General features: G+C 40.6%; 1 protein-coding gene across 1 annotated transcript; it reads right to left on the bottom strand.

Annotated features, from left to right (window-relative positions):
• Nucleotides 1–12,483: 12,483 nt before the first annotated feature.
• On the bottom strand, nucleotides 12,484–63,118 carry kcnq1.1 (potassium voltage-gated channel, KQT-like subfamily, member 1.1; the record flags this gene model as incomplete). Its single annotated transcript, XM_080431513.1, has 17 exons — nucleotides 12,484–12,768; nucleotides 14,301–14,362; nucleotides 14,446–14,492; nucleotides 14,844–14,938; nucleotides 16,906–16,981; nucleotides 20,399–20,528; nucleotides 22,655–22,711; nucleotides 28,498–28,624; nucleotides 31,926–32,051; nucleotides 33,071–33,166; nucleotides 34,005–34,115; nucleotides 34,844–34,984; nucleotides 36,414–36,510; nucleotides 37,178–37,256; nucleotides 37,626–37,752; nucleotides 48,536–48,626; nucleotides 62,778–63,118. The coding sequence occupies 17 exons, from the start codon at nucleotides 63,116–63,118 to the stop codon at nucleotides 12,484–12,486; spliced, it is 2,088 nt and encodes a 695-aa protein (XP_080287639.1).
• Between the last annotated feature and the right edge of the window lie 8,971 nt (nucleotides 63,119–72,089).

Genomic DNA, 72,089 nt, shown 5'->3' with positions numbered 1-72,089 from the left:
TGCTACATGGATGGATCTGAGACTTGGAGGACAACAAACACACAGACACGAGCGCACACACACACACACACACACACACACACACACACACACACACACACACACACACACACACACACACACACACACACACACACACACACACACACACACACACACACACACACACACACAGACAAACACAAACACCCCAACACCTGCCTCGGGAGAAACTTACACATCTGGTGGAGAAACAATAAGTAAGCATTGAGCGATGTTGTGGAAAACAACAAGTCAGGATCCCCATTGACTTACAAATTCGAAAGTTTGAAGTGGAGTTAGAATCACGGTCACACCCTCAGAAAACCTGCCACAAACATCACCTGACAAGCCCTGTGATGGAACCCCTAAGGGAACAGGAAACGAGGTCCCCCCCCCCAGGAAACAGCTGTAGAAGAAGAAGTGTCGAGGCACACATGTCAGAGAATGGGCTCAACTGGGGAGATTCATTGATTGATTGAAATGTATTAACAAGATTGTTAACTAGTGGTCTAAAGTAACTAAGTACATTTACTCAAGTATTGTACTTAAGTAAAATGTTCAGATATTTTTTACTTTATTGGAGTATTTCCAATTTCCTATACTTTTACTTCTAACGTTAGATACTTTTAAGATTTAGATTTGTATTAGCCTACTAAACATAAATTAACCACTTAAGCGCTATTATACATTTTGGCTATTTAAAAAAAAATTGTATATAATTTAGACATATGATAACTTGTGAAATTCTGCATAATGAGTACTTTTGCTTTTGGTACTTTAAGTATATTTCGATACCAATACTTTTGTACTTTTACTCAAGTACATTTTGAATTCCTGACTTTCACTTGTAACAGAGTATTTTTGCATTGCAGTGTTGATACTTTTACTCAAGTAAAACAAGTAAAACTTTTCCACCACTGCGAGGCACAAATGTCAGAGAGTGGTCTCAACTGTGGGGGATTGATAGATTGATTGAATACTTTATTAACAAGATTGTTACAAGTAGTCAAAAGTTATGCTAAAAGGATAACACAAAAAGCCCCAGGGGCTTGTGTCCATTGTGGTCCAGCTAAAAACCCAGTGAAATGGAGGACATTTTGTCAACAGCCTACCTATATATGCACACTTCACCAGTGGTTCTCAAACTTTTTCATGTCAAGGACCCCCACATTTTCACTTATTAGCCCACGGACCCCCATTTGAAAAGATGCGCCAGGGACCCCCATAAGAGATTTTTACGGCTCTAGCAGTGATTCTCAACCATTTTAATTTCAAGGACCCCCCATTTGATATACATTAGGCCTCGGACCCCCATTTAATAGCATTTATATCTCTGGGACCTGATGGGAATTTATGTTGTAAAATCAGTGTTAATTTAACTCTGAGAGTCCATTTGGTTCAATTTGTACACTCTCAGAGTTACAGACCCATAAGGGTCCATTTGGTTCCTAACTATCCATCCTTTAGCTGGAGACCCCCTGGAACTCCCTCAAGGACCCCACTTTGAGAACCAAACCACCCACTTTGAGAGCCAAACCATCCACTTTGAGAACCAAACCATCCACTTTGAGAACCAAACCATCCACTTTGAGAGCCAAACCATCCACTTTGAGAACCAAACCATCCACTTTGAGAGCCAAACCATCCACTTTGAGAACCAAACCATCCACTTTGAGAACCAAACCATCCACTTTGAGAGCCAAACCATCCACTTTGAGAGCCAAACCATCCACTTTGAGAACCAAACCATCCACCCACTTTGAGAACCAAACCATCCACTTTGAGAGCCAAACCATCCACTTTGAGAACCAAACCATCCACTTTGAGAACCAAACCATTTGTACACTTACAGACCCATACGGATACGGGATCATTTGGTTCCTAACTCTATCATTTAGCTGGGGACCCCCTGGTACTCCCTCAAGGACCCCTGGGGGTCCACGGACCCCACTTTGAGAACCAATGCACTAGAGGAACAAAGGGCTTAAGTCAAGTGGTCAAGTCATTTGAGTACATAATAACGTCATTGAGTACATAATGGAATAACATTCCATTGATTCAGGTAATAAAGATGAGATATTTAGAGTTATGAAACAGTCTGCCATGAGATATTCATAACATAATTATGCAATGTGTTTCTTTAGTGACCTATATGAAGTGGTTCATACTGTACACACACACCTGGCAAAGATATAAATTACATAAGTATGCTAATTGAAAAGTTGATATACTGCATTGAAGTGGATTGTTTTTTGTGTAAGTAATGTTTGCATTGTAACCTCAGGGTACAGCAGTGACACATACATTTTCTCTTTGTTGTATTTTTGGTTTGTTTGTTTGTTTGTTACTGTTCAGTATTATAGGCTATACAGCACTTTAGAAATTTCACTTAACTGAGGTGCAGTTAAGCTGAACACACACACACACACACGCACACGCACACGCACACGCACACGCACACGCACACGTACACGCACACGTGAATTAGCATCTCTAGGTCGTCCTCAGACGATGCTAGTATGCTGTGGTGGAAAGTAACTGAGTACATTTAGTTAAGTACTGTACTTAAGTACAATTTTGAGGTATTTGTACTTTACTTGAGTATTTCCAATTTCCAATACTTTTACTTCTACTCCACTACATCTCAGGGGCAAATATTGTACTTTTACTCCACCACAATTATTTGAAAACTTTAGTTACTAGTTACTTTTCAGATATAAAAGATTACATTATAAAACATACATTAACCACTTTAGCCCTATTTTATACATAGGCTATTTGAAAATAGCAGATCTACAAGCTCACAACGCGTCGCATCGCGACGCGTTGTGAGCTTGTAGATTGGCTATTTTCAAATATCTTAGTACTTTTACTTTTGGTACTTTAAGTACATTTTGATGCCAATACTTTCGTACTTTTACTCAAGTACATTTTGAATTCCGCACTTTTACTTGTAACGGAGTACTTCTGCATTGCAGTATTGATACTTTTACTTAAGTAAAACATTCGAGAACTTTTTCCACCACTGCTAGTATGCTAATTTAAAAGTTGATATACTGCATTGAAGTGGATAGTTTTTATGTAAGTAATGTTTTCATTGTAACCTCAGGGTACAGCAGTGACACATACAGCTGTAAATAGATAAATAAATACAATGTTCTATTTGAAGCAAGGACTCAGGCTTTCTGGCCTGGAAAATAATATATTGTCGCTGTCAGACAGAAACCTCTTATCTCCATATAGTCATAACTTTTTGTGTTTTTTTCATACATTAATGTACTTGATCATACTACAGCATCACACAAACGTATAAAAGGTAGCATGAGCTTGTAGATTTGAAAGATCTTGGAAATGTGTGCAAATCCTTGAATATATTATACATTCTTTAAGGCGAACATTTGTTTTACTCAAATCTTTGCTTCTGGTGGTCCCTGGAACAACATATTTTGAGAAGGGGGTCTGCAGCCAAATACATATAATTTTAGGGGTCCTTGACATGAAATAGTTTGAGAACCACTGATATAGCAACATAATGTTTTTCAGAAAACTGTTAGGATTTAGAAGACATTTGTAGAGTCGGCCTCAGGTCTTAATGGGTTAACAAAGTCAGTATGGTCCTCTGGTCAAAACACTTACCCAGTCAAATTCAGTCCTTCTAAGTAAAATGGCATTTAACAGATAACAGCTTAAACTTACATTATATTAGCTACTTACAGCCTGCTGAGATTATTTGAAAACTTTTGTTTGTTCCAAGTTACAAAACACATATTAACCACTTGGCGTATTTTACACTTTGGCTTTTCAAACATACTGTAGCTGTCAAGCTCACAACGCATTGAGATGTGACACGTTGTCAAAGTATTGACACCTTTTATTTTATTTTAATTTGAGTACTTAAGTAGGCTACATTTTGATGCCAATACTTTTGTACTTGCCAACAACTTTTAAATTCAGGCCTACTTGTGAGTATTTCTACATTGTGGTATTGCAACTTTTCAGTAAAAAATAAAAATCCAAGTAGGCCTTCTTCTTCCTGCTGATAACAATGTTTCTGTTAAATGTAATTATGTTGGTAGTATCCCTTGCAGATTCTCAGTTCACATTGTATAGTGCCATTCCCTCTTTTTAGTTTTTGTTTATTTATTTGTTTGTTTGTTTGTTTGTTTGTTTGTTTTGCTGTTCAGTATTATAGCCTATAGGGCCATAGAGGCTACAGCACTTCAGAAAGTTCACTTAACAGTGCAGTTAACTGAATGTGCCACACACACACACACACACACACACACACACACACACACACACACACACACACACACACACACACACACACACACACACACACACACACACACACACACACACGCGCACACACACACACACACACACACACACACACACACACACACACACACACACACACACACACACACACACACACACACACACACACACACACACACACACACACACACACACACACACACACACACCTTTCTTTCTTCCATTGTTTAAACCCTCCACACTAAGGCGATGGGGGGGAGGCCAGTATTAGCCAATAAAACAGGGACCGCCTGCTGTGAGGCAACAGCCGACGTGCTCCCTAGTGCTGTTTAAAAGGGGCTGTCCCACACTGAGGGTCTTTATAAAGGACTGTCCCACACTGAGAGACATTTAAAAATCCCAGAGGACTCAGGAGACACTCATACGACTTATATTTGTCACAGAAAATAGTAGAGGCTACAATCTTCCTCCCAAACTACCCAAAGAAAAGACAACTTTGACTCAGAGGTCATGACTCTCACTTCAGGCACACCGACCAGCACCATGCGTTCCATCAGAGCTTCAGCTCTCCGCTCCAGCGGGGTTTGCAGGAACCTGTTTGGAGACGGAGGACCGGTGGACCACGAGCAGCTGAGCCGGGACCTGAACGCCCGGCTCCGGGACATCTCTGAGCAGGACGCACGGCGATGGAACTTCAACTTCCAGTGCGACGCTCCCCTGCCCGGCACATACGTGTGGGAGGAGGCTGAATCTTCTGCTGGATTCTACCAGGAGAAGACCCTGGTCTGTTCCAGAACGTCTAACCTAGAGGAGGAGGACAGTGTCTGCTGCAGCCCCCATCAGAAGAAGAACACGGCTGAAGACCCTGGTCTTCTTCTGGAGATCAACCAGGAGAACTGCTCCTGTGTCTCCAATACGCAGAAGATGATCCCCGCTGAAGGGACGGCTCTCCGGCGAAAGAGGACCTTCTCACAGGCTTCATCCAAGTCAACCAACAACACCAAAATCACAGGTAAGCCAGTGGTTCTCAAACTTTCTGTCAAGCAAAGACTTCATATGAAAAGATTTGTGTGCCGCCAGGTGTGGTGTATACCCATAAGAACTTTCAAGATGTTTCCAAATGTTTCAAAAAATAGATGGTGTGAGCTTGTAGATCTGCTATTTTCGAATAGCCACAGTATATATAACAGGGTTAAAGTGATTAAATTATTAAACTATTTTGCTGGGGACACCATGGAACCCCCTCGGGGTCCCCGGACATCATCTGGCCTAAATAGCCTGTAGACATGGCTAAATTGGAGAAATAAAGATTGAAACAACAAAAAATAGTTTTTTTGCCACAGCGTAAAATAGGGTTTAAGTGGTTAAACTGTTCCATATTTTGCTAGGGTCACCCTGGAACCCCCTCGAGGACCCCTGGGGGTCCCCGGACAGTACTGGTCTAAATAGCCCATAGCTAAATTGGAGAAATAAAAATGTCAACTATATAGGCTAGGCCTTATTTATTTTGTTGTAACAAACTGTACATTAGAGTGTAAAATTAATGTAACTTTTTTGTTCTCCATAGATTTCTTCGTAAAACGGAGAAGAACGACAGAAACCAAGAACATCCTCAACCCATTGATGCCAACAAGTGACCAAACTCGTTCCCAAAGGATATAAGATGATCTCACCTGCAAGCACTTGATCCACATGTTAAATTATTATTATTATTATTTACTGTGTCTGCTGACTTGTGCAAAAAAAATGTCATTGTTCTATTTATTTAATTTTTATTTAATTTAATGTCTTTTTGAACTGGCTTTACGTTTCCCTTCATTGTTTGTGTCAACCAAAATATGTTTTTCTTTTCTTTCAAGGATCCCCCCCCCCCCCCCTGTGATATTGAAACAGAAATATATACAGTATTTTTCTATGTAATATGGACTGAATAAATATGTTTTCCTATAAACGTTTTGCCTCTGTCATGAATAATCTTGTTAGTTATTATTGTTTAGTAAGGGCTTGGGCTATATATAACGGTGCTCATATTGCTTTTCATCACAATGACCTGAGATCAAGGCTGCTGGTACGCCTACTGTTTGAAGTTACATTTATTTTGTAAACATTCTAATCATCCTCTTTTTGTCTTCAAGAGAATGTGTTTTGGTTTGACTGTGGCTTTGCAAACAGGGTGTTGTTTGTTATATAAACAGAAACAATACCTGCCTCAGTCAGTCATCATAACATACAGCTGTCACCAGTGGTGGAAAAAGTGCTCAAACTTTTTACTTAAGTAAAAGTATCAATACTGCAATGCAGTGACAGTTATGTTAAGTTAAATTCCTGAATTCAAAATGTACTTAAAGTATCCTACCAAAAGTAAAAGTACCCATTATGCAGAATGTCCCGTTTCACAAGTAATCATAATGTCTAAAATGTATAAAAGATCTTTTGAAAATAGCCGATCTTCAAACAACAAACAACACATCCTATCACGTGGTGTGAGCTTGTAGATCGGCTATTTTCAAAAATCCAACAATTAAATGGGGCTGAAGTGGTTAATGTATGTTTTGGTTTGGAAGTATATTAAGGTTTGAATACTTGTAGTCAGAAATGTAAACTGCACGATGTAGGCTAGTCAGACAATAAGGCTAAAAGCATAACTCTAAAAGGTAAAAGATTAATTAAGAAAAGACTCTTGTCTAGTTGGCAGTCTCGTAGGATCTAAACACAATGGTATATTTGGCTCTGCAGGACAAATGCACAGGACAAATCCACATCAAGAACATCAAGAAGGAAAGGAAACACAATTGTACAATGACATTAGGATGCATAAAACAAAAGAAGTAAAAAATAACAGATTAAATTACAGTGCCGAAGAGAAAGAAAAAAAGAAAAGTAACTCAATCAAAGGCAGTAGAAAACAGAAAGGTCTTTAGTTACAAATGTAACCAAATCTGGTTATTTGTTCTATATCTTCATCCATGTTGTTTAAATGACTTTAGACTGACATATCTGCTGTCAAAGAATGATATGACATGGTGTTGGCTTGATTCCATGGTGGTTTTATTGTATGGGTTGTGTGGGCATTTTGTTATAACAGTGGTGATGGGCTGATTGATTGTGGCCACTCCATGCCTTCCATCAGCCTCATTCAAATCAAATCAAAACAAACTTTATTTACATAGCACGTTTACAACAGCTGAGCTGACCACATGGTCAAAACTAAAAACAATTAAAAACATCAAAACAAAAGAAAAACATCAAAACAATTCAACAAAACAATTCAAAGCATCAAAACACAAGAAAATCATCTGTATCATTGCCATTGGTCATAACAATGCTATACTTAAAGCCAACCTGGGCCAACCTGTAACTAGTGCTGATAATGGTCTGAGGACCCAAACATCTACTCTTTGCACCTGTGTCACCTTTTTTGTAAAACAAAAAAGAAAAGAAAAGAGGGGGAAAAAAAGAAAGAAAAAAGGGGGGGGGGTATATTTTTGCATCCAAAAGACCCGTTTTTTTTATTTTATCTGTCAGTGTATTAGCCTCTTTGTTTTACTGTGTAGTGAGGGTACAGACCATTTATCCGCTCTTTTCTAAGTTGTGCTAGAGAGTGTAGGAACTGAAGAGGCCATCTGGCCAGGCTAGCTGCATGCATGGCTTGCAGGCTGGTGGCTAATAGCCACACAACAGAGTGTGCCGTCTTTTTCACCTGCAAATCAGCCCTTTGTTCCTAATTGGAGCTGTTCTGACCCCCCTGTGTTTCCCTCCATTCATTCCCTTTCACTCACAGCCCCTTTCATAAGCTAATCAGGATATACTATCATCATTAACCCTTTGCCCAAAGCAAGACTACCTATGTGTATTTGAAAGTTTGTTTGCAGACAACCATTTCACTGTTGTTAGATTTTAGGCTGATCTTAGCCAGAGGGCTACAGAGGAGATTGCTAAAAGTACCATTATTTTCTTCCTCCCAGCCATACCATTGCATTGACAATGGAATTAAATTCAGTGGTCTTGTCACTCAACATGTCAAGCTGTAGCCTTTACCTGGTATATATAGTGAGAATGTCACTCAGTTTCACCCTTTTTTCCGCATTCCCCTATTTTTTATTACATCGTCTCTGTCGGGTTACTTCATGAGTCCAAAACTGTGACTTTTCAAAATTCTAATTCAAAAGCTAAAAATAATAATAAATAAATCTAATTCACGCGTTGAGAGCTTGTAGATCTGCTATTCTAAGCATGCATCAAACAATCAATACAATCAAAATGTGCTGTCAAAATCAACACTGGTTCTAAAGTCAAGCATTAGTAGGCCTAGTGGAGGAAAGACATTGAAAAGGCTCGTTCACACTGTGGTGTGAACAGCAAGTGCAGCGTGATAAAGAGGACGTGCATTACTGCACCAAGTACCAACAGATGGTCTCATATCGCTGTTGTCAGAAACCTCTTATCGTCATATTCTAACTTTTTTGTGTTTTTTTCGTAAATTAACGCCCTACTTGATCATACTACGGCGTCACACAAAAGCATCGAAAGTAGCAGATCCGCAAGCTCGAAACACGGTGTGTAGATCTGGCAACTTTTGTCATTTTTGAAGTTGAATCCGGAAAAGTAAACAGTTTTGGACTTACGAGGTATTTCAACCCTGACAGACATGATTTGGAGATTCATGGAGAGACTTTCACTTTTGCTGATAAATACATTCAGTAAGTAGTTATCCACCCACTGCACTGGTTTCACTCCCAACACTTCCACTGCCTGTATTATAACAAGCTGTGCACTACATATATTCAGTAAAGCATGTATTTTAGAGCAGTAGCCTAGTTCTCAAACCCCCAAATTGATATGTATTTGCCGCGGACCCCGATCTGAAAATATTTTGTGCCAGGGACCCCCAGAAGAGAAGATTTGTGTTAAAAAATTAATAAATAGCAGATTTACAAGCTTACAGTGCAGCATGAAGTGACGCCATGTGATCTTTTATATCTGCTTTTTTTGAATAGCCAATGTAATAAAATATGGTTAAAGTGGTTAAAATGATTGTGACTCTTATCTAATTAAGCTGGACCCCACTTTGAGAACCACTGACATAAATATTCAGTAAAGCATATCTCCAGTAAAACATTGATAATTGATAATAGTACTGTCTGTGGTGTTGCTCCGTACATTTATTAAATTCTTGCAACACAATTAGGCCTACTTTTCCTTTTTTCCTAATATTGCTGATTTATGGAAGATAAGCCTCATAAAGAGATGCAACAACTCAAGCGTAAACAAAGAGAAAACCTAAATCATCCAAATAAATCTGTTTTTACAAAACATATACAACCTAGTTTAATAGCAAATATGATCAAAAGTGGATGTTTAGCCTACATTAACTACCTTAGGTATTTTTTGCTGCTTGTCAATTCAGAGAATAGCACAATAATGCATATAACTATATTATAATAATACCCATGATAGTGTTAGATCCAAAACCTTTCTTTGTTTAATTAATGACCATACAACACAATTATTGTATATATTCATCACAGGCTGTTTTCTGTTTACAGTTTTTGTTTAACCGATGAACTTAAACGCACTATACTTCATTGACTGGGATACCCCAGGGATTTATACTTGGTCTGCTCCTTTTCCCTCCCTCTTCTACACCAACTCTCTTAGCCAAAAAACACCATCTACAAGCTCCCAACTTGTAGATCTGCTTTTTTTTGGCTGAATGTTCACCTATTATTCGTATAAGCCCAATAGGGTTTCATATCCTCTCCTGCACATTTCAAATACTTTTGTAATTTCTATTTGCCTGTACATTTCATCATTGTGTGTGCAAATAATAAACATAAACATATCATGACATTCTCAGAGAATACACGTTCGGATTCATGTTGTTGACTTAATGCATATCCATGACATTTCAGAACCTTCACTGATGCAATCTTTTCTTGCCCGAGTGCATAGACTTTATTATTATTTATTTTAATCTTTCATTGCCTATTAATGCTATTTTGTAAGCTACTACATGTTGGACGTTACTTGTAGCATGCGGTCTGATGAAGTCGCACGCACGCACACACACACACACACACACACACACACACACACACACACACACACACACACACACACACACACACACACACACACACACACACACACACACACACACACACACACACAGAGTCAGTGAGTACGTGGACAAATAAAGCCTTTTGAATCCTTGGAACAGCAGCACAAATACGAGAAACAAACCAAAACCCTTTTCAATCCACATGACAATACTCTCCTTCTTCCCCCCTTCACCCACACCTCTGAACCAACACAAAGGACATCCACACTTAGCACCACACTTAAGGAGGTGGCGCAGCTCCATTGTTGGAGAGACACAAGAGGCAGAAGGCCAGGGTCCAGATGGTCATTTTTGGGGTGCTGCTGTGTGGTGGAATGCCCTTAGAGGGACTTCCCAACCACTGGGTCAGTGGGGATGAGGTCACCATCTGCTGCCCCGGAGGTCACCTGACTAAAAGACCAAGCCCCCAAACACCCGCCAAGTCAGCTGTGGAGAGTCTTATAAACTATGCCCCCCCCTAAAATAGATTTATTGGATGTTTAGCTTCAGGTTGCTCTCAAAAGAAAAAAGTTCAACTTCTTTAGGCACCATTGTTCCAAAAAAGATTTATTCAGCTGCATACAGAGTATCCCTATTCTGGAGCGAAAGTTCGGCGAAAATAGCAGATCTACAAGCTATGCATCGTGAGGCTATGCATTGTTGTGAGCGAGTATGTCTGCTATTTTCGAATAGACAAAACATAAAATAGGGCTTCATTTAGTTAATCCATGTTTTGTAATGCTAGTCTAAAACTATATGGTTTTCAAATAATTGTTGAGGAGTAAAAAGCACAAAATGTGCCTCCTATTTGCCTTGTCAAAGTATTGAAAAATGAACATACAAAGTGGAACAATACCTCAAGATTGTATTCAAGCACAGTAGTTAAGTAAATGTACTTTCCACCAGTGCACTGGAATCTTTTACGTCAGATCTTCACGTTTCCTCTTCACAAAATAATGATATGGATTCAGGTTAAAAATGCAACGTTGTCCTTTTTTATTAACCTTGATAAACTTTTTTTTTTTTAAATACACAACATACTGCAAGTTCATTTATTTCTCGTCAGATATTATTTCATAGTCTTCAATCAATCAATCATTTGATTACATCTAATTTGAACTCTGGAACCTGAAAACCGTTGACCCCAATATAAATTCAATAAAACATAAATATTGTATTAATTAATTCTAAAACACATAGGAGATTGTCACAGTAGCTTTATGATGTTGTTGTCAATGACAACATCTACCTTCATGAATTTCAAGTACAATGCAGAGGAAAAAAATTACCAAAACAAAATAAAGAAAAATCCTGGAAATAATTTCAAGCTATTAAAAGCTATTAAAGTCTTTCAAATGTATAATAACTGATATGTACAATATTATAAAGCATATGGTTGCGATGCCATAAATTCTGAGCCATAAGTTATTCCATTTCCATCCTTTATAGTATTTTTAACCATAGCAACGGTGCAAGAGAGAGAGAGAGAGAGAGGGGGGGGGGGGGGTAAGCCTATTTCCCCCAAATAATAACCCAGCAAATGCTGGATACCGAAACCTAAACACACTTTTGGCTCTATTCGACTATGAAGGGTTAACCCAGAACAGAATTGTAACCTACACCCCTGGGGCCAGTTGCACCACCTCACACTACTTAGTCTAGTTATAGCTTAAATATCTTTAAAAAAAAGCTATTTAACCCATTTAGCCAGGAAAGTATCTGTGTAATTTTTAGATTTCTTTGGCTATTCAAAAATAGCAGATATACAAGCTCATAGCCGCTCATGCCGCGCAACTGGCCCCTGAAGTGGGTGCTGAAGAAAGCCAAAATAGAATTCCTCACTATTTGTGAAAACCTTTGAAAGTAAGTATTAGAACTACCTCCTGAGCAGAAGGCCCGCATTAGGCTCTGTCAGAGAACCTGATCTGAAAGCCAGCTGGAGCATTTGTTGTATTGAAACAAATCCACAACCACGTGAAATATACGTCACACGGCACAGCGTGGTTCAGCTTAGTTCTTGTGGTCGAAAAGAACCATTTGAAGTGAGAGCGCTGCGACGTTTTGAGCGCTATAGTCCCATTTCAGGAGCTCTCGTTCATGGCGGTGTTGAGGGGAAGCTGTAGGCTGGATGGAGGGGTCAGGGTGGAGGAGGAGGCAGTAGAAAGCTGTTCATAGCTGGGAAGGCTGTCCTGGCTGGGGAGGACAGTGAAACTCCTCCTCCGTCCCCTTCCTCCTCCTCCTCCTCCTCCTCCTCCTCCTCCTCCTCCTCCTCCTCCTCCGTCCCCCTCCCCTGCAGTACCCCTCTGGTCCAGCAGGGTGACCAGAGAGTCTGCGATGCGGTTCAGAGACTGGTCCATGCGTGTTATCTATTATGCAAAATAAGAAGAAGAAGATATATGCAGTCAAATGAAGCAACAGGAGTAGATCTACAAGCTATAGTGCATGTGCAAATCGTCTCTGTTGAGTGGAAACGTCCACAACTGCTACTTTTCAGGATTCAAATTCAAAAACAGCCAAAGTATCAGATCTACAAGCTCAAAACGCGACGCTTTGTGCAGAAATCTTCTCTTCTGGGGGTACATGTCAATTTGGGGGTCCTTGGCACGAAAAAAGTTTGAGAACTGCTGCTGTATGTCCTTCAGATATCTTGAGAACCGTCAATCAACTTCACACTTGGTGTGTGCAGTGGTGGAAAACATATTTTACGTAAAAGTATCAATATCTGCAATGTAGAATTACTCTGTTTCAAGTAAAAGTCTGGTATTTAAAATGTACTTGAGTAAAAGTACACAAGTATTGGTATCAAAATATACTTCAAGTACCAAAAGTAAATGTACTCATTATGCAGAATGTCAATATGTATACAAATCTTTTGAAAATAGCAGATCAACGCGTCGCGATGCGACGCATTGTGAGCTTGTAGATCGGCTATTTTCAAATAGCCGAAGTATATATAAGGCTAAAGTGGTTAATGCATATTTTAATAATAATCAAAATCTACAAAGTAACTACTAACTACTAAAGTTGTCTAATAATTGTAGTGGAATAAAAGTACAATGTTTGCCTCTGAGATGTAGTGGGGTAGAAGTAAAAGTATTGACATTTGGAAATACTCCAGTAAAGTAAGAATAGGCTACCTAAAAATTGTACTTAAGTACAGTACTTGAGTAAATGTACTTAGTTACTGTACACCACTTGGCGTGTGTATTGCTGAGGACCACAGGAAGTGCTGGTCAGGTGTTTCTCTGTTGGATCGTTAGGTCAGAGAACCAGCATGTGGTGCGTTTACATACGACCTCAAATAGATGCAAATTCGCACCGGGGGGCGTCGCAAATGGCAAGGTTGAAATTGACACCAACGACGCAAACGACACGAATGCTGGGAAATTACTCAGTTAACGCGGACCGTGTGAAATGACGTGAAGGACGTGAGTGACGTGAGTGACGTGATAGGCAAATGACACATGAATGTTTGGATTTCCTTCCATTTTTACAGCGTTGCTCTGTAAGTGAGCTGTCTAGAACAGGATCTGTGTGTGTGTGTGTGTGTGTGTGTGTGTGTGTGTGTGTTTGTTTGTTTGTAGGCTGTCACAATGATTACATAATCGTCTAATGGCAATTATTTGAGATAATTGCAATTTTTTTTGCATAATCGTTATAATCGTTTCCATGTTGAAAAATGTTCACACATTTTCAAATATTGCAAAAAGCGGAAATAGCTGATCTACAAGCTTACAACGCGTCATTTCGTGACGTATTGTAAGCTTGTAGATCAGCTATTTCTGCTATTTTTAAAATCCAAAATAAAATAAATAATAATAATGATATATTAATTAACATACAAATCCCTGATTGGAGCTCGAGTTGTCAAGCTTTAAAATTGCATGATTGATCCTACCTTGTCCTCCATGCGGGCCAGCCTGGATCCAACTGTGTTTGTGCCTTTGTCTTTTGCCCTGTCTTCATGAGGAAGAGGATAATATTATATACAGTGAAATGTAAACATACTTTCATTTTGTACATTAATTAAAAATGTACGGTACCTGAGCCAGACTGGAACAAAGTCAGCTTCCCCAAAGACTGGTCCATCCTGCAGGAGAAAATATCACAGCATTCATTCATCCATGCATGTAGTATTCATAATGGATGCGTTCATCCATGCACTTCCTACAGTATGTATAGGTCTATCTATCAGCTTAGATCAGGGTTTACCAAACCTTTCTATTTATTTTTACAGTCTCAATGTTCTCAATCCGTCTAATTTCAAAGACCCACTTGGATATGCATTAAGGCCACGGACCCCCATTTCAGACTATTCTTATCTCGGTGGACCCCAATTTATACGGTGAACTCCTCGCTGTTAAAGACACTCTGAGTTACAGACCAGTGAGGGTCCCCAGCCCCGACGTTGAGAAACCCTGGGATTAGACGATCATCTCACCTCCTCTGCAGCTCCTTGATTCTCACCATGAGGTTGAGGTGACCTTGGGAGTATTGCTCAATGACATCTCTCACATCGTAAGGCTTGCGGGCTTGCTGCAGAAAGGACATTATGGAGAAAAAATATATCTTTAGCATGATTAACCTTATGTATGACCTATATACAGTTATCTCCACGAAACGTAATGTGTTTTGGTGTTAAAACATTCGTAAGGCCATAATCACACATACAAAGCATGCACTGTATGTAAAGCGTCAGGCTAGTTTAACAATAGCTGCGGCCACACCGGAGGCGTCAGGGGAACACGTCAAAACCTTTCGACGCGTCTCTCAGAGCAGTGGTTCTCAACCTGTGGGTTGGGACACCCAGGAGGGTCCCCACATGATTTTCTTTTTTGGGGGGGCGGGGGGGAGGGGGGGGTCCCCAGATGACAGTGAAGTGACAATTTAAGGACTTTTAAGACCTTTTAATACCTCAACAAAAAATAAAAAACAAATAAAAGACCATTGCTGCATCAAAAGTAATCAACTATTGTAATCAACTCAGTAATCAACTACTAGTAATCAAACTACAGTATACTATAAAAATTGGCCAAATTGTCAAATTATATAAGAAAGAGGCAAACATTGTGAAAATAGACGATCTACGCCTTGCAACGTGAGGCATTGTGAGCTTGTAGATCTGCTATTTTCACAATATTTATCTGTGGAACCGAGTCAAACTAAATTTCATGTCTCAACTCCTACAATTCCAAGTGCTTGTCAGGGTGGGGGGTCCCCAGTTCAAATATGATTATTTAGAGGGGTCACTGCCTGAACAGGTTGAGAACCACTGTCTCATCGCATGGTTCTATTCAGGACTCAGGAGCATGATGGATGCGTGGCACAGAGCACCAGAACACAGGGAGGTGGACAGAATGACGCAGGTATGTAACATCTCCAGATGAGTAACAGGAAGAGTACAGGCACTAATATAAGAAAGAGTGGGCACCTCCATGTAAAACTGTCTATTTGGTCCAAAATGTTAAAAAATGTAATATTTGGAAAACAGTCTTACAATGTAAAGTAGGCCTATACTGTACATTAAGGTCTAACATTTCTACAAATTGTTACAAAACCTGTATATCCAATCATTTTGGGCATAAACAAAGTATTTATTTATATTTTTTCTATATTTTATTTTGGCTTTGCTGCATGGGGAGTGACATGCAGCAAATGTCGGATTCAAACCCGCGACACGCTGTCAGCCTAGGTGCCCGGACCGCAAGGCCAACGATCCATGAGCCATGAGCAAGAAGTCTGATAATGATGTACCATGCATGTTCAAGACCATTTTCAATTAACATTTTGGATAAGAGGTGCCCACTCTTCTTGTATCCTTCAGATGTCTTCACTCAGTCCCAGCGCGCGCGCGTGTGCGCGCGTGTGCGCGCGTGTGCGTGCGTGTGTGTGCGTGTGTGTGCGTGTGTGTGAATCCAGGTTGTGGGAGCGACGGGTCCGGCCGCGCACGTGTGTGTGTTCGCGATGGGTCGCGTGCACGTGTGTGTGTTGGAACTGTTTACGAGCGGGTGTTGGTGTGTGTTCTCTGTGGGTCTGCGCCGCGGCGACGGGACGCGCGTGTGTGTGTTGGAAGTGTTGCAGGTACCACGTACAAAGTCACTTTCCATCCCTCATATACTGTATGTGCACAGCGCATAACCCACACTGCACATACTTTGGGTGCTCATACATGCCCGGACGAGTATGGACTAGTAAATGTAATTTAGGAAAAAAAGTATACCATTCCAGGTCATAGTCGGTCTCTGTGAAAATACATCATTTTAATGTCAGAGGGACTATAATGGTTAAATACAAGATATGAAATAATGAATTCAATAAAACAGTATAATCTTGATGAGTAATATCCTGTAATATAACTTGGCAATCATCATCAAGTCATAGCTAACAGATCCCTCTAATCCCCAGGTCGACCCATGTGAGCAGCACGGTGGAAATGACACAAGACAAGAAGAATGACTACAGTGATTATGTGAGGATTAGAAGACTTTGTTTTTCATGCTCACCTGAAATCTTTTCATAGCCAAAAAGTATCTCATTCTCTGGATGACACGGATGGCTCTCCTGTGGGACTCGTTCATTCTGTGGGAGAGACAGTGACATTGTTTCCTTTTTAAGCAGTGGTTATCAAAGTGGGGTCCTAAAGTATAGTTAATACAGCATCACAGTCAATCATTTTAACCACTTTATCTGTACTTTTTTATATGTTGGCTATTCAAAAATTGCTGATGTACAAGCTCACAGCGCGTCACGCATCTGCTATTTTTGAAAAAAAAAAATATATATATATTGAAAGTGCTTCTGGGGGTCCCTGGGGAAAACATTTTCAGATGGGGGTCAGCGGCCATCAATTTGGGGGTCCTTGACATGAAGAAGTTTGAGAACCACGGCTTTTGAGCATAGGATCCATAGCTATATTATCCTAAAGCCTAATTTACACACTGTAAAAACGAGGGTGTCACTTGCCAAAAAGGACAGAACTACAAGTTAGATCCGTTCTTTTTGGCTAAGTGACACCCTTGTGCGAGGGAGTATAAAGTAAATAATGATCGTCAGTTCCACAGACTACTCGAGCTCATTTTTCAGTCAGTGCATCCGCCTTTTTAACAAGATGCACCTCTCACACAACCTTAAGTTAGTGTAAAAACCCTTTCTGTCTGTGCCTCAAATTCTGAATGTCTCGTCTTCTTCTTCCGCCCATGGAAAACAATACACATGTGCGTACGCTGAACTAATGTATCAAATGGAAATACAAAGGATCTGTCAGTTTCTATGGAAATACAAAGTATTTGTCAGTTTCTATGGAAATACAAAGGATTTGTCAGTTTCTATGGAAATACAAAGAATTTGTCAGTTTCTATGGAAAATCCTCAGACAAAATGCTTATAAGAATAGCAATGAGGTAATTGTCTAGATTGACCTCTTCCTAATTAATTTTATACAAACATAATAAAACACATACATAATCCCTTCATAATTTGAAGGAAACATACGTATATTTCTCAATCTCTGCCTTCTACCAAACACTGTCACCCACTCTTCATGTCCTTCTCGTCTTGCAGTAGACTCAGAGGACCTGTCTGCTTTGATCATCGGGTGTATTTTTTTTGTTGTCATGACAACATGACAGGCATTAAAGAACATGAAAGTGATGAAATATGAGGCATTGCAACTGTCAACACCTCTTTTCCACTTGTTTGTACCAAAATGTACTGAACTATAATTCCAATACTGAGGTATACATACTGAAGGGGGCTTTTGAGGTGCATTCCTTTGAATTAAGCTGAGATAAGCTGAACACGTACGATTTTATTTTGCAATGTGGCCACACATTAATTACCTTATGGCTGCTGCCTTATAGCTGCACCTAATGTACACAGCATCTGCATATGATTCTATTGTTGTAAGCTCATGTACATACCTGCTACTATATATGCTATATACTGTATGTTTACAGTGTATATATCTTTGATTAATTGACCTGTTTCTATTCTATGCTTTTCTCCTTGCTCGTGTCGTGAAAGTGTCAAACTATATGAAGCGAGTATGAAAAAATTATCCTCGTTTTGCCAAAGAGATTTGGTGTAGAGGAGAAATGAGAGAGGGCCAAACTATACAGCACACCCCTGGGGGACCCCAGTCAATAAAGTATGCGTTAAAAAATATTATTTTTTTTTACGAGTACACATGATAAATCTGTTTATGTTTCCTTTCATTTACTTCCTTTGTCATTTTTGAGTAAGTCTTCTTACCCAGGTATAAAAACCTAACCATTCAATCAGAGAAAGCATCTGTGTCATTTTAGATTCCTTTGGCTATTAAAAAATTGCAGATATACAAGCTCATAGTGCGGCACCAAGTAGATCTTGAGCTTGTAGATCGGCTATTTTTTGCAATATTTTTTAACTGTCAAATGTCTCAACAAATGTCATAACTGAAAAACTATTGTTGCTACATCATGGTTCTCAAACAAAAGGACCCCCAAAATGCCACCGATCCCCATCCAAATATGTTGTTCCAGGGACCACCCAGAAGCAAAGATTTGTTTCAAAAAATATATATTGAAAGATTTGTTTCAAAAAAATATATGTATTCAAAGATTTGCACAAACTTTCAAGATTTTTCAAAAAATAGCAGATCTACAAGCTCATAGCTACGCTACGAGCTTGTAGATCTGCTATTTTTATATATACTGTATGTATACCTGCTATTTTTGAATAGCCCAAACAAATCAAAAAAAATTACACAGACGCATTCCCGGTCTTAAATGGATAGAAATAGCAGCATGACGCCACCACGATCCATTATCTGATGTACCGTCCATCTTGTACCATATGACCTCAGGTCCACTTGACATTATTGTTGCTTTATGAAACCTCAAGATATGTAGACGTATTGTTGAACAAGTCACCATGACATTTAAACTGGTTGTTTTGTGAAACAGTCAAATAATATACGCGTGTACCCACCAGTTCTATCCCAGATAACAATATTTGTATAAATATGCCTTGCATTTTCTGTGTAACTTTAGAATATGCTCATGGAATAAACTCATTGTAATTTTTCCGAGGATATTTTCTCCTCTGATTTGGCTCAGACGAACTTCATATTCTACACAGAAAGTTGGGTTTAAACCCTATAATTTTAAAGCTATCATCAACACATATAGGCATAATATTTATTTAGTTTCCTTGTTGAGAGAGGCCTACCATTGGGTGAAAATGAGCAGATTCATTACAAAGGCATATGATGAGGCGCTGCTCCATGGGAACATCTGGGTGTAAATGTTTAAAAGCCAATGGAGCACAGAGTGATTTAAGACTCAGCATCATTACCCTGCTGTTTAGGCTTCACCTCATTTAGTTTGTGTTAAAATCTCCAACAGTAAACAATATGGAAACAATAGGAGTGCTCAGCTCCGACTGTGGGATGGTATTTGGCATAGTATTACTGTAGATTCATAACATAGTGCGTATCGTTGCATATCGTTGCTGTCGGGCAAAAACCTCTTATCCCCATATTCTAACTTTTTGTGTTTTTCCGTAAATGAACGCCTCGCATGCATGCCATGCACACACACACATACAGGCGTTAAGCTTTGCAAAGGTTTGGGGATATTCCATTGACTTGCATTCATTCCATTATTCTTACCCCGACCCCCTATAACACTCAGTAAAATCTAATTTGGGAAACAAATTGTGTCCCCTATTCGACATGTCCTGAGATAGACCAAATTTGAGGACAATTCTATCTCCCAAAACATTGCCTAGGTCTGAAACATACGCATCCTTTCTCTCTCTCTCTCTCTCTCTCTCTCTCTCTCTCTCTCTCTCTCTCTCTCTCTCTCTCTCCTCTCTCTCTCTCTCTCTCTCTCTCTCTCTCTCTCTCTCTCTCTCTCTCTCTCATCTCTCTCTCTCTCTCTCTCTCTCTCTCTCTCTCTCTCTCTCTCTCTCTCTCCTCTCTCTCTCTCTCTCTCACACACACTCGGTGTGCACTCACTGTGACACGGTGCTGACCGGGGTCAGGTCAGTGTGTCGTTCTACCTCCAGGTCCAGGTCGTCCGCAAAGCTGCTGTTCCTCTGCAGAGGACCCAGAGGATGCACCTCCAGCAGGCCAGAGTTCCTCTTCACTGAAAAACACATTGAACCTCATTTTTTAATTTTTATTCCACAATTTTTGTAACCCATTTTCACCCAGTGACAATGCCTAAAATGTCATCCTGGGCGCTACTCTCCCTCTGCCAGCCTGGGGAGAGCCCCGGACTGAGCTCATGCTTCCTTCAATGCATGACGAGTGAGCAGGCCGCTTCTTATCACCTGACAGGGGGGAGTTTCCCCGGTAGATCGTATAGCGCATGGACGGAAAACGTTATTCCAACCAGTTCCTTTCCCCTCCATCAGGCGGTCCCGGCTGACCAGGGGAAGGCAGTATAGTGACCAGGATTACTGCATGTTTTATGTGAGGGTATTCACCCTAGGGGACACGGGAGAACATGCAAACTGAAAGGCCACACAGAAAGGCCCTTTCACCAACCCCACCTATAGGGTATGGGCACTGATGACGCAGAGGAGAGACACGCCCCCAGCGTCCCCGGCGGGAATTGAACCCAGGACCTTCTAGCTGTGAGGCGACAGCGCAACCGACTGCTCCACCGTGCCCCTATATTGAACTTCATTTAACAAACAATGCTGCTCCTGTACTATATATATATACACCTACATACAGTACATGCACCCCTTTGACAGAGTTTAGAGGGAGGAGCACCCACCTGGGGGTCCTTGGCACAAAACCTTTTCAGATGGGGGTTCGCGGCCAAATTCATATCAATTTGGGGGTCCTTAGCACGAACAAGTCTGAGAACCACTAGAAAACGTGTCTATATAGTGCAATGGTTTAAGCAGGGAGAGAAAGCTGCTGCTACACACACCTCACTCCAGTATTACATATCGTCTCTGTCGGGTGGAAAACAGCACTTCATTTCAGCATTATAACCTCAAGGTTGAACACAAAGCTCTTATCGCTTTTGAATAAATCTCCTATTTCACTCTCACATTATATCACACTGGATTATTTGTCCCTGCACAGTTGACCTTGGCTTTGAGGGGTTTTGAAGTGTGTCTGTGTGTGTATGTGTATGTGTATGTGTATGCGTGTGTGTGTGTGTGTGTGTGTGTGTGTGTGTGTGTGTGTGTGTGTGTGTGTGTGTGTGTGTGTGTGTGTGTGTGTGTGCGCGTGTGTGTGGCGCAGACAGTCTTTCAATTGGCTTAAAATAGACATTGGGAACTGAAGTGATCCCCTCCTCAAAGGACCATACCAGTCTAATTTGGACTTCTTGCCGTTAGCTTGCCTCTGTGTCTTCAGCAGTAAAGAGTTTTTTATTTATTTATTTTTAAATATATATTTTTTCACATGGACACCACAGTGATGCAGTCATGTCGACTACAGAGACAACCCGAAATAACAGCGGGACTAAAAGAAAACAGAGACAAAAACAAAATAAGACAAAAAAGAACGGGCGAAAAAACCCCCAAAAACATTGACGTTGACATTGATTGAAGGAAAAAAAAGAGAAAACAGGAAAAGCAATAGGTACAAAAACGAACCCATGTTCAAGTTCATATTCCTTGCCGCTCATTTTCTCCAACTAGAATATCAGAGTAACAGATCATTAATTAGGTCAGTCCTTCGTCAAGTGCATGATAATAAAACAGTACCGTGTTAAAATCAAAAGTGCTCCCCCTATTTGGTTCTTGACTCTTCCTTATTTATTTCCAATAGCATTCTATACTGGGCTTTTAGTTAAGCTGAGGTGCTAAATCGTCATAGCTTACATTATGGTCCCCCCCGCATCCACAACCACACTTTCCATGTATCTCTCCCATTTACACCACAGAGTACAACTCTTACTAAGATTTTCTCTGATTTTATATGTTAACTGCTCCATTACTTTGATCTGTTCCATTAGCTCCCTCCATTTCTCTACGGCTTAGTTTCTGAAGCCAGATTTTTGTTATAAATAAAGAGTTAATAAAGAGTTTTTAGGTTAACTTTTTCTTTTTCCAAGTGCATTCTGTGACATTTATATTGTATGTTGAGTATGTGAAAAAAACTTCAACAAACATGATTTCCCCCCAAATTAAACAACTTGGGGGGAAATGTTGAACTCTTGCGAGGCCCTTCACTCACTTAGAATGGAAGAGAACGGGAGGCAAAATTTATTTTGTACGTATCCTTTACGTGAACAACGGTTCTTACCTGGCGTTGGCGAGCAGAACTGAACGGAAGACAAAGACGTCCAAGACTGTTGACCATCTGAAGAGACAAACAAGACGAAGAACAACCATCACAACACCATCCTTTCATCAACTCACATTAATAGACAACAAAAAGCATCATATTGTAGATCTGCAAGCTCGAAATGCGACGCGACGCATTTTGAGCTTGTAGATCTGCTACTTTTGCTATTTTTGAATTCGAATCCTGAAAAGTAATTGTTTTGGACATATGAGGTTTCCACCTGACAGAGACGATATGCTATACGTAGTATAGAGTATACAGTATATCTTTTGATTATTTGACCTGTTTCTATACTGTGCTTTGCTCCTTTCTCTTCCTCATTTGGCTAACATAGGGACTTATAAGTGGTTAATAGTTATTTAATTTACAAAAGGCATGTTTATGTTTATTCGTTTTTTCTCCATTAAGAAGCAGAAGGTTGTCTCAGCAGCTGGCTGCACATGGTCTAATCACAGCAGAAAGCTGATGCACATCATCCACAGCAGATGGTGATGTAAACCATTCCAAGTCATAGAGGAAGACCACATACTGTACATTAGGTAGAGACGTCACGCTGGAAAAAAACACTTTCAGTTAACTAAAGCAAGAAAGAAATATGTAGAGTTTCAATTGACTGTTTAGTAAACACTCGCGCACGCACGCACGCACGCACGCACGCACGCACGCACGCACGCACGCACGCACGCACGCACGCACGCACGCACGCACGCACGCACGCACGCACGCACGCACGCACGCACTGGATCTCTTCTCCACCCGTCCCTCCCTAACATTTCAGTCTAGCTTTTATTTGTTGACGAAATTGTCAATATATTTAGTCTTAATCTTAGTCATATATTAGTCATCGTACATTAGTTTTTATTAAGTTTTCATCAGTGAAAAAAGCTAGTCGACGAACATTTTTCGTCATAGTTTTAGTCGACAAAATGTGTATGAAAAACAAAGCATGCTGCATGGTCTGTCTGTCTGTCTGTCTGTCTGTCTGTCTGTCTGTCTGTCTGTCTGTCTGTCTGTCTGTCTGTCTGTCTGTCTGTCTGTCTGTCTGTCTGTCTGTCTGTCTGTCTGTCTGTCTGTCTGTCTGTCTGTCTGTCTGTCTGTGTGTGTGTGTGTGTGTGTGTGTGTGCGTGTGCGTGTGCGTGTGCGTGTGCGTGTGTCTGTGTGTGCCTGTGTGTGACTGTGTGTCTGTTTGTTGCAGCTATAATCTCACATAATGCTAGGCCGATCAGCCTCATATTTCTTATCTGAGAACAAAGATAAACTGAAATAAACAGAGATCAAAAGTGCACTTATATTCATGCTTAGGATTATTCAAATAGAATTAATTAATTATTCAATGAAATGCTAATCTATTCAGATGATGATATCGTCTTTATGTGATGTGGAATGGAGTCCTAACCCTCACTGGAACCCCAGCAAGCCTATTCTGGGGGTAACGTTCTGCTAAAATAACCGATCCACAAGCTCGTGTTTTGAGCTTGTAGATCGGCCATTTTACCACTTAAGGGATAGTTCACCCCATGGAGTCTTGAATGAATGGATTTTTCTTTTTCGTCGCATTCAACGATTTGATGACCAGCGGACCGGTAGGCAGCGGTTCCGGTAGGAGACACAAAGGAGACTCTTTGTGTTGCCTACCGGAACCGCTGCCGGTCATCACATTTTTGGCTTAGGAATGTGACAAAAAAAAAAAAAATATCCATGAATTCAATTCTCCATGCAGGGTGAAAAAGTACTTGGTCTGCTTTTTTTGCCCCCTACCCCAAACCTCTTTGCCAAAAATAGCCGATCTACAAGCTCACAACGCCTCGAGGCGTTGTGAGCTTGTAGATCTGATATTTTCGTCTAACGATCCCCTCAGAATAGGGATGCTAGGGTTCAAGTGGTTCATGTAAAAAAAAGAAAGAAAAAAGGTCCTAACACACAAAGATTTGGCACCCCCCCCCCCCCTGTTGTAATTCTGAGGATTCCCCCTAGGGGTCCCGGACCCCCTGTCGAAGACCCCTATAGCCAGGGGCGGCTGGTATCAATGGGCTAGTGGGGCTAAGCCCCCCCTATATTATTGGGAAAAAAAAAAAAAAAAAAAAAGTTTTTAATTTTTTTTATTTTTTATTAAAAATTATTATTAAAATGTTATTAAATGTTAATACATGTTATGATATTTTTTTTAGAATAGATTATTTTACATGCTGGTGGAACCTAGCGCAGCAACAGCATCAAATCGTTACAAGGAAAACACTAAATATGTCAAAATGGGCTGATTTCTTTTAGCCCAAATCAGCTTCCATTCGCTTTCATTGAGTTGAGTGATTGACAGCTGACATGACACGCCTGCTTGATTTACTCACCATTGGGGCTAACTTTTCTTAGCCCCCAAGCTCCGCCCTCACTGGCTTTTGACCAATGAAGGTGTACCTGCGTTTCTGTTCTTTGTTCTGGGAAGGTGTGTGTGTGTGTGTGTGTGTGTGTGTGTGTGTGTGTGTGAGAGAGAGAGAAAGAGAGAGAGAGAGAGAGAGAGAGAGAAAGAGAATTGAACTGCCCCTAGCGATCTAACGGTAAGGCTGGCGGACATGACAGTGGATGTGTTGGATGCAGCTCAAAATGAACTTTACTCAGGTATCTAGTTTGTTGCCGTACGACCTTCCTAGACCTAGTTATTAAAGAAAAACGGGCGACAATGGCCAAAACTCAATCGAAAATCCGCGATCGAAAATCGGCAAAAGTGGCCGTTTTCAATATGTTTTGGCCATTATCTCTGGAACGGAAGGTCCAATCTGCTCAGTTCAAAGCTTGTTTAATGCGTGACTTTGAGGACATTAAGCTCATAGCGACACCTTTACGGGGTTTTGGGGTTTTTGGGCCTAAAAGTATGGTAATTGTTCGGACCGGCCCAGTAGGGCCCAGTTAGGGCCAGGCCTTAATTTTCAGGCCCGTGGAGAACTCTTAGAGAGAGACACAGACAGACAGACAGACTGTCTGTCTGTCTGTCTGTCTGTCTGTCTGACTGACTTCCACAGTATGATTTTATTTTTTTGATATCTGACAGTAAAGTGACCATTTTTTTAAAGACCTTTTTAATACAAAAAAAAGAAGGAAGAAATGAAATATAAAATAGCATTACTGCATGAAAAGTAATCAACAAACAATACTATAGGAAATTGTAATTTGTGAAAATAGCTGATCTACAAGCTCACAACACATCATATCTCGGCATGTTGGGAGTTGTAGATCGGCTATTTTTACTCTTATAGTGTGACACTCTTGTATGATGAAGTAGGGCAGTGGTTCCCATACTTTTTAATTTCATGGACCCCCAGTTTAATAAGCATTAGGCCACGGACCCCCATGTGATACCTCTTTGCTATCTCTGGGACCCCAATCTATACTAAGAAATCCTAACTCTGAGAGTGTACAAATGGAACACTCTCATAGTTAAAGTCATGTAACTCCTCAAGGACCCCTGGGGGTCCCCGGACCCCAGTTTGAGAACCGCTGAAGTAAGGCATTCATTTATGAAAAAACATAAAGTTGAAATATGGAAATACAAGGTTTCGGCCTGACAGCGAAGATATATATATGATTTAATCATTTGCATTTATCCATCAAAACATTATGTTTATTTGTATTTATTCATTTCCTTCACTTGCTGACGTGCTGCTGCGCAACAGGGCAGATATCCGCCAGGCCAGGTGGCCCTACCCAGGCCCATGAAATTCATAGGCAGTCTACAGTAGCCAATTAGAATGAAATCTGCTAAAACTGACTCATACACTAATACAGAACCATATATAGGCAAAATATTGTCTCTGACTCTCTGTCGGTTGGGAAAACTGTTTACCTTTTATGATAAAACAATTTCTAATGGTGAAAAAAGCCAATCTACGAGCTATAATTATTAAAAATTAAGAAATACTATATATTTTAAATAGTGAAAAATACAGAAAATAGGGGAAAATACAGAAAATCTCTAATCTGTGATTCTAATGTGATTAATGTGACCCCTACAGTCAGTGAAGTCCAGGGCTGAATGTGACAAATATTGAGACGAATAGGCTATAACCCAATACATAATTTTATGAAATAAATGGGTTATATTTTACAGATACAGTAGTTACACTATTCTTGTACTATATTACAATTAAATCATCCTTAACCTTCAAGTTAAATTCATTATTTCCGTGGACTTAAAAAAATCTTCGTTTTATTTGATGGCCTTCTTTTTGATTGGCCTTTATTACAGGCCCTACCAGCCTGTAGGGGGAGGTAGAGAGTCACATTATAATACCAGCCTGTAGGGGGAGGTAGAGAGTAACATATTATAATACCAGCCTGTAAGGGGAGGTAGAGAGTAAAATTATAATACCAGCCTGTAGGGGGAGGTAGAGAGTAACATTATAATACCAGCCTGTAAGGGGAGGTAGAGTGTAACATTATAATACCAGCCTGTAGGGGGAGGTAGAGAGTCACATTATAATACCAGCCTGTAGGGGGAGGTAGAGAGTAACATATTATAATACCAGCCTGTAGGGGGAGGTAGAGAGTAACATAGTATAATACCAGTCTGTAGGGGGAGGTATAGAGTAACATATTATAATACCAGCCTGTAGAGGGAGGTAGAGAGTAACATATTATAATACCAGCCTGTAGGGGGAGATAGAGAGTAACATATTATAATACCAGCCTGTAGGGGGAGGTAGAGAGTAACATAGTATAATACCAGTCTGTAGGGGGAGGTAGAGAGTAACATATTATAATACCAGCCTGTAGAGGGAGGTAGAGAGTAACATATTATAATACCAGCCTGTAGGGGGAGGTAGAGAGTAACATATTATAATACCAGCCTGTAGGGGGAGGTAGAGAGTAACATATTATAATACCAGCCTGTAGGGGGAGGTAGAGAGTAACATAGTATAATACCAGTCTGTAGGGGGAGGTAGAGAGTAACATATTATAATACCAGCCTGTAGAGGGAGGTAGAGAGTAACATATTATAATACCAGCCTGTAGGGGGAGGTAGAGAGTAACATATTATAATACCAGCCTGTAGGGGGAGGTAGAGAGTAACATATTATAATACCAGCCTGTAGGGGGAGGTAGAGAGTAACATATTATAATACCAGCCTGTAGGGGGAGGTAGAGAGTAACATATTATAATACCTTTGCTCTAAGTGAAACCTGTGTCCAAACCCAATGTTGAATAAATGTGACTAACAATAGCATAATGTAGTCGTGTTTTTCATCAGAATTAATGAATAAATGCAATTATTAACACTATATAAGCATGAGGGGGCCGACAGGGAGAGCAGCTGGCATGGGGGTGAAGACATCAGTCTTAATGTTAAATTCCTCTAAATCAGCGTTAAAAAGGGCCCATTTAAAATTTTGGGCCCCCAAAAAAAATTTTCGCCGCCATCCGGCGGCCGAACGCATTAAGACAGTTTAAGTCTCACTCTTCGAAATTTCTGAAAGTTGGCAGCCCTGATATCAATGCTCAAATGCATGATATCATGCTCAAATGCTCTCAGGCAGGATGCCATATGTGCCATCACTAGTTGATGTGATATTTGTATACTTTTGTCTATGCTTTTGTCAAATAAAAGTATATTTTCCTAAATCTGGATGTGTAAACTATACAGATTATTACTGTGCACATGTACTATATAAGATAGCATGTTTGAGCATCAATATGCATTTTGAGAACCCCCAAAAAAATCTGAAGCGCGCACGCTTAGCCCTCCCACCCAAAGTTCCCACCAGCCGCCACTGCCTATAGCACTAGGGTTTAAGTGGTTACATGACATTACCTGTCCCCACGGTGCTGTAGACGTCGGTGCCGCTGTCGAACACAGAGTCGTAGGTGATGCTGGGGATGGTGGGAGACGTGGGACTGTTGTTGTCGTCTGTACTCCTCAGTTTCCTCCTGATCTTCACCTGTCCATCGTCACACTCACACACACACACACACACACACACACACACACACACACACACACACACACACACACACACACACACACACACACACACACACACACACACACACACACACACACCTCAGCTCGTGTGCAGCAGCAACCGCAGACATAATACAAGTAAGACGCGCGAACGCTGGAAGCGAACGCAGCTCGAAAATATTGTGTATTTACGGACTTGTAATCCGTGTTATTTCACCGTGATGGAGAGAGAACATTGACAGTGTGTGTGTGTGGTGTGTGTGTGTGTGTGTGTGTGTGTGTGTGTGTGTGTGTGTGTGTGTGTGTGTGTGTGTGTGTGTGTGTGTGTGTGTGTGTGTGTCAGAGCATTGTCTAAATTCCTGCACTCTGGCGCACTCGGGTGGCTGCTTACAGGCAGTGCACGCATGTGAGTCATGTCACCCAGGGGCAGGCAGGCAATGAGAGCGTGAGTCACATGGGTGCATGCAGCCAATGAGAGCGTGAACACAGAGACACAGACGGAGACACACACGGACAGAGACACACACAACCCAGGCAGAGTTACATAGTAAGCTCCACTTGATCGAAACGCCGCACTGGCCGGTGGGCGTCCCTATTCTTTTGGGGGGGGGGGGGGGTCGTAGACACCTCATAAATGAGGGAACAGCTAGTGTCTTCCAGGGCTAATGGGCTTTATGCACTGTTGCCTGTTTGTAGGTCTAATGTAGCCTGGCTCCACCCCCTGAATCCTTTGCCTAGCATTCAGGGTCTGGTGACGCTTTCGAAGGCGGGTGTTTCTCGGTTGAAAATCTGTACGACGAATCGGGATCGGGACAATCCAGTATGAACCAATCGCGTTGGTTCATAGTGGAGTCCCACTTTGGCCACGCCCCCATCTCAGAACTCCGCTGCATTGAGGGCTTTCAGACTGAATAATGGAGTGAAACGAAATGAAAATTCAGGCTGAGTGTCAGGCTAGGTCTAATGAGTTCTGTCTACTACTGTTTTTAAACTATACTTTTCAAAACAAATATTTTCTAAGAAATGTTCCAAAAAACTTGCACAAGATTAATTGTTGTTATGATATCATGTATAAAATGTTTGTAAAGAAATCATGTGAGTCTTGGTACCGCCCCTGATCACCAGGTGGGGCTGATAGCCAATTGATTCACTTTTTTGTATAAAGAGATGTCATTTCCTGCTTCTTGTTTATACTTGAAAAAGACCGAAAGGGTCGAAACGTCGCATCTGCTGTTTGACGCAAATACAAACCTTTGGAGCATTCAACAAGTGAGTTGCGAGCCCGCTTTGTTCTTATGATTCAGTTCTTACAGTTTGGCGAACTGAGGATGTGCGTTATTTTTTCTTTGAACCTCCCTGTTTTTCCCCATACAGTTCCCAGCCCCCCCCCCCCCCCACCCCCCAAAGTAGGGTGCAAGAGACACCCTCTCTCTCTGGCTGGTCGGGCTGGTCAGGCACAGAGTATAGCAGCACTGACCTTCCCTACCGCGCCAACAAGAAACAGAAAGTGTTTGCACACCACACAAATTGTCTGATTCTGTGGAAAGAAATTGCTCAGTGAAATTCTTCTGCCTTCTGCTTCATTTACACATTGTAACACTGCTGCTAAAGATACATACTGTATGCACATTGTGACACTGCTGCTAAAGATGAAAACTGAAAGAGAACGCTCACACACTGTGTGCTCCAGTTGTAGGATTTTTTTTTATTGCACCTGAGTGCTGCTGTGACGTGTAGGGCTCTCGCCCTTCCGGAAGAGCCCGGAATATCACAGCAGCACTCAGGTGCAATAAAAAAGTACCTACAACTGGATCCCACAGTGGGCGTGGAAGCGTTCTCTTCCATTTTTGCATGTTATATATTTTTCCGCTTAGCACCTGCCAAATTGTGGGTGTGGATGTGCATGTCTCTCCTCCCTTTATATGGCTGCTAAAGATGCATACTCTATGCACTTTGTGACACTGCAGCTAAAAGATATTTATTCCTAAACGTAACATCAGTAAAACTATGCCTAAACCTATCCTTATTCCTAAACGCGACCTCAGTAAAACTATGTCTAAACCTAACCTTATTCCTAAACGCAACCTCAGTAAAACTATGTCTAAACCTAACCTTATTCCTAAACTTAACCTCAGTAAAACTATGTCTAAACCTAACCTTATTCCTAAACGTAACCTCATTAAAACTATGCCCAAACCTAACCTTATTCCTAAACGTAACCTCAGTAAAACTATGTCTAAACCTAACCTTATTCCTAAACGTAACCTCATTAAAACTATGCCCAAACCTAACCTTATTCCTAAACGTAACATCAGTAAAACTATGTCTAAACCTAACCTTATTCCTAAACGTAACCTCATTAAAACTATGCCCAAACCTAACCTTATTCCTAAACGCAACCTCAGTAAAACTATGTCTAAACCTAACCTTATTACTAAACGCAACCTCAGTAAAACTATGTCTAAACCTAACCTTATTCCTAAACTTAACCTCAGTAAAACCATGTCTAAACCTAACCTTATTCCTAAACGTAACCTCATTAAAACTATGTCTAAACCTAACCTTATTCCTAAACGTAACATCAGTAAAACTAAGCCTAAACCTAACCTTATTCCTAAACGCGACCTCAGTAAAACTATGTCTAAACCTAACCTTATTTCTAAACTTAACATCAGTAAAACTATCTCTAAACCTAACCTTATTCCTAAACGTAACCTCAGTAAAACTATGTCTAAACCTAACCTTATTCCTAAACGTAACATCAGTAAAACTATGCCTAAACCTAACCTTATTCCTAAACGTAACCGCAGTAAAACTATGTCTAAACCTAACCTTATTCCTAAACGTAACCTCATTAAAACTATGCCTAAACCTAACCTTATTCCTAAACGCAACCGCAGTAAAACTATGTCTAAACCTAACCTTAATCCTAAACGTAACCTCAGTAAAACTATGTCTAAACCTAACCTTAAATATTCTTAAACATAACCTCAGTAAAACTATGTCTAAACCTAACCTTAAATATTCTTAAACGTAACCTCAGTAAAACTATGCCTAAACCTAACCTTATTCCTAACCTTAACCTCAGTAAAACCATACCTAAACCCTGTGTTATTCCAAAACGTAACCTCAGTAATAACTTTGTCTAAACCTAACCTTATTCCTAACCTTAACCTCAGTCAAAACAAATACAAGAATAAAAGAACCTCTGGAGGCGAGCGATCCGCAAACAAAAAAAAATGGGGGCGAGTGTGTTTTGGGGCAAGCTTTCCGGTTACCGATTTCTTGGGCTTGGGGCTGGACACGGAGGCAGAGGTAGAGGGGAGGAGGTGAGGCCTCTTTCGCAGAAACAGCTTGAAGGTCGCCGACTCCGGGTTCTCTACGGCGAAACACCTCCATGACGTCTGCATGGGGAGACAGAGGAGAGAATACATTAACCCATTCCAACCGGGAACGCATCAGTGTAACCACTTTATCCATATTTTATACTTTGGCCTATTCAAAAATAGCAGATCTACAAGCTCATAGCGCAGGCACCGAGTGCCGCGCTATGAGCTTGTATATCTGCTATTTTCAGTTACAAATGTTTGCGGATTTCAGTTACAAATGTTTGCTTTAAAAATATATATATTCAAAGATTTGCACAACTTTTCACGATTTTTCAAAAATAGCAGATCTACAAGCTCGTAGAATAAATCTAAATATTCTTTCCCGGTCTAAATGGGTTAATGAAACTAATGAATAATTCCTACTTAGTGAAAGTAGTCAGGATTAAAAATTAAAGTCATCAAGATGATGATAGTTGGACCGGATAGGCCTTTATTGATCCTGAGGAGATTCAGTTGTCATAGCAGCAGCACCGCGGTAAGTAATGAAACAAAGACACAGGTACGAGTAGAGAACACGTACAGAATAAGTAGTCGGGTAAAACTAATTTAAAACAAGTAAAACATAATATTCACATAAAGAGATAGTATAAGGATTAATTAACATTACGACCTGGCCCTCTCTGCACTTGGGCTGGTTTTAGGTGTGCATAATATATTTATTTATAAGCCATCATAGATAGAAATAGAAGCATGTGTATCATGTACATCACCAGTATAAAAAGAACCAACACAGGAACCAACTGGTAATTGGCTCCTGTGTTGGTGGACTTCACTATAAGGCTAGCTAGACCCTCCAGAAAGACGTGGGCAAAATTCATTATGCGGGCTAAAATCCTTGGTTTTGAGGGCTAAAATCCTTGGTTTGCGATGCGACGCATTGAGAGCTTGTAGATCTGCTATTTTCAAAGGATGTTTATACATTTGAAAACGCGTGAAACCGGATATTCTGCATAATGAGTAGGCTACTCTCTACTTTTGTACTTTTACTCAAGTAAATAATGTGAGTACTTCATATGTGTTGATATTGGACTCGCCTGGATCAGGATGGCGGCTGCAGGGATCTGTCTGTTGAAGTGTTTCTGTCTCTGCTTCTGTTGCACCTTCAGGGCGAAACCTGAGCCCAGGATTCCCTGTGATCAAACAGCGCCGTGAGCTTTACTGCATCAACTATGATCCATGAAGAACCACCAATACACACTTTACTCTGTACCTCTAGCTCTGTTTCACTACCGTAGCCAGTAAACAGACACACCAGACTGAAAACAGGGTTAAAGCAAGAATTTGAAATATTTATGAAAATAGATTAGTGAAGGAAAAAGTTAAGCCTGTGTATAAACATATTTAACCCATTCAATCTCCGCGAACGCATCTCTGTCATTTTAGATTTCTTTGGCTATTGAAAAATAGCAGATCTACAAGCTCATAGTGCGGTGCTATGAGCTTGTAGATATGCTATTTCTTTTTAAATCGTGGAAAATGTTTGCAAATCTTTGAAAATATATATTTTTAAAGCAAAAAATTTAAACTAAAATCTTTGCTTCTGGGGGTCCCTGGAACATAATATTTTGAGATGGGGGTTCGCGGCCAAATACATATCATTTTGGGGGTCCTTGACATAACAAGGACCCAAACAAACTGTTTTTAGATTATGTATTTGGCCGCGGACCCACATCTCAAAATGTTCTTTTCTAGGGACCCCCATGAAGCAATTTTTTTGTTACAAATGTTCGCTTTAAAAATATATATGTACTCAAAGATTTGCACACATTTTCTAGATTTTTCAAAAATAGCAGATCTACAAGCTCATAAGTGCCACGCTATGAGCTTGTATATCTGCTATTTTTGAATAGCCAAAGAAATCTTAAAATGACACAGATGTGTTCCCGGATTGAATTGGTGAAACGCACATTTTGATTTACATGATGAACATTAAGATCCAGATGAATCTCTTTGTATATCTGTACTTACAGCAGGCAGAGCGAAGAAGGAGATGGCAAAGACAGAGAAGCAAGACGCGATGGTTTTGCCGACCCACGTCTGCGGAACTTTGTCTCCGTAGCCTATAGTGGTCACTGTCACCTTCGGGAAACAAACAAACACATTATGCAATAAAGCCTCAGGCATCCTACTGTATGACTACACAATACACCCAGTGGTTCTCAAACTTCTTTTTGGCTCAGGGCACCTCTGTAAATTACTTTTTCACCCACGGCATCCCTGAATTAGAGAATATCCGTTTCCATTATAGGAGAGATCCCCAGATACTAGAGACATATACTACTTAATACCAAGGGCCCAGCTTCCTGCTTTGAAATTGAGTCTATATAGGAAGTGACAGTTCATATGAATGGCCTGTCGTTTCGCTGTTTTACCCCTGCTGGTGTCAGAAAGATTTTTTTCTCCATTCAAGCCGGTGGGTTTTTGACAAACTTTAGACTTGATTTTCTTACCATAATAAACATTGTCATAAATACTATATGCTTCCAGTTGCTAGTTTAAATCTTCTTTCAATCACCATGATATGCGTTTTGCTAAATTATGGTCCCATTTATATTAAAATTGATGATAAAGTAGGGTATGCTCTAGGAGGGGCGGGATGATTTGATTGGCAAGGGACCCAACCAATAACATTCATTTAGCGATTGATTTCCAGTTGCTTTTTGGTATATATTACAGATGGCGGATTTGAAATTGTTGAAAAATAGGCTTAATTTACGGTCTGTAGAGTCTTGAGGCGTCACTTTGTCCATCTCTTTTATACAGTCTATACTTACTACACATGCTATACCAGACATCCATGTACCTACAATTCCCCACCACAAGGCGTCAGCATAGCTGCCAAACTCTGTTACTCCATTTGCGTCCACTGCGTCCTTTTCCGCCAGATACACAAAGTAGGAGGAGAAGATCAGGCCCAGGAAGCCGATGTATAGGGTTGTGATCAGTTCCTGTAATGCAAATTATCCACAAATACATGAGCAGTGTTGGGCAGTAACAAGTTACTTAGTAATATATTCAGTGGTGGAAAAGGTACTCAAATGTTTTACTTAAAGGTAGGGTAAGTGATTTGCAATTATTCAAATAATTGCAAAATGGGTCTATGTTCTGATAGTGCTCGTTACTATAGAGTGTCCTGTCCATATAAGGAGTCTCCATGTCTCTCCAGCTCTTTATAAAACAGAAAATGCATTTTCGTTTCAGTTTCAGTTTCATTTCCAATTTTATCGAATCAGGATAGAGAACTCAATCAGGATATAGATTAAACAAGTGAATTTGGAAGTGATGACACTAAGAAATGAGCAGGCAAAATTGGAACTGGAACACTATAAAAATTAAGCTTAAAAAGTGGTACTTTCTCCTGATTGGCTGAGATTTTGACACCTACCGGAAAATGTATTTTCTGTTTATTATAGAGCTGGAGAGACAGGGAGACTCCTGTTACTGAACAAACACTCTATAGTAATGATTACTATCAGAATATAGTGCTTTAACCTTTAAAAAAAAAACTTTTAGTTTTAACCCAAAAATATCACTTACCCTACCTTTAAGTAAAAGTATCAATACTGCAATATAGAAATACTCTGTTACAAGTAAAAGTCCGGAATTCAAAATGTACTTGAGTGAAAGTACAAAAGTATGCAAATTATGCAGGATGTCCCATTTCAAGTTTTCAAATGTATACAAATAATTTGAAAAGAGCAGATCTACAAGCTCACAATTGTGAGCTTTGTGAGCATTGTGAGCTACCTACTTTCTTAAACAGATGAGACAAATAGGAAAATCAAATGAGCAAGAGCTAAAGCAAATAAATGTATCAAATAAACAAGATCCAATGAAACAAGAGCTCGTACAAATAATTGACAACAACTAGGCAAGGCTAAGAGGAAGGGTCAGGGTAGTGTTTCCTGAAGAGGTGGGTTTTCAGCCTGCGGCGAAAGATGGGCAGTGACTCTGCTGTCCTGACATCAGTGGGAAGTTCATTCCACCACTGTGGGGCCAGAACAGAAAAAAGCCATGACCGTGCAGATCGGCCAGAAGGACCACTGAGCGACGAGGCAACCAGTCGCCCTGAGGCGGCAGACCGAAGTGGTCGGGCAGGGGTGTAAGGCTTGACCATAGCCCGGAGGTAAGAAGGAGCTGTTCCTTTCACTGCCCTATAGGCTAGCACCAGGGTCTTAAACTCGATGCGAGCCGCGACAGTTTACACCAGTCAAGTGACGGTTGGTTGTCAAGCTGTTGTCAACAATGTTCCTAGATGTAGTGTGCTATATGTAAGCCAGATATATATGTATGTGCTACAGTAAGGACCCCACTTTGAGAACAACTGCTGTACTAAACTGGGACGTGTGCTGTACCGTACCTGTGCTTGTACCGTACCTGCCGATGGATGAAGACAACGGAGCCTAGAAGACGCCAGGTTCCTCCCTGTCGGTCCACATGCAGCATGCGCAATATCTGCAGGAAGCGAATCCCTCTGCAAAACAATGACCAATGTACAATTTACAATTTAGGCATTTAGCAGACTCTCATAACTCATTGAGTGCCCATGACGTGTAACACGAGTAACAGTCGAAACCGTGTTTTCAGTGTTTTCCGCTAGATGGCGCTGTTCCCCAACCTGTGAGTGATCCTATGACTTCTGGAGAAGAGTAGATCCCCGATCTAATGTTAAGGTAAGCTATATTCAACGGCCAATAACTAAAGAACGGAAGGTCACATGAAAGCTTAAAATGCTCAATTTTATAAATTACATTTTTACAATTACAACTAAATTAAATTTTAACCTTTGCATAAGACTGCATGCTCGTCAAGGCTATAGGGCAAGTGCTATACAGGCTGCATTCACACACACATGCATTCATGTTGAAGTATAAAAGTGAGTCCATTTGTGGAGTAGTAGATGTGACTACTACTACTACTACTCCTTCAATGATCTGGTCATTGGAGGCACCATATTTCCACACATGAAAATTCATAAGACTACCTCGCCAGATGGAAAAACAGAAAACCAGATTGATCACACACACACACACACACACACACACACACACACACACACACACACACACACACACACACACACACACACACACACACACACACACACACACACACACACACACACAGTCACAGTGTCTTACCTCACTGCAGAGGTGGCGAACACCTGGCCCTTGGAGCCCACTGTCAGTACAATCATCGAGGCAACGACTACAATCAGGTCTGAATGGAGACAGAGAGAGAAACACATTATGATGGTGTGTGTGTGTGTGTGTGTGTGTGTGTGTGTGTGTGTGTGTGTGTGTGTGTGTGTGTGTGTGTGTGTGTGTGTGTGTGTGTGTGTGTGTGTGTGTGTGTGTGTGTGTGTGTGTGTGTGTGTGTGTGTATTACTATACTTGTGAGGTCCAAATGTCACATGTGTAAAGAGGTGGGTGACTTTTCTTTTTTTTCTTTAAAAAAAAAATCAAGATATTGTTTTGAGTTATGCCTGATTTATACGTGTCATGCCCCAAAGACAGCAGATCTTAAAAACTTTTGATGTCCTCCCATGTATGGCATACACATTTCTATGATTTATTTATATTCACAAACCTATAATGGAGATGGGCTTCCTGGCAAAGCGCAGTCTTCCCCAGAAGCCCACATATTTACTCCGGCAGCCCGCTGACCAGAGACGAACAAAGTATTCCACACCGAAGAACACCACCAGGACTATCTCCTGCCATGTGGAACAAACAACCAACGAGGGAGAAGGAGAGATGGAGAAAAAAGAGAACATAATTAGATCAGGGGTCTTCAACATGGGGTTGGGACCCCTCGGGATCATTAGAATTACTACAGTGGGGCCACCAAATATTTGTGTGATGGGAACTTCGCACAGTGTTGATTTTGACACCAAATTCTATTCAGTTTTAGTCAAAGTCTTTTGAATAAAATTCCGTTTTAGTCATGTTTTAGTCATCTGAAATGTTTTCGTTTTTGTCTAGTTTTAGTCGACTAAATATCATAAGATTATAGTCGACTAAATCTACAGTTGATTAGTCGACTAAAATATATTTTGGCGGTGCCTTGATGGCGTCGTAATGGCTGATGTTACACTTGGTTGCATGCTGAAAATAGCAGATCTACAAGCTCACAACGCGTCGTGCTGCGACGCGTTGTGAGCTTAGAGATCTGCTATTTTCAGAGCGCAACACCCGAGTGCAACCAAACATAAAATAACGTGTATTTTAGTTCTACTGGATCTCTTCTCCACTAGTCCCTCACTAACACTTTACTTCTAGTTTTTATTTGTTGACGAAATCGTCAATATATTTAGTCTTAGTTTTAATCATCGTAGCTTAGTTTTTATTTAGTTTTCGTCAGTGAAAAATGGTAGTCGATTTTTCTTCATAGTTTTAGTCGACGAAATCAACACTAACTTGGTCCAACTTTGGTCCCTGCTTCATCTCTTTTTCAGCTAAGGGGTCCTTGGCCTGAAAAATTTTGACGACCCCTGAATTAATAATGTTACTTTTGCTGCAAATCATTCAGGCGTTGGTTGCCAAATAGATCAGCTCTTGTCAGCGAGTGATGCCGTCGTACAAGGGAGTATAAATTAGGCATAACAATAACAATAGCTGCATTCCTGCTATTTTTCAGGAAAATAAATGTTCTCTCAAATCGCCACTTTCAACCTGTCCTCTCTATTTTGCCAAGATTTTCACAAACTTTCAGAAATAGCACAAATGACAGATCTACAGGCTTTATTATTTCTACGCCAGTAAACCTGTGATATGATAATACAGTTTGAAAAAGTAGTGTAGTTTGTACTGTTTTTGTGTTACACCAATACACCATCGTACGACAAAGTACAAACTTCAGTTTCAAACTGTATTATCACGTCATCACAGGTTTACTGATGTAGAAATGTGGGTAAATTATTCATTGTGTTGTTCGACCTCCCTTCATTTGCAGCTTCAAGAGATAGAGAAAGAAAGAAACAGGAAAACAGGTCAGATATCAATATGAGCAGTGATGCAGTGGTGGTTGGAAATAGCGGGGGAATGAGGCAGTTGAAAGTACAACATAAACCTTTATCTCGTCTACTAATCATTATGACGATTATTATTGATAAAACTAGAACAAACACAGCACCTCATATATCTGTCTGAAATGATAAACATGGCAGCCATGGTATAAAGCCCTTATTTCTTTCTCTTCTGTTCTTTATTTAACCAGGGAGATTTCCATCTCTTTATCATGTGGGCCCTGGGGCTTTTTTTACAGGGTGGCTTGAAAAGCCTGACACTTTTTCCTCATTGGCATGCCTTGGTAGGAGGCCAGCCAATGAGGACTTGCCATCCTCTCAGACTGTGGAATCTGGACACATGGCAGAGCACAGCGGTGTCAGGTTTCACTTTCAGTTTCACGCACGCACGCACGCACGCACGCACGCACGCACGCACGCACGCACGCACGCACGCACACACGCACGCACGCACGCACACACAAAGACAGGCACAGATGCACACATTTTCTTTATATTGGTATATATAGCCACCCTGTAAATTACATTTAAACGTCAGTCTTGTTTAGTTTTTTCCTCTGCAGCCAATCCCTGCTTCACACATTCACACCCGGGAGCTGACCAGTACAACCACAGTTTTATATCGTCAAATGTCCAACACTTTTCAGGATTCAAATTCAAAAACAGCAAAAGAAGCAGATCTCTGTCCACTGAGCAGCTCCACAGGGGCAGATTCGGGATTATGGGGGGGAGGGGGGGGTGCTCTTTCACTTTATTATGTCCCCAAAATATCTAGGGCATGTTGTAAAAAAGCCTGGCGGCATACTCCAAATGAAGTCTAACTTTATTGGGCTTCAGCAGGGCTTGCCCGAAACGAACAAAAGTGTAGTTTATACACACTGCAGCTCCGCTCTGAGTTGTGAATGTTAGACTCGGCCTCTATATATATATATATGTATATATAGTGCTGGAACGGAGGTTTCACCACGCACAGATCTCTGCTGTTTGTTTACATCAACCTCTGACGTGCTTTAATTTACATAATTTGTCTCGGAGATTTCACCATTTCTGGCAACAGACACAGTGGACGGGGGTGCTATCTCTTTCCCATGGATGAATTGTCATCTGGTTGTGCTTGTCAAATGCACATATGGAGTCAAATGCACATAATAGCCCCTGTCAAATGCATATGTGTGGAGATTAGATGTCATGTCAAATGCACATACAGTATATGGAGATCAACATGCACTGTCCTGCACGACATAAACCAAATGCACATACCATATGTGGAGATAACATTTTCAACATGCACTGATGTCACACACAACAGAAACCGTGTCAAATCCACATCATATGGAGATTTTCAGGGAGATTTGCACTGATACAGCAGTGGTTCTCACTGAAACCATGTATTATTAGATGTGTCATTCTTTATTCATCCAAAAAACACGATGATGATAAACAACACCAATTTGTGTGTGTGTGTGTGCCCTGGGTGCCTCTGATATGTACATATACTAGAAATTTGCAGCCCGAACCTCTAGAGTTCGACACCTACTGTACGTGCCACTGCCGATGTGACAGATACTGTATGGCCATATCTGGAGATCTGTGTGTCTGTCAGTCCTTGTCCCTTGGGCTATTTACATTCATGCACGATAAGCTTCATTTAAAGAGAAGCTTGTAGGTCTGTTTGTTTTGTCGAGCAACACCGTCGTATGACACAGTACAACAGGTGGCACAAATCTGCACACATCTGCACGTACACACTGGTGTCTCCCTCTACGGGCTTTATTCTCTCCCCCCTCCCCCCCTCTCTCTCTGTGTGTGAGTATGTGTGTGTGTGTGTGTGTGTGTGTGTGTGTGTGTGTGTGTGTGTGTGTGTGTGTGTGTGTGTGTGTGTGTGTGTGTGTGTGTGTGTGTGTGTGTGTGTGTGTGTGTGTGTGTGTGTGTGTGTGTGCGCGTGTGCATGTGCGTGTGTACTGTATATACCATAGTGTATTTGTGTGTTCCAAGTGTGTGTCTGCAAGTCACCTCTGAACAAAAATGATGTGATTTCTCATCATCCGATGGAGCTTTGTGCTAGTAGATGTTCGCTTCATTGAAAGTAAACAAACAAACAAAATAAATAAATAAATAGACCAAAATGATGGTAAGTGGTGAAAATGAAGCAAGCTAATTCAAAACTACTGCTATGAACCCGTGCAGTGGAAACGGTGTGCAACAGATGTTGGATTGAATTCAATAATTTCACTGTAAAACAATATTCACTGGTTGAAGAGGAGGCTAGAATGAACGAGTCATTATGCAAAACCTACAGATTACTCTCCTGTACAACATTTGTCATTTTCCCAGTGACTGTGTGACTTGAACAGTATTTTGAACAGTTTAAAACAATTATCTATTTTAAAATGCCTTTCGTCTGCTTCCAAACGGTAAGCGTGCTTCCTTTCGGAAAGGACAACTTCAGGAGCTGTTTTTAGTACATTAGGGAACATTGTCTCATTACTTTCATCCATCCATTAAAACCTCACAATGGTGTGAGGGATAGGTAATAAGTGTCAAGCATGAACAAGGATGATTACAGGCACACCACTCTCTACTGAGGTCGCTGTGACAACAGGTACGCAAATCAGCACACATCTGCACGTACACACTGGTGTCTCCCTCTACGGGCTTTATTCTCTCCCCCCCTCTCTCTCTGTGTGTGTATGTGTGTGTGTGTGTGTGTGTGTGTGTGTGTGTGTGTGTGTGTGTGTGTGTGTGTGTGTGTGTGTGTGTGTGTGTGTGTGTGTGTGTGTGTGCGTGTGTGTGTGTGCGCGCGCGATTTGGCAACACCGGGGCCCATGATTTTCCGCTTGTTTTTCACGGATGTGGCAACGCCGATCCGCTTGTTTTTCACGGATGTGGCAACACCCCGGAGACCCGTACACTGTGCACCGTACACAATGTAGGTGGGAGGAACCTCAAGTTTTTGTAAATTCTCCAACTCTTTATTTTTGAAAATAAATAAATAATATAATTAGATGTTCAAGCACACACCTGTGCTATGTTAGCTAACATACTTCCACACCCAGATTTTCCCTGCCAGTATATGGGGGATCTAACTGGGAATCTTTCATCTACAAGTGTACTCCTCTAACCTCTAGTGCACCGCTGGCCCTTCATGCTGTGCTCTCTATAGATTCACGTAAGCTTGCAGTCTGACCTATACTGATCCTTGAGCACAAATGGACCCAGAAAAATCAATCTCATCTCACTGTTACAGAACCATGTTGGCCACTAATGAACTGGAGGAATTGGAGCCAGTGATTGCCTGCCCATGATCACCTCTCCTCTCCCTTAAACGTTGATGAGCGTTTATAGATGAAGCCACCACTGACAGCAAATCAATAGATGTGTTTAACCCATTAAGACCGGGAAAGCATACGTCATTTTAAGATTTGAACCACTTTAACCATTATCTTATACTTGGGGCTATTCAAAAATAGCAGATCTACAAGCTCGTAGTGCGGCACCGAGTGCCGCACTACGAGCTTGTAGATCTGCTATTTATTTATTCATTTTTATCGTGAAGAAAATTGCAAATCTTTGAATGTATATGTTTTTTAAAGCGAATATTTTCAACTCAAATCTTTGCTTCTGGGGGATTCTACAAATGTCTTCTAAATCCTAACAGTTTTTTTGGAGAAAAAAAATAACGTACGTTGCTATAATATCAGTGGTTCGCAAACATTTTTCATGTCAAGGACCCCCAAAATTATATGAATTTGTCCACGGACCCCCCCATCTCAAAATATTTGGTTCCAGGGACCCACATAGCAAAGATTTTAGTTAAAAATGCACACACATATTCAAAGATTTGCACACATTTGCACGATTTTCTTTTCCAAAAATAGCAGATCTACAACCTCGTATAGCTTGTAATATCTGCTATTTTTGAATAGCCAAAGAAATCTAAAAATGACACAGATGCGTTCCCGGTCTTAAAGGGTTAAAATGGACTTTTAACAGCGGCGGTGTGATTCATTTGTGGTGAATGATTAGGAAACACGGGGCAGTCTGGCAGGAAGTAACGCAACAGATGTTTCATTCTACAGGAGGGATTCCAGCTGAGGATGAGGAATGATTGGAAATGAAGATTTCCATCTCCTAAGTCTCTGGGGTGATATTTCCTCTCTCCTCTATATCCTCATTCGAACTGGAAGTTCAAGTCGGTCCGCCATACATATTGACAGTCATGTCAGGTTCTTTCATTCCTGATTCAGGGAGCAGCGGGGAGTAAATCAGCGTTTCCACAACCTTGGGGGCGAGGGCGGCAAAGATCACAGAAGCCTTGTCTGTTTGAAGGTAGTGTTAGCATATTAGGCAGTGGGCAACATAGGCTTACATGTATACATAATCCTTCCACATCCTGCACACATGTTTCGTTTATTTTCATTTCTTGTTTTGGCACCGTTTCTGTACGTCACAACGGCACTGGCCGGCCACTGGAGGCAGTATGGAGGCAGTATGGCTATATGAATGAACGTCATCACGCATAGACAGGGAGGAGGACGTGTTTGAAGAGCGTGGCGACTCGTTTGTCACGATTTGCGGTTTGGGAGTCAGTAATATTAAGGCCACAGCTCGACTGGAGAAGTCAGAAGATAAGCGACGGATGCGCTGTCCTGCTGTGCCTTGTGGTTTCTGGGTGGGTTGAGAAGAGTGGAGCTTCGCGTACTTAGGAGGAGTTATTGATTGTCCCACCGTAGTGATGTCCAGTGTCTGTGACGTATAGATACAAATACATAAATAACACAAAAAACCCTTACAGGAGGGAAAAAAAGGAGGCAACAGAAAAAAGCACACACACCCACGCGGGTTATTGTTCCCGCAACTGAACTGTGACATATCCAGCATCTCGCTCCGGCTGTGTGGGCCAACGACAGATCTGGCCGTAGCCAGTCGGTGAGTGTGGGGTTGTTGACGTACAGTAAGGGGGGACGGTGCCGAGTTGTTTTAGTTTGCCATGTATACACACACACACACACACACACACACACACACACACACACACACACACACACACACACACACACACACACACACACACACACACACACACACACACACACACACACACACACACACACACACACACACACAAATGATGTGTGGGATTCTGAACCCCAGGAAGACTAGCAGGTATCATTATACCTTATCATTAGGGATACTTTTAATGTAAATGAAAAATACTTAAATAAATAAATGTCAAAGGAGCTACGTGTTAGAAAAGCTGGTATGCTCCACTAAACTTTAGATAGACGTTTCTAGACTGACACATGAAATATTTTTCCTCTACACGTGTGCTTCAAGGATGGGTTGAAAAGTAATAGTCAATAGTTGTGCTAGCAGAGATATGAATGAACAAAAAGATGAAAAACGAACAAATGTTCAGGCTTAAAGATTAGCACATGCAACAACGGCCCTGCTTTCATTTTTGTTTTCTGAAAAGCACAGATTTTTGTCAAGATGTGAGTCTTATTTCATTTTCGTATGAAGTGGGCCAAACAAAAAAAAGTGGTAAACTAATGGATTGTGTTTTTAATACATACAGCCCCCATTCCTTTGAAATGCCAGTCCTGTGAAGAATGGCTCGTTCCTTGATGAAAGCCGGTGTTAAAAGCTTTATCAGAGCATGCTGCACCTCCATACAAACAACAGATAGTTCTGTGTATGTTAACCTTCCCTGTAAAAAGATTTAACACTCCACCAGGCTTCTGTGTCGCAGGGAGGGAGGTAGAAAGAACAACACTATGGGCCCTATTCTTCTTGCCAATGCTTTACCCACACCCGCTGCCCGCTACCCGTGAATTAAGCAAAATGTCCCTGTCCCTAAACGTTATCTTGTGGCTGCTATACCCGCTATTCTCCGTTATTTGCGCTTGGAGGTGTGCCGAGTGGGCGTGTTGTTGCGCTTTCCCTAAAATTGCTATCTTGCCCACACACGTTTGGGAAAGAGCATAGTGGATTCTAAAACCACCCCCTATGCCAAATTTGTTTGGGAGAGCGCCTGCCTGCAATGGACATGTCGGGAGACGGCCAGGGCGCACCACGGCACAACATTCAGGGGTCTCCTTCTCTCCAAATTCTCCACATATCTCTGTGATTCAAATTTTCCTATACAGAAGTGAGAGAGTTTATATCAGATGTTAGTCTATTCAAAGAAGACACTGATTTGTGCCATGCGTCGTGCGCAATGCCATTCGCTCCATTCAGTTTAATTAATTAATTGATAAAAAAAAACGTGGGCCGAAAATAGAGCCCAATAAGTACAAACCCAAACCCATGGGTGCAAACTAGAGAACTAGTCCAGCGCGCTTCAGCCAGTTGAAGGTAGAAGGGCTCATCGATGCGAAACAGGGACAATCAGAGAGAATAATACCCGGGCACTTCAGAGGAGACTACTTGAATAAAATATATTGGAGCACTGGACTGGTCTACACGTATTCATTATTCATCAGGGGTGACTGACATTTGGACTTGTGTCTTCCTCAGAGTCAAACTGTTTGACTCTCTCTCCTGAAGTGCCCGGAGGTATTATTCTACTGGAGATAGTTTCTCAAACAGTGGTCCAAGGACCATTGGTGAGCCCAGGCATAATTACAGGTGGCCCATGGGAAAATGAAAGGCGAACGTTTGGTGAAAAATAGCCAAACTACAAGCTCACAACAACGCGTCGCGTTGCAATGCGTTGTGAGCTTGTAGATCAGCTTTTTTCGGCTAAGAGATTTGGTGAAGAGGGAAAACTAATAGATCCCTGGGATCCCTGTCAAGAAAATACTGTATGTGGTTTAAAGTGCTTAAAATGTAAACAAACACGCAAGCACGCACACACACACACACACACGTACGCACACGCACACGCACACGCACACGCACACACACACACACACACACACACAGTAATATTGTAAAATATAAAACACAACACTGCGACACAATTAGTACAAAACACTGACGTTGGCCTACAAAGCAACCAAAGGTATGGCACCCCCGTATCTTCAAAGCCTGATCCAACCCTACAACCCCTCCCGCTCTCTCAGATCAGCTAACACAGGGAAGCTGTCAGAACCTTCTCTAAAACATCCGGGACAACTTAGATAGCATGTTATGTAGACAGATGCCAGGTCATTGTTGACCTGGCATCCTATAGCGTGTATAGTTTCAATGTAGGCTGATGATAGGTTCTTGGTTTACGTATGTATTAGTTATTATTAGATTATTGGTTTACTTACGTGTTACTTTATTATTAGATTACGATTTTTATGCATTTGATGTGTTATGTGTATTATGATGTATTATCTTGTGTCCTTGCTCACTCTGGATTAAGAGCGTCTGCTAAATGCCTAAACTGTAAACTATAAACAATTTATTAAAATTGTGTTTGACACAAAAACAACGTATTTACGCCCACTACCCCCTCAGGGGAATAGTCTGTCAGACACAAAAACAAACAAAATATATATATGTTTTGGTTAAAAACACAGTGGTTGCAGTGCTTACTCATAATGCTGAGCCAAAGGGCTGCCTGGTGACTCAGTCAGGTACAATTATACACAGACCATATGTGCATTAATCCTGGTGAGAAAAACAACCCACGTTTGACTCAGACCCCCATCTTGTCTTGCATGTCCCCCCCCTCTCTCTCTCTCTCTCTCTCTCTCTCTGTCTCTCTCTCTCTCTCTGTCTGTGTCTTTGGTTTCCTGTCTCTTAAAGTTGCCCACCCCTGCTCTAAGTGCTAAATGGACTGCATTTATAAAATGCCTTTCTTTCTCCAAAGCTTTGGGGGCTGTAGCTCCAAATTTTCACAATATTTATCTGTAGAACCGAGTCAAACTAAATGCAAGTGCTTGTTAGGGTGGGGGGAGGGGAAATATGATTATTTTGGGGGGTCGTGGCCTGAAAAGTTTGGGAACCCGTGACCTACTTTCTGTATCTGAAAATACAAATGCCAATAAAAAAATAAACCTGTGCCAAACACAGGGGTCTCTCTCAGCACCGGTCAGGGCTCCTCCCACTAATCCCCGGATTGAAGTCACAGATTAATTTGACCGTGTCGGATGCCTTCTTATTATGAGCCACCTGCACCATATAATGTCTTTATTCACTGGTCAAGGTGACACTGAATGTCACATGAGACCTGCATGGTCCAGCCAGCACCTCAGACCCCCTAAGATACTGCTTCTCACAGTGAGGTCCTCGGATATTCAGAAATAGCCGATCTACGAGCCCACAACATGTTGCAATGCGCTGTGTGTGAACTTAGATCTGATATTTCCGAAGAATGTTCAATCAAATTTCGACCAACTTCTTTAGCCTACACCTGCAAACCATTGATGTCTCTTGATGGGTCCGCGGCCAAATAGATATTAATTTGGTGGGTCCGTGACATGAAAATGTTTGAGAAACACTGCCCTAAGTATTATTTGAGTCCCCATTCATCTGCCTACAAAATTAATCTGTTGTCCCCCAAGCAGACAAATATACAACAGGGTTACCTTAATTTAATTTATCCTTGATTTTCCAGTTACTCAGCTGGCAGGAGATAATTTATCATGGTTTTAGAGATGTTGAAATAGATGCACTGTGCACTACACACATCTTATTACATAGTGTGTGATGTGATGTGTTACTTTTTGCCAAAGTTCTCATAAAAAGATACAGCACTGTATATTTCCTGTACAAAAGGTTATTTATTTAACTTATCATTGATTCTCATGCCTGTTACACTATACTATGAATGTTCATACAGGGAGTGGGAGGCATTTCTTTCACCTGCCTAACAAGTTCACAGAACATTAGCCTGGTTGTTTGAGTAAAAGTCATTCCTTTTGGAATTGGAGGTAGTAGATGTGACTCACTGCTGCCACCTTGTGGAGCAGTTACAAGGTGTGGCACTGATCAAACATGTTCAAAACTACTATGTCCTCCTGAGGACAAAATAATCAACACAATCTAAATCATTGTAGGAAGACGGATCAATTACAACAATTAGTCATCGATCTGACAAAAACCAAGTGAAGGTGAACATATAGCATAGCATCTTATAGGACTGGTTCTCAATGTGGGGACTGGGGACCTGTAGGGGTCCTTCAGAAAGTTCCAGGGGGTCCCCAGCTAAATGATTGATACTCGTGAACCAAATGGACGGCATGGGCGGCAATTTATGTTTCTGCAGTGGGTAATCAAACCACCCCACCCTCAGAGTTAAATTAACACTGAGGATCTTACAGTGTAGATTGGGGTCAAACAAATTGTGGCCAAAGACGGCATGTCAAACTGGGGATCCTTGAAATTAAAGAGGTCCAAGTTGAGGATTTATGTTCCGCCGTATAGGACGGTGCCACGTGCCAAAAACAGCACATTTACAAGTTCACAGCGCATGGCATCCACGACATGATTTGAGTTTGGAAATCTGCTATTTTGTAGGATGCAGGGTAAGACTCACCACAGAGAAGAGCGTGGTGTGAGCCAGGGCCTGGTACTGATCTATGGTGGACAGAACACTGAGGATCAGACAGGTAAGAACGATGAGGAACCTGGGAGACAAGAGACACACGCACAGCAATGCTTATTACATTTGCTTTAACAACCCATTAAGACCAGGAAAGCATCTCTGTCATTTTAAGATTTATTTTGGCTATTAAGAAATAGCAGATATACAAGCTCATAGAGCGGCACCGAGTGCCGCGCTAAGAGCTTGTAGATCTGCTATTTTAAAAAAAAGAATCTTGATATAATAATCGCGCAAATCTTTGAATGTACATACTTTTTAAAGCGAACATTTTTAATTCAAATCTTTGCTTCTGGGGGGATTCCAAACACTTATTCTAAATACTAACAGCTTTCTTTAAAAAAATATGTTGCTATAATATCAGTGGTTCTCAAACCTTTTCATGTCAAGGACCGTATCTCATCTCAAAATATGTTGTTCCATACGATATGCTGATAGTGATAATTGTGGGATCGCTAAAGCGATCACACTACTGTTATCTTCACCGTTTTTGGGAAATTTTTTTGGCCCCTAACTAGTCCTTCATACTTTTAGCTACAAACTCCGTTCCAACTCTTCAACGTTCGGCCTACTCAGGACATGTCGGCTACCATTTGAATTTTTGAAATAATTTGTACTTTTAGAGATATTTTACTTTTTACTGCTAAAAAAATCCCATTCATTTCAATGGGGAAATTCATACTTTTAGCTAGAAACTCCGTTCCAACTCTATAACATTCAGCCTACTTAGGACATATTGGCTACCATTTGAAATTTTTAAATAATTTGTACTTTTAGAGATATTTCACTTTTTACTGCTAAAAAAAATCCCATTCATTTCAATGGGGGAATCCTATTTAACTACAGTGGAGCCTAGCAACTGCTTATTAGACCCTAGCAACACCATATTAGACCATAGCAACCACCTATCATACCCTAGCAACCACCGATTAGACCCTAGCAACCACCTTTCTAACCTAGCAACCACCTGTTTTACCCTAGCAACCACCAATTAGACCCTAGCAACCACCTATTAGAACCTAGCAACCGGCTATCAGACCCTAGCAACCACAGTTTTACCCTAGAAAACTACATTTTACACTATTCAACACCGACAAACCTTTAGAACCGTAGACCTTTAAAACCTTTCAAACCTTTCGAACCTTTCAAACCTTTCAAACCTTTCAAACCTTTCAAACCTTTCAAACCTTTCAAACCTTTAGAACCTTTCAAACCTTTCAAACCTTTCAGACCTTTCAAACCTTTCAAACCTTTCGAACCTTTCAAACCTTTCAAACCTTTAGAACCTTTCAAACCTTTGGAACCTCTTAAACCTTTAGAACCTTTCAAACCTTTAGAACATTTCAAACCTTTAGAACCTTTCAAACCTTTAGAACCTTTCAAACCTTTAGAACCTTTCAAACCTTTCAAACTTTTAGAACTTTAAACCTTTCAAACCTTTAACACTACTAACAATATCAATACCCAATACCATCAACATTCTTAGCGATCCCACACTGTTTCTTCAGGAACAGTACTTTCTAGTTGCTATATAGTGTTTATTCAGTCCCTGTCTCTCCAGCTCTTTAAAAAACACAAAATACAGGGTGGGTTGCCACTTTTATCCTATCACGAAAGAGAAACCTAACAATCACCTCCAACTACTGTAAAAGTATTAGATATGTATTAACATACTCCATACAGATTGGTTAAAATAATATTTTATTCATTAAAATAACTTCTAGATTGCAACGTTGACATGCTACCCCCGAATGTGTGCTCCAAGGTCATGCTACTGTGTGCATACGCAATACAAACACGTGCGCACACGCTCACACACACACACACACGTGCGCGCACGCGCACACAAACACACACACACACACACACACACACACACACACACACACACACACACACACACACACACACACACACACACACACACACACACACACACACACACACACACACACACACACACACACACACACACACACACACACACACACGCACAGGACATTCACATAAAGTTCAGACAAAACACATACTGTACCATTCTGCTAATTCCCTGCAAGGTCAGAAGGAGCATTTCAACAATAAGAGGCTCTTGTGTCCCTGCCTGCTTCAGATAAAGATATTTTATTTTGCAGATAAGGCCCTCAAGACGCTGTGCCACCTCAAGGGTGAACTTTACTGACCCTTAAACAGGTTGGTGGAGTAAGTACTCTGATTATTTACTTAAAGGGATATTTCACTTTCAAATAAAATAAACATTTAAAAAATATATTAAAAATAAATGAAAAAAGTAATGGAAAAATCACGGCCCCCTCACGCATTAGAGTGTCCTACTAATGTGTGAGGGGGCCGTGATTTTGCCATAACTTTTTTCATTTTTTAAAAATATTTATTTTTTATGTTTATTTTATTTGAAAGTGAAATATCCCTTTAAGTAAAAGTAGAAATAACACAATGTAGAAATACTCGTTTACTTGTTTCATGTAAAATATTCAAAACGTACTCAGATTATTTGCTTAAGTAAAAGTAAAAATACCACAATGTAGAAATACTATTTTTTTAAATAATTGACTTAATTGGTTAATGCATGTTTTGTATTAATAAACAAAATCTGCAAAGTAACTACATTTTCAAATAATTGTAGTGGAGTAAAAAGTACAATAGTTGCCTCTGAGATGTAGTGGAGTAGATGTATATAAAAAAGGGGAATTCTCAAGTAAAGTACAGTAAATATACTCAGTTACTTTCCACTGATGTTGTGCCCCTGCTAGTTTGAGATAAAGCTATTTCATTTAGCAGATAAGGCCTCAAGTGACTTGAGGACTTATCAAATGTATTGTCACATCACACGATAACAGATGTAATAGAGTGGGTGAAATGCTTCTGCATATTGTACATTTACAGTTAGAAAAAGTTAGAATGGAGAACAAAGTTAATTAACAGGAAGGCACAGAATCAAATCTAATGCAATGTCCAATATAATGTTAAACGTTGCATGTGGAAATATACAGTGGTGGAAAGTAACTAAGTACATTTACTTAAGTACTGTACCTAAGTACAATTTTGAGGTATTTGTACTTTACTTGAGTATTTCCAATTTCCAATACTTTTACTTCTACTCCACTACATCTCAGAGCCAAATATTGTACGTACTCCACTACAATTATTTGAAAACTTTAGTGACTAGTTACTTTTCAGATATACATTATGATATTATGAAACATACATTAACCACTTTAGCCCTATTTTATACCTAGGCTATTTGAAAATAGCCGATCTACAAGCTCACAACGTGTCGCGATGCGACGCGTTGTGAGCTTGTAGATCGGCTATTTTCAAACATGTTAGTACTTTTACTTTTGGTACTTTAACTACATTTTGATGCCAACACTTGTGTACTTTTACTCAATTACATTTTGAATTCTGGACTTTTACTTGTAACAGAGTACTTCTATATTGCAGTATTGGTACTTTTACTTAAGTAAAAGAATTTGAGTACTTTTTCCACCACTGGAAATATAGCTCTGGTCCATAGCGTTAGGAGTTCTCTTAACGCTATGGACCGCTAGGTGTTTTCAACCTTATCTTAATTGGTCCTCGATACTCATTATACGATGGCACCTTTTCTGTCTATTCATTCTGCATCTCAGAGGTGTTCAGAAAACGTAATGTAATTACATCGTCGACGGTGATTTCAAACAAGTATTCAAGCTTTTTTTAAACAATAAATTGAAACAAATACCACGGCTTCTGTATAAGTTTGTTAACTTTCCAGGAAGAGAAGGAGGACATAAAAATAACAATAAACTTGATGTGTATAGCACTTTTTAAGAGCAGAGTCACAAAGTGCTTGACATAATAATCCACAACACAAAGATAAAATCAATGCACCACAATAACAAGAAATAACGACATACAGTACGTTAAAATTAAGAGTGCTGGGCGTTGAAAGCAGGTTTATAAAAGTGAGTTTTCAGAAAGGATGTGAAACAAGGCAGAGATTCAGCAAGCCTTATCTCCTCGGGCAAGGCATTCCAAAGTGAAATGATGGAATGAATTGGACAAATTCATAAGCACACAGCTGAAACGATTTTGGACGTGGGGGGTTATCTGTCACAAGTCACAGACTTTGCCTGTCTTGTCTAGGTCTTATATTTCTACGTTATGTTCATGTTCTGGTTTTCATGGTCCTATGTGCTATGTCTTCTCCAGCTGTAGGCCTATCTCTTTGTAATCAGCCCTTAAGTATATATTAGTCTTGTTCTCCAGTCAGTCCTTGTCAGGTCATTGTTCAGGGTTGCATCAGTTTGTGATTGTGACGTCTTCTCTGTTTATCTGTATTAAGTTCACGCAAAAAAATGACTTATTTTCTAACAATTCCACACCCCATGAAGCCTTGAATTCATGGAGAGCTTTTAGTTTTTGTCAAATTCCTAAGCCAATAATTTGATGACCGGGTCATCGGTCGGTAGGACACTCAGCAGAATTATTCAAATTATTGGCTCAGGAATGGGACAAAAACACAAAAATATCTCCATGAATTCAAGGCTTCATGGGGTGTGGAATTGATAGAAAACAAGTAATTTTTATGGTGAACTACTCATTTAACTCTACCTGTCTTTCTGTCCTGCATTTGGGGTCCTCACCACCACACCAGTATGTGACAGAATAATAATAATGACACAATAATAATAAAGGATGACTGTAGAGGGAAGAGATGGGAGTGGTGTAACAGAGAGACGCTGATATGTAAAACAGATCATAATTCATTTCTCAAACTCATAACATTGTTTGATCAGGAATATATACCTCCTCCAGACTCTGTGTTCCTATCTTATAATAATGCAGTTATGGGAATAACATTATTAACCCATTCAATCCAGGGAACGCATAAAAATGCCTTCTAAATCCTAACAGTTTTCTGGAAAAAACGTATGTCGCTATAATATCAGTGGTTCTCAAACTTTTTCATGTCAAGGACCCCCAAAATTATATGTTTTTGGTCGTGGACCCCCATCTCAAAATATATTGTTCCATGGACCCCCAGAAGTAAAGATTTGAGTTACAAATGTTCGCTTTAAAAATATATATATTCAAAGATTTAAAGAAAATTGCAGATCTACAAGCTCATAGCGCGGCACTCGCTATGAGCTTGTAGATCTGCTATTTTTGAATAGCCCAAAGTATGAAATAATGTCTATACTAAAATCTAAAATGACACAGATGCGTTTCCGGATTGAATGGGTTAAGATATTGCTACAGGAAGCGGACAGGGATATTGAATGATGTATTATATATGGTTTGGTACAAGTGTAACTGGAGGAGTAAGGCATATTATATTGTCTCTGTCGGGTGGAAACCTCATATGTCCAAAACTGTAACTTTTGAAGATTCAAATTCAAAAACAGCAAAAGTAGCAGATCTACAAGCTTCGCGCCACGTATCGAGCTTGTAGATCTGGTACTTCTGATGCTTTTGTGTGACACTGTAGTATGATCAAGTAGGGCGTTAATTAAGAAAAAAAACACAAAGTGTTATATGGATATAAGAGGTTTCTGCCTGACAGCAATATATTACATATATTATACTGTGTCGTATGGCGGGGTCACACGCCGAAAACAGCCGATCTACAAGTTCACAACGTGTCACGTCCGCTACACGTTGCGAGCTTGTAGATCGGCTGTTTTAAGCGCCACGACACAGACGGAACATAAAATAGGTCTTCACACTTCATGGTCTGTGTTTGTTTTTACATTATAATGGAAGCTCTTATCTTATGTCTCCCACTATGACCATGGTTTATTGGAGGCTATACCGGGAATCATATACTCCCTTTTAGTGCCACATATATGCACACATACGCATGCCATACAGAGGCATGTACTGAACACAATACCACACATTAACACACAGATACAAACTACAAGCAAAATAGAGTAAAGACATGCTAATGGAAGGGGTTAAGGGTTGGATGGTGGGAACTATACATGAACCAGTTGCTGACAACAAAGGATACTAGGAATGGGGATGAGCAGGATAGTTTAATGTGTGACTTCATAACACATACTGTATACGAGTGTTCATTGTCTTGCAAAATATATTACATCTGTGAAAGCAACCAGAACGCTCAGCTCTGATTATAATTATTATTATAAATAGTATAACGCTGCAGAATAATACCAAAGAAATTGTGACTTTTCGCCCCAAGATTTCTGGTATTGTTCCATTGGGGACGTGCAACCTCCGCTCAACCTGTGTCTTTGGGACGGTCGACAACATCTACAAGTTGTTGGACCCCAACACAATGGTCCAATGTTCAATGCTTAAGGTCAAGAACCAAGAACCAAGCAGGATAAATACAAATACAGGTACAGAAGCATAAAAATGTTGGGTCATGTTGTTGGTCAGACAAGATGTTGATGTTGCATCGTGGGTGGAAGGTCATATGATAAACAATCTGGATTCCCACACAACACAAGGTTGGAGCCAGGGGTCATCAACATGCCCACTTGTGAAGGAACTTTTCCTCAAACTAAAGTTTTGCCACGGACATACAAAATGAGTGGTCAATAATATTACCATAAATACTAAATGTATACTAGTCCAGTAGGCACGATGGAGAACACATGCTGTGTTTTTAAAGAGGGAGAGTGGTTAGTCCTCATCCCTTTGTACTTTTTATTATTTAATTTTTTAAGATGCTAAGTAGGAAAGCTGAGAGGGAAGGCGTAGATGGAGCAATTTGTGGGATTAATCGGCTGTGACCTCACTGCCGAAGGGCCAAGGTCAGATTACTTTTCAGCCTAATTATTCAGAAAACCCCAGACCACAGAAAATCCACTGAATGTTAAAAGTTCAGATTTTTGGGGTGTAATTGAGGTCATAAAACCCCCCAAAAAACATAAAAAATAAAAAAAGTGAAAATGAATGTCATAGAACCTTTAATGTCAATGGGCATTTGGGAAACTAAGCTCTTATAGTGTTAAACCAAGTTAAAATCAGATCATTCATTCATGTGTCATTCATTGGCATGGAAGACATTTTTTTTTTATTGGTTCTCGGCAGTGCTGCGTTTCTGGGTGTACTGTCACCTTAGGCCAGTGGTTCTCAAAGTGGGGTCTGGCGCCCCTGGGTTCCACAAGCACATTGCTGTGTCCAATCCTGAATTGCACACATATGACACCACAGCAGTGTTACTGCAGTGTTTAACACTTCTAATGGCCATATATAACTCAGTGACCGATGCTCTGTTCAGCGCAATATAGGACTGGATTTGAAGGCCTAGAAATATGGTAAACAAACACATAAAATAACTCATGTACTGGCATGCAGTGTGCAAAATACATTTGCACTGGTCGGTCCAGTTTGCGAGATTAACTGTGGACGCACGCACGCACGCACGCACGCACGCACGCACGCACGCACGCACGCACGCACGCACGCACGCACGCACGCACGCACGCACGCACGCACGCACGCACGCACACACACACACACACACACACACACACACACACACACACACACACACACACACACACACACACACACACACACACACACACACACACACACACACACACACACACACACACACACACACACACACACACACACACGTAAGTGTAATTGTAAGATCATTTTACTCCCATATGAGTGGTGCGGCACAAACTGTAAGTGCCAAATGCGGCAAACAAATGGGTGTTGGGGTACTGTTACCCCAAATACTGGCGTCAGAAATTAAAATGTCCTGTCAAAACGTGTTTTATTGCAAAGATTGACCCACAAAACTCAAGAATAGACACCAAATATATTGGATAACTCCACATGAAACCCTCCAATATTTAACACCTCTTGACCATGACCGCACCGCTTTAAAACCTCAAAACGTTGGTCTCGGTCTTGAAAAAAGTATGATCCACTAAATCCATGAAAGAAAACTTTTAATATATGATGTAGGAAGGTATTATGACCAACAAGAACTATATCACATTACTATTGCAATTTCTTTTGGGTTTGGGACTTTTTTTTGGCTTAGATTGACTGGCCTACTAGGCGGCTAGCCACAGTGACATGCTTAAATGCTTGGCTTAAAATTTTCAGGAGCAAGCAGTCAAAGTATGTTGCACGAGCAAACATGCGTTCCCTGATAGTACACACACGCACGCACGCACGCACGCGCACACACACACACACACACACACACACACACACAGTGAGAGTGGGTAACAGTGATAAGGCTCCTGCATGGTCTTTCAGGAGTCCTGGTCCTGGGTCACTGATAAGGCTGTGCTTGTTCCTAACTGCTCCAGACGTCCTCCTCCCACACACACACACACACACACACACACACACACACACACACACACACACACACACACACACACACACACACACACACACACACACACACACACACACACACACACACACACACACACACACACACACACAGACAGCATGAAGCTCCATCCTGGCTGTTCATTTAATCCTCTCACTCTGAGGGTTTTAATTTCATCCTGAGAGTTAAATGACTCACCCCTGAGGGGTTTTAATGTGCACTAACTCACTTTGCAAAAGGAAAGGAGCCAAGCGATCCCAAAGCCCTTTGCTCCAGTGGCTCCCAAAACATGGTGTCATGTTGACTGATATATATGACTGAAGAAGGACACACGACCGAAATCCAGTGGTGGAAAAAGTATTACATTTTTTTACACCTGAGGCCGATTCTGAAAAACCTCAAACATGTATTAAAAAATTACAAAATAAGTATGTTGCTATACATAGAAACAGGAACCCCAAAAGGGGTTCCCGTCTTGAAAGGTATACTGTAGTTACAAATAGGGGCTCCCGCCCAAAATGGGTTAAGTAAAAGTATCAATATTGCAATGTAGAAATACTCTGTTACAAGTGAAAGTCCGGTATCCATTTTTTTAAAAAATGCACTTAAAGTACCAAAAGTAAAAGTACTCATTGTGCAGAATGTCCCATTTCACATGTTCAAAATGTATAAAAAACCTTTTGAAAATAGCAGATCTACAAGCTCACAAAGCGTCGCATCGCGAGACATTGTGAGCTTGTAGATCTGCTATTTTCAAATGGCTGAAAATATAGGGCTGAAGGTGTTAATGTGTGTTTTGTAATAATAACCTAAATCTAGTAACTAACTAGTAACTATTAAAAGTTTTCAAATAATTGTAGTGGAGTATTGTACAATATTTGCCTCTGAGATGTAGTGGAGTAGAAGTAAAAGTATTGAAAATTGGAAATACTTTCGTAAAATAAAGGTACCTCAAAATTGTACTTAAGTACAGTATTGAGTAAATGTACTTAGTTACTTTACACCACTGCCCGTCACAGGGTATGCCTGGAGAAGGTCATACGACCGATAGCTTGCATTAAACTGTGATATCTGCTCAGTGTTTTGAGTGTGCGGCGGCTGCTGTTTGTTGTGTCTACTTTTATTTTGTCTAAACTTTTTCAAAAACATTTAACTATTTTTTTTTCAGATATTGCGATGCAATATGTTGTGAGCTTGTAGATCGGCTATCAACATGACTATGACACTGCCAAACGTCAAAGTATAAAATAGGACATTCAGTTATTAATTCAGTTATAGTAAATTTTTCTGCCCAACATTTTTCAGACACCAATGCAGTGAATTTCACCGTGTGGGAACATTTCAAGCAAGTGCTTCATGTATTGTTTGTTTGTTTGTTTGTTTGTTTGTTTGTTTGTTTGTTTGTTTGTTTGTTTGTTTGTTTGTTTGTTTGTTTGTGTGTGTGTGTGTGTGTGTGTGTGTGTGTGTGTGTGTTTGTTTGTTTGTTTGTTTGTTTGTGAGAGAGAGAGAGAGAGAGAGAGAGAGAGAGAGAGAGAGAGAGAGAGAGAGAGAGAGAGAGAGAGAGAGAGAGAGAGAGAGAGAGAGAGAGAGAGAGAGAGAGAGCCAAGGTGGCATTCATATAAAACACATTAGAAATCATATCCTTCATGATGCCCTTAAATGCTTCGAAGGGTATAATGAATATGAATGTATCTAATTTTAGATCTAAGGTTATTATCACAGTTTCATTGAATCACTGAGACCTGGATCCTGAAGTTCTGGTTCATACCTTTTTTTATTATTATTACAAAACATCAATGAAGCAGTTTAAGCACCATTTAATACTTTGTCTAATCGAGCTGATCTCCAACCTCACAACTCTTTGCGATGCAACACATTGTGTGAGCTTCATGGAGATTTGCTAATTTCTACAAATTTCTAAAACTTGTGAAATGGGACCTTGTGCACAATTAACACTTTTACTTTTGTTACTTTAACCCATTTAGACCTGAGGCCGATTCTAAAAACGCCTTCTAAGTTTGCAGAAAAACTTCAAACACGTATTCAAAAATTACAAAAATATATATATGTTGCTATCCTACTGTACATAGCAACAGGAACCACAAAAGGGGTTCCCATCTTGAAAGGTATAGTTACAATAGGGTTCCCGCCCCAAAATGGGTTAAGTATATATATTTTATGCCAATACCTTTTCTACTTTTACTCAAGTATGAATGCATGCAGGACTTTTATTTGCAACGAGTGTATTTCTACTTTATTCAAAAACAAAAATCTAAGTAAATTCTTCCAGCACTTGGACCTGGATCCTGGACAGGAAGGTTTCCTTCCTGTCCAGCAAGCAGCACATGCAGGTTGAGAGGGTGGCAGTGCCAGGCAGGACCATGTACTCTGTCCAAAGACATGCAGGCTGTGCCAAGTTTAGCCGCCCCGCTATCAGTGGCAGTGAGTGGTCCCTGATAGCACACATGATGGGGGCGGGTTGGAATGAGGGAAGATCACAGCTAATGTATTCATACCCCACATTCCTACAGCATACTGCAGCCACTGGCCTCTAACACTCCAGCCTGGAGCTGTTGTGGAAAGCAATGGTTCTCAACCTGTGGGTCAGGACCCCCAGGGGGATTCCCACATAAATTTGGGGCGGGGGGGGGGGGTGTCCCTAGATGGCAGTGAGTGAAGTGACTATTTAAGGACTTTTAAGACCTTATTAATACCTTAAAAAAAATACCATTACTGAATCAAAAGTAATTAACAAACTATACTGTAAAAAACTGGCAAACATTGGCCAAATAGTTAAATAATATAAGAAAGCGGATAAAAAAAAAGCTAATCTACAAGTGATAAGCGAGGCGTTGTGAGCTTGTAGATCAGCTATTTTCACAATATTTATCTGTGGAACCGAGTCAAACTAAATGTAATGCCTCAACTCCTACAATTCAAGTGCTTATCAGGGAGGTGCTTATGATTATTTTGGGGGGTCAAAGCCTGGTCAAAGGGGGGTCCCCATGCAGCCAAATTTACAGTTTTAAACACTTGAAACCCATAGCGTCCCTTTATTCTGGAGGCTGAACATTCAGCGAAAATAGAAGGATAATATCTGTCAGCAGACACAGGCAGAGATGTGTGTTTTCAATGAGTCTAACATGGTTAACATGGAGTTTGAAGTTACAACGGGTTAATATAGGAGGGGGTGTGTCTGATAAAATGAATATCAAATATCTAAATATTGAATCGAGCAACTTAAAAACTGTCTGGGGTGAAACACAAAAGCCTAAATGAACCGCTACGAGCTTGTAGATCTGCCATTTTTGAAAAATCTTGAACATTTTGTGCAAATCTTTGAATACATCCCTGAACAAAATATTTTACAAATGTTCGCTTTAAAAAAGTATATATAAGATTTGCAAAAATGTTCACGATTTTTCAAAAATGGCAGATCTACAAGGTCATAGTGCGGCACCTGCAGATCTGCTATTTTTGAATAACCAAAGAAATCTAAAATGACACAGATACCTTTCCGGTCTAAAGGGGTTAAAGGACGGCTATTCTAAAATACATTTTCATAAATCTTGACTTTAGTGCAAAGGCTTCCTGGACCCATGGATAAAAGAACAACAACAACAATAGCAGCCATCTGTATCTCCCACGGTGCTTTGGGATGTCAGTGTGTTAGTGTACAGTATTGTATTGCTTGACGAAACACCCAGCTTTTCAAAATAACGTGACAAGACAATCACATTGATTTAGGGATTTGTTGCAGCGATGTACTGAAAAACTGCGAAGCTGCTACAGCTGCTTCACCTAATCATTAATCTCACGCCAGGCAACTAATAATCAATCATTCAGTATTATATAGCATCTTTTGACATACTGTACACTTGTGGGGGAACCAATGCTTAGATTGTAGTGTATAGTGTTGTTTCCCTGCTGTGCCTTCCTGGCAGAGAGAAATGAATGATTCATCTTACAGTAGCCCTAATGCAGTGGTTCTCAAACTGTGGCTCTGGGCCCCAAGGGGGGTCCCCAAATGATTTTGGGGGGTCCCTAGATGATTTGCTTGTTATGCAACATTGTTTTCTTACTCAACAGTAAACTAACCAACATAAAGTACAAGTGTATACAGAGTATCTGCACCTTTCTAAAGTGACAATTTAAGGACGTAAGAACTTTATAATACCTCTAAAATAACAAAGTGACAAACTATACTTTAGATCAGCTATTTTCACAATATTTATCTGCGGAACCCTGACTAATAAGCCAAATATGCCTTAATTAGAATTGTCCTCTTTAACTAAATTGTAAAATTAAAAACACCTTAAATATTTACTTTCACTCAATAGGGCAATGCCCGTCGCAAGTTGATCATTTGTCCATGTTTGGTCTAGCCCTATGGAATTTATGGAATGCATGTGAAAAAAAAAAACATATTTAAATATTGATTTGATGCTTATATTAACCTTAGGAAGTATTAAGATGTTTTTTATTTTCACATGCATTCCATAAATTCCATAGGGCTAGACCATACATGGACCAATGACATCATCAACTTGCAACAGGCATTGCCCCTATTGAGTGAAAGATTAACTGATTTTATTTTTTATTTTAGTTATAAGGGCAATTATAATGTATTAAGGCACATTTGGCTTATTAGCCAGGGATCCTTTTAAAGGTGCTGTGTAAGTGATACTTTTCGGTTAAAACAAAGAGTTGTTTTGTGTGAAAAAGTTAAACTCTCTTTAGTGAAAATAAAATACATTTCCAGGTGTGTTACAAATGTAATCCAATCTGGAGATTGGCTATAGAACCCCACAAAGGACATTTTTTTTGTATAATGAATACATGAATAGGCCTACATAAATAAATCGCTTAGGCAAAGTCCACTGCAATGTCCACCCCAGCAATGACCGTCGCCGACATAAATAACTTTTGAAAGTTGTTATGGAGGTTCCTGTTTTCCAAAGCATACTTTTATTTAGCCCTGAAACATGCATGACTGTCATATCATGACAGTCATGGCGCAACTTGTTCCTGGTTTTGGATTTTTCTCCATTTACAACCCCTACATCTACTTAAACGTTAAAATTTCAAATGTAAAGTGCTGACCCCACGGCCGTGGATGTAACAAGTTGAAACGCTTAGGTTTAAGTACCAGTATGTTCCGTATTGTTCAATAAAAAGCATTTTAATTCGATCGGCGGCCATTTTCTCATAGAGATATAACCTATGAGTGCAATACACCTCCCAACCAATAGGGTCGCAAAGTTAAAAGCATAAGGACATTTTGAGAAAATGGCCACCAATCGCATACAAATGCTTCTCATTGAACAATACGGAAGATATGGGTAGTTAGACTTAAGCGTTTCAACTTGTTACATCCATGGCCGTGGGGTCAGGACTTTATATTTGAAATTTGAACGTTTATGTAGATGTAGGGGTTGTAAATGGAGAAAAATTCAAAAACAGGAACAAGTTGCGCCACGACGCTTGTGACAGACGAGCGTCATGTGAACCATGGCTAACTTTTATTCTTTACCTTGAGGTGCCCCGTTTCTATATCTATGGAGGTGCCCTATGTCATGAACTCACACAGATACGTGTTCGCTTTGGCTTCTGCCATTTAATGGGTTAATCAACAAAATAGGTACAGCTGGTCAGGCTTAGCCAATACCCTGCCAGGCTATACTGCAAGGGTGTATTAAATGAACACTAATTGCATTCAGCACACCCTATTCTATCCGTTTCTATTATATTATGCTATCAACAGGCTACAGGTCTATCTTATAAACGCATATGATTATATTAGTCTAATGAAAGTATAAAGTTCAGTAATCCACTCACACAGTGAAGTGATAGACGAAGCACTTCCAGCCTGTCGGCCGCTCCAGAAAGTTGTAGACTTTCCCCTGAATGAACGCCCGGGTGACGGGGGGCTTCACCCCGGCGCTGTACACCGACATGCGGACAGACATGCGGGGGTGAGAGAGGTAGGGGTGGTGGTGGAGGACCGTGAGGTGGATGTTGTTGTTCTCCTGTTGTCCTCCTCCTCCTCCTCCTCCTCCACTGTCCTCTGATGGCATGGAGGTGTTGGCACCACGGTTGGCAGTGCCAACACCCCGCGCACGCGGACCCCCTGGGACGTCCTGCCCCTGTGCGCCCTGAAGCGTCGCCGCTTCTGACATCTCCAACCCGGCTGGGTTCTTCTCATGAGACGGAATGTTACAGTCCCACTGTCCTATTTTAAAAGACATTTATAATAAAGAGTTTCTTTTCCAGTGTGGATTAAGCCTTCATAAGGCTGGCCGTCCGTTCCTTATAAACACCTTCTTCCAGACCAGCTGCTGCTGCACTTGAACTTGAACTTGAAACCTGGAGGAAACGTAACGCAACATCACTTACATTCCTCTTCACGCTATCAGTACAGACTGACTGACTGACTATCAGTAAAGTCGACTTAAACTTGTGTTGCTCCTGATTAGCCCAGTGAGACTGACTGCCAAGTTGCCAACCTGTTGCTATAGTGGTGGAAAGATAAGTAATAATTATCTACTCAAGTAGGCCAAATACCATTTTGAAGGTGGCTGCTGTAACAGTTGGCTACATTCACTGTACTTGAGTATTTCCATGTTTTGAGTACTTTTAACATCTACTCCACTATAGGCTAAATCTCAGAGGCAAATAGGATATTGCAGGTAGCCTACTTTTTACTCCACTATACCCCCCACATATATGGACATGGCTATAGTTACTAGTTACTTTGCAGATTTGGATTATTACCATAATACAAAACATACAATAGGCCCACATTAAGTTCTTAAGACATATTTTATACTTAATAGCCTACATTTGACACATTATGAAAAATAATTGTAGGGTACTTATACTTTGGTAGGCTACTGCTGTATTATTTTGATGCCAAAAAAATACTTTTACTCAAGTAAAATTTTGAATGCAGGCTTTTTAACTTATAACAAGAGTATTTTATCTATTGCTACATTTACTTAAGTAAATAATCAGAGTAGCCTACTTGATCCAGTCAGAACACTTACTTCTCAGTGGTAGGGCTGTGGGCTGTGGGTTTCTCCTCTGGGTCTCATTCAGTGAAACATGACCAGCTGTTCAGCATTTCTATGTAGGCTGTTCTACCTGGATGACTTTCAGAGCAACTCTTCAACACCATGCATTTTCATTCAATATTTCCGCCAGGCAACTCCCACATACAGTACACACACACTCCCACGGGCTGGCGCGCATACACACACGCACACGCACACGCACACGGACACACACACACACACACACACACACACACACACACACACACACACACACACACACACGCACACAAAGTGCACTTTTTTTAAATTTCATTACAGTTTCTTAAACCAGTGTTTGTTCAAAGTGGGATCCGGGGACCCCCCAGTGGTCCTTGAAGGAGTTCCAGGGGGTCCCCATCAGCAAAAATACCCCCCCCCCCCCCAACATCTAGAATGATTGTGAACATTTTTTTTTTTTTTTTTTTTTTACATAAATCTTCTCTTATGGGGGTCCCTGCTACAAAATATTTCCAGATGGGAGTCTGCGAGCAAATATCAATGTGTGGGGTCCTTGACATGAAAATGTTTGGAGAAACACTGTCTTGAAGGGATAGTTCACCCCCAAAATGACTTGTTTTTCCTATCTATTCAACCTAGACTTGAATTCATGGTTATTTTAGTTTTTGTCACATTCTTAAGCCAATAATTTGATGACCGGTAGCAGTTCCGGTAGGAGACACAAAGAGTCTCCTTTGTGTCTCCTACCGGAACCGCTGCCTACCGGTCCGCTGGTCATCAAATTATTGGCTTAGGAATGCGACAAAAACAAAAAAATATCCTTGAATTCAAGTCTCCATGGGGTGACAAATAGATAGAAAAAGGTTTTTGGGGGGTGAACTATCCCTTTAACAACAATCACATTATAGAACTGTGAAATCATAATTAATACGCCCTTATTGAGGGCATATAACATCCTTAGAGACACACAGGATTATCAACCTGGGAACCTGCAGCTCAAAGATGTGTGATTGAGTTAAATCCAGGAGAGCAGAAGGCTCAGCAACAAATTGTGTTGTCTGTGTTCCAACTCCTGCTCTGCACCCCTCTGCCGCCCATTCACCTATACTAGAATACACTGCTGTTACTGCCTTTTTACAAAATTGTATTCCTTAAAAAAGGTTGTCTAGGTTGCTGCTTTAACCATAGTTTATTGCATAAATACTATGTTAAAAGTAAAAGTCCTGCATTGGACATTTTGCTTGAGTAAAATTAAAATATATATTATATTCTTAGAGCAGCAAATGCAAAATTACTCATTATCAGAATGGTCCATTTCTCAATCATAATGGATTGGTAATGCATTAATGTTTTGTTTAATGTTGCAGCTAAAGGTATGGCTGATATTTATTACTTTATATACTACTGGATAGCTTAACATAAAATAATAGGCTACATCATAATTGATCAGTTCATGTATGTAATTATATAAATATGCAAAGTAACGAGAAACTATTGACTAAAGCTGTCAAATAATTGTAGTGGAGAAAACAATACAATATTTGTCTCTGCCAGGCCGAAAAGCATGGCGAGAGTATGTTTTGCACCCTGTCCGTCCCTCCGTCTGTGACTAATATCCGGCACTGTTGGCTTGATCGCAGCAAAACTGTGCACACACACTCCTTGGATGCCAATTCAGAACCTCTGCCCCAAACTTTTCACATGGGCCTATTATAGCGCCACCAGGAGGCAGTTTTTTTTTGTTGCAAAACACATTTTTTGACACTTCTCCTACAGATTTGATCCAAACATCACACAGATCGGTACACAGTATCTCTATAGTCATTAAACGAAACAGGTCTTTCAGATTTTTTATATTACATCCTGATTGGCAAAAAATGGCTTCCAAAGTTTGCAGGATTGGTCCGTTTTTAAAAAAATGCCTCAAATCAGCCTTATGGTGGTGCCGATTCGTGTTTTTACCAATAACTGCACCGATCTGTGTAAAACTTTGTATGTCCCTAGAGGCCAAGGAGAAACCTTTGCCCTGCATTTTTCAAATCTGCCTTTTATAGCGCCACCAGGACCGACTTATGCAAAACACATGTTTGGATATTACTCCATGATCTGATTGCGGTGACACTTCACACGCACATTCACACTACGTTGAGGAACAAATGCCACCCTTTCAACATTGCCCTATTATAGCGCCACCAGGAGGCTGGGATTTTTGCGGAAAAATATATAAATTATTACTCCTATAAATGTTGTCCAAACATCACGCAAATCGGTACATTATTATCTTTTTAGTCAAGTGATCCGTCCAATCCGTCCGATTTTCACATTCTAGCCTGATTGGCGAATTCCCAACATTGCTGGCCCACAATAACCTATCAGACCTGGCGGAGACCTGTGCTTCGAGGAGCACTTTCTAGTTACTTCTGAGATGCGGAAGAGCAGTATATAAAGCTCACAATTGCACTTATGCACAGTAGGCCTACTTCAGTACTTTTCCACCACTGTGATTTACTAACAGCATGTCACCTTGTGATGTCCATGATTCAAGAGCTATAGAATAATCAGCTGATGGCTTTATTAAACATACTGACTGGCTTAATAGCCCGCTCAGCAGGTTCATATATTAACTCCATTATAGAGACCCTTACAGCCCCCATGGTCATCACGACAAAGGCCAGTTTGTGTGACAGTCTTGCCAACAACATGGCACAGTTCTCCATGTCAATGACCTTGGCTCAACCTAGTGCAGAGGGAGGGAGGGAGGGTGCAATGGTTTGCTGGTGCATTTTAATTGGAGTCATGTGGCATATGATTCATGTGATGACAGCTTCTGTTGCCAGGTAGATATTAAACCAGCACAGCACTGCCCCATACCGGCTCCTGCTGCTAGAGCTGTACATAATTTTACTGAGAGAGAGAGAGAGAGAGAGAGAGAGAGAGAGAGAGAGAGAGAGAGAGAGAGAGAGATGGGAGGGGGGGCATATAATGATAATCCTGAAGGTCAGCCATGTTTCCATATTTGGTATGGTCAAATTAAAATGATTTTGTTGTTGTTGTTGTTGTTATTGTTGTTGTTGTGATATGAAGTTAGTTTTCTTTGCGATAAAAAAGGCGAGGTGTGTATTTTTTGTTTGCGCGCGCGTGTGTGTGTGTGTGTGTGTGTGTGTGTGTGTGTGTGTGTGTGTGTGTGTTTGTGTGTGTCAAACTGATACGTATTAGGCCGCGGACACCCATACTGCTGCATTCACATGGCAGATGCAAAATATAGGCTACACAGCATCTTTGTGTCTGAAGTTGAACCCAACTCAGCTTATTTGTAGCTGTTGTATCTGTTGTTGCAGCTACAAATGTTAGATGTATCTTTGTATCTTCATGTCGCTGGCTTCCAGTGAACACAGCATCAGAGTTTTCTAAATGACTGTCTACTGGATGATCTGAATAGTGATTTGATACATTCTCCCGTTTCTCCCACTGGGCGAATTACGTATTATTGATTAATTATATAATTACCAGTGAAATAATAATGTCATTAAACTGTTCTTTGTTTTGCTGGGGACTCCCTGGAACCCCTTCAAGGACCCCTAAGGGTCCAGGACCCCACTTTGAGAACTACTACCGTATATGTTGATGGATCCCAGAGTTTTTGTTTGGTTGATTAATCTACAATTTACTTGTTTTTTTAAGATGTATTTTATGGCTTTTTTTTGCCTTTATTGATAGTGAAGTGAAGTTAGACACGGGGAGAGAGAGATGGGGAGTGACACGCAGCAAAGGCCTTCGTGATTGGGACTCGACCTCGCGACACACTGTCAGGCTATACATTAGAGCCTATAAGTGCCCCGGACCGCTAGGCCAGGGGTCTACAAGCCAGCTTGTAGATCTGCTATTTTCAAACATTTTAGTACTTTTTAGTACTTTTACTTTTGGTACTTTAAGTACATTTTGATACCAATGCTTTTGGTACTTTTCCGGACTTTAACTTGTAACAGAGAACTTCTACATTGCAGTATTGATACTTTTACTTAAGTAAAACATTTTAATACATTTCCACCACTGCTACAGAGCCACATGGGGCTCCAGAGCCAAGGGTTGCTGACCCTAAGAGCTAAGAGCTAAGAGGATAGGCAGGGATTTCCCTCTACCCTCCACCAGATGGCACTACGCCTGCTGTAACACCAGATGGCAGCTGGACAACTATTGATTACTTACAGTATCACTCCTTCCTTGTTAGAGAGGCAGAGAAAATGGAGGAGCTTAGCTCGTCTTAACACGAACCTATTGCATATTAATGGTTTCTTTAACAGCATGGCCTGAGGGCATGCTGTGAAGAAAATGAGGCAGGCTTTCTCATTTCTTCAGGGGTCTTCAAACGTTTTTCAGGCCAAGGACCTCTGAGCTGAGAGAGAGATGAAGAAGGGACCTCCATATTGTATGAAATTGTGTTGCAGATTAAACTTTTTCATTGATTTCATAAGCTTGTGTTGGGTTGGGTTGGATTCGTGTTGTGTGATGTGTGTAAACCCTCAATACTTGTACTTGGTCTGCTCTTTTCCCTCCCTACACCAAACCTCTATGCCGGAAATAGCCGATCTACAAGCTCGCTTTTAGATCTGCTATTTTTGGCTAATGTTCCCCTCAGAATAGTGATGCTATAGGGTCAAGTGGTTAATGTAAAACCCGCTGTTGAAGAACCATTCTTTACAGCAGTGGTTCTCAACCAGTGGTCCGGGGGTTACACAGGGGGTCCCCAGCTAAATGAGTTAATATGGAGTCACAATCATTTTAACCACTTAGCTTTGGCAATTCAAAAACAGCAGATCTACAAGCTCAAAGCGCTGCACTCGGTGCCGCGCTATGAGCCTATGAGCTTGTATGAGCTTGTATAGGGGTCCTTGGGATGAAAAAGATTGAAAAGCACTGCTTTACAGCATGGCCATGTGGGCAAAGCAAGCTATAATAGGTTTTCGCTGTAGGCCTATATGTTTTTATGTATTATGCATATATGTCCACTCAAATGTAGACCAGTCTCAGATCATAATATGACATTATGAAACGGTAACCAGTACAGTGTAAATGGAGGCCAAGTACATAATATATTTTTAATGACATGTCATGCATAATATTGCTTACCCTTATAGCCAGTCCTTTTGGGTATAAACAAGAAGTTGAAAGGAACATTTAGGTCTGCCAATGATGTACCATACATGCTTGAATCATGTATAGTATACTTTATATGTATATTTTATACTTTTATTTCTGACCATTATTTATCAGAAATGGAAATTACAGTAGTAACAGAGTACTTCTACATTGCAGTATTGATACTTTTACCTAAGTAAAACATTTGAGTACTTTTTCCACCACTGCACGCACGCACGCACACACACACACACACACACACACACACACACACACACACACACGCACACGCACACGCACGCACCACACTGCTCATTTTTTAACCGTGACCTCTCTCTCTCCCCCGCCTTTTTCCAGTGTTCTTCCTCTGTGGTGGGGAGTGGGTTGTGACTCAGTGTCACATGGGCTGCATCTCCGTTTGAACATCTCTGGCTCTTTTTCTGTGGCTCCTTTGACCCCGCTGCTTCAGTCAGCTCTGATGACTACTGACCTTTTTATTTCTCTTCATGTGGCTCTAATCTTCCTGGTGTGCTGCTGAGGCAGTGATTCTCTATACCTTCTCTTTTTTTTTTTCATTTCAAGGAGCCCCGGTTTGATATCGTTGGCGCTGTGGGACTAGAAACCTCCTATCTCCATAGTCTATAACTTTGTGTGTTTTTTCGTAAAATAACTCTTTTCTTGATCATACTACGGCGTCACACAAAAAGCGGCAAAAGTAGCAGATCTACAAGCTCGAAACTTGTAGATCTTGTAGATAACCTTTTCTTCACCTTTTTTTTTCTTTCTCAGACCAGTTTCTTCACCTTTTAATTTTCTTCTTCAGACCACTTACTTCTACTTAAAAATTGTATTCCTCAGACTAGTTTACGGTAAAGACTCAGAGGATTTAAAAGCAAGCAGCAAGTAGCTACTTTTGCTACTTCTGAATTTGAATCCTGAAAAGTTTTCTTTGGACATATGAGGTTTCCACCCGACAGAGACGATATGCATTACGCCACAGACTCCCATTTGATACCGTGTTTTGTTTTATCTCTGTGGCCCCATGCGTTCCACATACTGTAACATGTGAACGTGGACCTTTTTGCGACGTATTTTTCATCATACATTTTTGATAGAAAAGACAGCATGTAGACGAGATCAATATAAGAAAGAGGTCTGCAATTTTCTGACAGTAAAAAGTAAATAAACCTTTAAAACCTTCATTTTGCACTTTAATTTCATGTAGGCTACAATGTGTTTACACTCTTGTACATACACACCTGCTGCTATGTGGACCTATACCGAAATACTTATGTCTAACATCATGTAAGACCTGCTGGCTACTGTATGTGTATGTATGACGTATGTAGACATCTTAGGTTTATGCCTCCCCTTGATATGTTTTTCTTTACTGTTTGATTTTTTTTTTCTCTGAGGGGAGCGCTAGTTTATTTATTTATTTTCCTTTCACTTTCAGTCTCAACTGCATAAAGAAAAGTTTTACAGCCATGACCTTTTACATGCCACATACAGTAAGCCTGCTGTGTTGTGCCCGCAGCCAGGTTTTAATGTTGTGTTCACACCAGTGGTGAAAAGCAACTAAGTACATTTACTCAAGTACTTTACTTAAAGACGGGGTGCCGTGATTTTCAGTGATCCCCCCCCCCCCCCTAAAACAGTGTTAAAATTATGTTTTAATGTGGACACGCCTCCAGTTCATTAAGTATACCTGGTTCTCACCTTAGCACCTCCTCCACCACCTTAGCACCACCCACCTGTCCTAGTCCCTCCTCCTCCTCATGCCCACACCTGTTGTGTTATGATAATGAGGGGGAGGGTATATTTTTTACTGTGTCATTAAAGTGCTGTTTTTCTATTGGCACGTTTGACCCTCAAGGTTTCAGCCTCCAGGAAGAAACTCGAAATAGTCAGAGAAGACATAAAACACCATAAAAACACCACCAGGGGGCTTAATGAAGTTCTATCAACCTCATAGACACATGAAAAACAGAAAAAGTGCAAAACCATGGCACCACCTCTTTAAGGATTAGTTGCCATACCGAACGTTGCGAAGTTCGCTTGAGTCGACTCAGTGCCGTCCGAGTTACGTACCGATAGGCATGCACAGAATAGTAAATCATGTTTTGGGGCGAGCGTTTGCCCCAACTGCCACTCAAAGTGACTGCTGGCCAATCACAGCACGTCCTTGCACAAGTGGTATAGGCTTTGGAATCACGCCAGGCCCCGAAATACCCGTAGTGGTGGAAAGTAACTAAGTATATCTACTCAAGTACTGTACTTAAGTACAGTTTTGAGGTATTTATTACTTTACTGGAGTATTTCCAATATTCAGTACTTTTACTTCTACTCCACTACATCTCAGAGGCAAATATTATACTTTTACTCCACTACAATTATTTGAAAACTTTAGTTACTAGTTACTTTGTAGATTTAGATTATTATTACAAACCATACATTAATCACTTCAGCCCTATATACATTTCGCCATTTGAAAATAGCCGATCTACAAGCTCACAATGCGTCGCATCGCGAAGCATTGTGAGCTTGCAGATCTGCTATTTTCGAAAACCTTTGAAATGGATTCTGCAAAATGAGTACTTCTAATTTTGGTACTTTGAGTACATTTTGATACAAATACTTTTGTACTTTTACTCAAGTTACATTTTGAATTCCGGACTTTTACTTGTAACGGAGTAGTTCTATATTGTGGAATTAACACTTTTACTTAAGTAAAAAGAAATAGTACTTTTTCCCACCTCTTCTCGTGTGTGTGTCTCAAAGAATAAGTCAGCCTTCATGGAGCAGCTATAGGCCTACCACTGAACTCTTAACTGCATTGTGATGCATGTGGCTTCATAAACAAATTGCACACATTTTTGGGCGGTGTAGCCGCCCCTATAAGTGGGGTTGGGACACCTCATTAGCTGTACTGTGATTGGCTCATTAGTACACCCCTAGCTGT

This window comes from Gymnoscopelus braueri, assembly GCF_963280865.1.
Source record: "Gymnoscopelus braueri genome assembly, chromosome: 1".
NCBI lineage: Eukaryota > Metazoa > Chordata > Actinopteri > Myctophiformes > Myctophidae > Gymnoscopelus > Gymnoscopelus braueri.
Note: the sequence above shows the minus strand (reverse complement) of the source record. Positions and strands in the feature narration are given on the sequence as shown.